The 72,089-nt window shown below is 30.9% G+C and overlaps 4 protein-coding genes and 2 long non-coding RNA genes across 8 annotated transcripts in view; 2 read left to right on the top strand and 4 right to left on the bottom strand.

The window, feature by feature from the left end:
• Positions 1–7,350: 7,350 nt before the first annotated feature.
• Positions 7,351–11,210, bottom strand: LOC140180087 (uncharacterized). Its single transcript, XR_011874236.1, has 2 exons — positions 10,960–11,210; positions 7,351–9,274 (listed from the first exon to the last, which is right to left on the bottom strand). It is a non-coding gene; the product is annotated as an uncharacterized lncRNA (long non-coding RNA).
• An 8-nt stretch (positions 11,211–11,218) lies between these two features.
• Positions 11,219–11,965, top strand: LOC112751433 (protein SLE2). Its single transcript, XM_025800583.3, has 2 exons — positions 11,219–11,401; positions 11,511–11,965. Exons 1-2 carry the CDS (start codon positions 11,284–11,286, stop codon positions 11,681–11,683), a joined length of 291 nt encoding a protein of 96 aa, XP_025656368.1. The 5' UTR covers positions 11,219–11,283; the 3' UTR covers positions 11,684–11,965.
• A 17,516-nt stretch (positions 11,966–29,481) lies between these two features.
• On the bottom strand, positions 29,482–31,155 carry LOC112751444 (uncharacterized). The gene is made up of 2 exons (XR_003176386.3): positions 30,601–31,155; positions 29,482–29,786 (listed from the first exon to the last, which is right to left on the bottom strand). It is a non-coding gene; the product is annotated as an uncharacterized lncRNA (long non-coding RNA).
• A 13,381-nt stretch (positions 31,156–44,536) lies between these two features.
• On the top strand, positions 44,537–47,007 carry LOC112751410 (uncharacterized). 3 transcript variants are annotated; one of them, XM_025800563.3, is made up of 3 exons: positions 44,537–44,737; positions 45,383–46,370; positions 46,506–47,007. In XM_025800563.3, the coding sequence occupies exons 2-3, from the start codon at positions 45,407–45,409 to the stop codon at positions 46,865–46,867; spliced, it is 1,326 nt and encodes a 441-aa protein (XP_025656348.1). In that variant the 5' UTR covers positions 44,537–44,737; positions 45,383–45,406; the 3' UTR covers positions 46,868–47,007. The 3 variants fall into 3 exon arrangements, with proteins under 3 accessions (XP_025656348.1, XP_025656357.1, XP_025656331.1); XM_025800572.3 differs by having other exon boundaries at positions 44,538–44,737; positions 45,578–47,007; XM_025800546.3 differs by having other exon boundaries at positions 44,538–44,737; positions 45,383–47,007.
• A 1,181-nt stretch (positions 47,008–48,188) lies between these two features.
• Positions 48,189–48,659, bottom strand: LOC112751401 (senescence associated gene 20). The gene has a single exon (XM_025800535.2). The coding sequence runs from the start codon at positions 48,657–48,659 to the stop codon at positions 48,189–48,191; it is 471 nt and encodes a 156-aa protein (XP_025656320.1).
• A 19,717-nt stretch (positions 48,660–68,376) lies between these two features.
• Positions 68,377–72,089, bottom strand: part of LOC112728245 (protein FAR1-RELATED SEQUENCE 5-like) — a 4,588-nt gene continuing 875 nt past the window's right edge. The window contains exons 2-6 of the mRNA XM_029290386.2: positions 71,754–71,813; positions 71,606–71,665; positions 70,750–71,507; positions 68,737–69,137; positions 68,377–68,639 (exon numbers count right to left, since the gene is read on the bottom strand). Of these exons, the coding sequence (XP_029146219.2) occupies positions 68,377–68,639; positions 68,737–69,137; positions 70,750–71,507; positions 71,606–71,665; positions 71,754–71,813 (1,542 nt within the window). The remainder of the gene's footprint in view (positions 68,640–68,736; positions 69,138–70,749; positions 71,508–71,605; positions 71,666–71,753; positions 71,814–72,089) is intronic.

Genomic DNA, 72,089 nt, shown 5'->3' with positions numbered 1-72,089 from the left:
TTTCACACTCAAGTTCTAACCTAGCTTGACATTGGCTATTCTAACACCTAACTATTCACTCTTAGTATTGACAAACCCCATTTGTAGGTTTTATCTTGTATTGATTTTAGGGGATTTTATCACCTTTCACCCACATTTATTCAATAAAATAGCATGGTTTTGTATATTCTCCTTTAATTGTGCTTAAGAGTGAAAACATGCTTTTTAGGACTCAAAATAGATAAATTTAATTCACCTTGATTCTATTAGATGCCTTGATATGTTTGTTAAGTGATTTCAGATTTAGGAGGCAAAGATTGGATCAAGGGAATGAAGAAAAAGCATGTAAAGTTGGAGAACTCATGAAGAAATGATGGAACCAAAAAGCTGTCAAGCCTGACCTCTTCGCACTTAATTGACCATAACTTGAGCTACAGAGGTCCAAATGATGCGGTTCCAGTTGGGTTGGAAAGCTAACATCCGGGGCTTCGAAATGATATAAATTTTGCCATATGTTGCTTCGCGTTCAGGGGCGCGCACGCGCACTTTGTGCGCGCGCGCCGATTCTGTCCGTGGCCCACTTTAATGAAATCGTCCCCAGCGGTTTTAGGAGCCTTGTGGGCCCAATCCAATTCATTTATGATGCTATTTAAGTCAAGTATTGAAGGGGAATCAGGAGACTTTTCATGCTTTAGATGTTAGTTACCATTAGTTTAGTTTTAGTAGTTAGAGTTAGTTTCTAGAAAGAGAAGCTCTCACTTCTCTCTAGAATTAGGATTATGATTAGGTTTAGTTCTTAGATTTAGATTTTAATTCATCTTCTTCTACTTCTATCTTCTCAATTCCTTGTAGTTACATTCATCTTCTTCCATTCTTTTATTGTAATTTCCTTTATGTTGTTCTTATACTTTTGTTGTAGATCTACTATTGTTCCTTCCATTTTCTTTCATCTTCTTCTACTTCTATCTTCTCAATTCCTTGTAGTTACATTCATCTTCCTCTATTCTTTTGTTGTAATTTCCTTTATGTTGCTCTTATACTTTGTTGTAGATCTACTTTTGTTCCTCCTATTCCCTTTTAATTCAATTAGAGGTAATTCATAATAATTGTGTTCATTTGATTTGTTGTTGTTTAATTCCTTGCAATTGAGTAGTGTAGATTTACTTTTCTTGCAATCTTACTATGCTTTCCTTTTATGCCTTCCAAGTGTTTGATGAAATGCTTGGTTGAATTTTAGAGTAGAATTTTAGACTCTTGGCTTGGAAAGGTAACTTAGGAACTCTTGAGTTACTAATGTCCAAGTAATTGATGATTGGGATCCATTGACTCTAGTTCTCACTAATTGAATTAGTGGAGAGTTAGGACTTATGGACTAGGATTGATATAGCTCATTTGACTTTCCTTTACTACTAGTTAGAGGATGACTTAGTGAGATTAATCCTTGCCAATTCTCATATTGTGGTTAGTAATTAGGATAGAGATTCTTGACCACCAACCCTTGCCAAGACCTTTTTAGCCATTAGTTTACTTTTTAGCATTTAACTTCCATGTTTCTTATCAAAACCCCAAAAATAACTCACAACCAATAACAAGACACTTTATTGTAAATCCTAGGGAGAACGACCCGAGGTCCAATACTTTGGTTTATAAATTTTAGGGGTTTGTACTAGTGACAAACAACTTTTTGTATGAAAGAATTATTGTTTGGTTTAGAAACTATACTTTACAACGAGATTTCATTTGTGAAATTCTAAACCATCAAAAATCCAATCATCAAAATGGCGCCGTTGCCGGGGATTTGCAATGGTGTTATGTTATTGGTTATTGTACATATGTGAATATTGTAAATAGCTTGTCTTTTGCTTGTTTACTAGATTTTGTTAGTTTTATTTTGTCTTTCCATAATGAATTCTCCCTATGGCTATGAGTTTGGTTCTAGTTTTGTTGTAGGAAATGTGCACCTCAATGATGACACTCATTATCGATGGAACCAACAAAGATGGGAGGAGCCTCAAGGAATTGATCACTCCTATTGGCAACAACCTCCGGATACTTATAGGTATAATTTCCATCCTAATGCATGCCAATTTAACGGCTATGATGACTCCTTTTGTGACACTCAACAACCACCATCATATGCCTATGAATCTCATCCTCAACATGAACCTCAACCATTCTCACAAGCCTTTCATTACCAAACACCGCCCTATGATCCATATCCATCATATGACCAAACCCCCATACCATACTCTTATGGCCATTATGAGCAAGAACCCCTAGAACCACCACGACCCTATCAAGATTACTCCCAAGAACCACCTCAATACACACAATCTCCACAACCTTACCAAGAAGAACCACCTTCCTATTATGAACCCTCTCTCCAAAATGATGAGCCTTCCTACCCACCCCAAGCCCCAATAGACGATTCTCTCACTTTGTTACTTCAAGGACAAGAAGCCATAAAGCGGGATACACTTGAGTTTGTGACCAATTTGACCAAGGTGGTGCACACTTTAGCCCACCAATGTTTGAATACTCAAGGTGCTTCCGTAGCCACATGTGGAACCGCAAAAGAAGAGCAAAGCATGAAGGAGAGATTGGAAACTCCGGTGGGGGATGAGAAATGCCATTTTGTATGGGAGCAACTAGAGGATGCTATAATCATTGAAGAAAAGGAAGAAGTGGTTGAAGATTTAGGAGATGTTGAAAGTCCAAGGGAATGTAGCACCATGGAGCACTCTTCCAAGAAGCTTGAAATTGATGTTGAGGAGGGTGCGCAACCTCCAAGGCATATCATCGTTGGAGACTTGGAAGAGGCTTATCAAGAGATGGATTCAATCATGGATGAATTTCTCTCTACAATGGAATCCTCTCCCATTGGACATAAAGTTGAAGTTACAAAAGAGTGTGCACAACCTCCCATACCCTTGGTGAGCAATGAAAAAGAGATCTACCAAGAGGAAAACGTTGGCATGGTGTATATCGAAATTGAAGAATATGAAGAGGTTGATCAAGAGATGGATTCATTCATCAATGAATTCCTATCCAAAATTGACTCACCTCCTATTGGGCAAGATGAAGTTCTTGAAGACAACACCAAGCCAAGTGAAAAAGGGGAAAAGGTTGAAATTGAAGAAGCTTGTGAAGAGGTGGAAACAACTAAAGAAGAGCCTAAAGAAGTAGACCTTGCATTTTCTAAGTGTGGGGAGGTCTCCCTCCCCAAATCACCATCCAACACAACATTCAAGTGGGTAAAATTCTTATCCCTAAGCTTTACTTTCTCGCTTGAATATGGCTTGATTCAAAATGATGGTCAACTTAGAGCTCTTTGTGGAGTTAAGAGTAGGAAAGAATTGTGTAGTGGTTGGAAACATCATTCTCAGCTCATGACGGTTGTAAGCTCAAAATTCAAGAGCAATGGTTGGTGTGGAACCAAATTGCATGGGTATAAGAAGTTGTTTGGAAGCTTCTTTGAGAATTCCAAGATTATGCCACCCAAGTGGAATAATGATAATCAACTCAAAGATGAGTGTAGAAACGAGATATGGGATCCCGGAATACATGAGGATTGCCTTTGGGAGCTCATAGCTTGTGAGGAACTCCATCCATGCTTGAAGTTATTAATCTTGAATGATGGAGCTTATTGGAGATTCAAGCATTGGTGGAAGTTCCAAGATGAGTACAAGCACAAGCCACCTTGATAAGAAGCTCCCCATAAGTCCAACTTAAGGACAATAAATAAAAGTGCTAGGTGGGAGACACCCCACCATGGTAAACTCTTTCCATACTCTTTTAGTTTTGTTAATAAGTGAATTGAGTTGCCATTGTAGGTAGATTCTCATTTTCATTTTTATCTTTTGTAAATATTGGTAGAATTAGTTTAATTTCTTGTTTTTATTGTTTTAGTATAGTATGATAAATAAGGTTTTAGGGTGTTTTGGTAGCTGTTTGGAGGATTGAAAGGCTTGGATTGATGCAAGAACTTAGAAAAATTTTGAAAACAGAACACCATCCACGCGTACGCGCACCTGAGCATTTTTCGACCATCCACGCGGACGCGCACTGTACGCGTACGCGTGGATGCAAAATTTCACCTCCAGCCAAAAACCCGAGAGTTAGGCCTGCACTGTGCAAACATTAGGCCTAAGACACAAGTCTATGCACGCGTGCGCGCACCTGGCGCGTACGCGCACATGATCTTAATTTCACAATGCACGCGCACGCACACTGTGCGCGCACGCGTCGATTGCACGATCCACACTCCTGGTACTTTTACCCGAGAGTTGTGCCAGACTTGGGCCAACATTATGCCTCCGGCCTAACTCGATGCACGCGTGCGCGCACCTGGCGCGTACGCATCCTTCAACCAATATGCACATCGACGCGTAAGCGCGCATGACGCGTACGCGTCGGTAAAAAAAAAAGAGTTTTTTTTTCCCTTCCATTTTCTTTTGCTTATCACATTCGCATACTTCTACTCTTCCCATTTTCATTTAGTTTTCGTAGCATGTTTTCGTTTTTTTTTTAGTCATTTTAATAATGGTGTTGCATCTTCCTATTCAATTGTTGAGGATTCCTTGCATTATTTTGGTGCCTCTTGATATGCCATTTTCTCTTATTGTTTCCTCCTCTACATGTTGTAGCTACCATGTAGTAGGGAATCATACTCTTTTTTGGCATTAGCCCCCGCCTAAATATCTTATTGTTCTATTTGCCTTAATATCTTTGTTATAGGCTTAATTTTCTTTCCTTTTCTTTCCTTCTAGGTTGGCCACCAAGTAGGGAGAGAGGAAAAGCTTTTAAATGGGGCAACAAACAAGTCATCCGCACAACCTTTTGAAGGAGCTCATCAATTATAGCAACCCATCCACATTGCTCTTCTTTGCATGCACCGAGGACGGTGCAATCTTCAAGTGTGGGGAGGTCGTTCGACCGATCCCCATGGGTAAAAATTTCCTTTTCAACACCAAATTTTTTATTTTCTTTGTTAGATTAGCTATTGTATTGCATGATAGGTTGCATGTTAGTTAGAATTTGTACATATTTTACTACCTTCTTCTTATTAGGACTACTTGGTTAGGGTGATGATTTCTTTTACAAAAAAAAACTATGTTTTTAGGGCACCCTACCAATTTGAAAATTTTTGTTGAACTTGCTTGAAAGAATTTATTTTGGAACATGGTTTTTGAGCTAAGAACACAAGCATGTGAGTTTTGAGCCTAATTGTGTGGTTACATCTTATAACCACTTATTTTCCTTCTTGTGTGTAATTGTTCTCTTTCTATGATTGTAATCTTTGATTTGTTTGAATCTATATGTCCAATTATTCCTTGTATTCATGCATTTATATGATTGAGGCCATCATTTCATTAGCTCACTTATCCAGATAGCCTTACCTTTTACTCTCCTTTGTTAGCCGATTTTGAGCCTACGCTTAACCCACTTATTCTTATTTTAGCACATTACAAGCCTTAAAGCGGAAAACAATGAATGTCCTTTATTGGGATCTTTGATTGGCTTAGGCTAGTGAGTGTGAGTGTCATCCAAGAGTGGAAAAACTTTGGGACATTGGTTGGGATAAAAGGGTGTTTGTGTTTTGTATTTTTATATTGGGGAATTGGGTACATACTCATGTATTGATTAAATGTATAGACCTTATGCATTGATGTTCTTGTATATAGTTTGAAAGAAAAAGAAAAAAATGAAAAGAAAAAAAAGAAATAAAAGTGAAAAAGAAAAAGAAAAGAAAAGAAGAGAAAAAAATGTATATAGAAAAAAAGAAAAAAAAAAGCAATAAAGGGGACAAAATGCCCCAAAGTGAAGCTCAATAAGAATCAATGCATAAGTGTTGTGAAATGAAAAGAAAATGCATGAGTATGTGAAAAAGTGAGGAATGGGTAGTTAGATTAGTACTTAATTGTATAGGTCATTATATAGGTTAGGTGGGAAAGTTTAAGTTAATCAAAGATTCAAATCCTAAGTCCACTAGCCATATATGATCCTACCTTGACCCTAGCCCCATTACAACCTAAAGAAAAGACCTCATGATACATGTATGCATGCATTGAATAATTATTGATTGTTAGAAGATAAACAAATCTTGGAAAGCATGATTAGGGGAGAATTGAGAGAATCAACCCCAAACACCGAGCGACTAGAGTGCAAACACTTCTAGTGAGGGTTCGATGCTCAATTCCTTGATTCCCGGCTTTCATGAGCGTTCTTCTTGCAAGTCTACTTGAACTCCATTTTGATATTCGAATTGGTAGGACTCATGAATCGTTATATGATCTTGGCCCTACTTGTGCATATATGTCTTGGAGATTGATTTATTTTTAACCAAGTAGGTAAAACCATTTCGCATTTAGTTGCATATAGTTTAGGTTGCATATAGTTTATTTACATTGAATAAATGTTGATGCCCTTTGCTTTCTCTTGGCTTAAGCATGAGGACATGCTTGGTTTAAGTGTGGGGAGGTTGACAAACCCCATTTGTAGGGTTTATCTTGTATTGATTTTAGGGAATTTTATCACCTTTCACCCACATTTATTCAATAAAATAGCATGGTTTTGTATATTCTCCTTTAATTGTGCTTAAGAGTGAAAACATGCTTTTTAGGACTCAAAATAGATAAAATTATTCACCTTGATTCTATTAGATGCCTTGATATGTTTGTTAAGTGATTTCAGATTTAGGAGGCAAAGATTGGATCAAGGGAATGAAGAAAAAGCATGTAAAGTTGGAGAACTCATGAAGAAATGATGGAACCAAAAAGCTGTCAAGCCTGACCTCTTCGCACTTAATTGACCATAACTTGAGCTACAGAGGTCCAAATGATGCGGTTCTAGCTGGGTTGGAAAGCTAACATCCGGGGCTTCGAAATGATATAAATTTTGCCATATGTTGCTTCGCGTTCAGGGGCACGCACGCGCACTTTGTGCGCGCGCGTGCCGATTCTGTCCGTGGCCCACTTTAATGAAATCGTCCCCAGCGGTTTTAGGAGCCTTGTGGGCCCAATCCAACTCATTTCTAATGCTATTTAAGTCAAGTATTGAAGGGGAATCAGGAGACTTTTCATGCTTTAGATGTTAGTTACCATTAGTTTAGTTTTAGTAGTTAGAGTTAGTTTCTAGAAAGAGAAGCTCTCACTTCTCTCTAGAATTAGGATTAGGATTAGGTTTAGTTCTTAGATTTAGATTTTAATTCATCTTCTTCTACTTCTATCTTCTCAATTCCTTGTAGTTACATTCATCTTCTTCCATTCTTTTATTGTAATTTCCTTTATGTTGTTCTTATACTTTGTTGTAGATCTACTATTGTTCCTTCCATTTTCTTTCATCTTCTTCTACTTCTATCTTCTCAATTCCTTGTAGTTACATTCATCTTCCTCTATTCTTTTGTTGTAATTTCCTTTATGTTGCTCTTATACTTTGTTGTAGATCTACTTTTGTTCCTCCTATTCCCTTTCAATTCAATTAGAGGTAATTCATAATAATTGTGTTCATTTGATTTGTTGTTGTTTAATTCCTTGCAATTGAGTAGTGTAGATTTACTTTTCTTGCAATCTTACTATGCTTTCCTTTTATGCCTTCCAAGTGTTTGATGAAATGCTTGGTTGGATTTTAGAGTAGAATTTTAGACTCTTGGCTTGGAAAGGTAACTTAGGAACTATTGAGTTACTAATGTCCAAGTAATTGATGATTGGGATCCATTGACTCTAGTTCTCACTAATTGAATTAGTGGAGAGTTAGGACTTATGGACTAGGATTGATATAGCTCATTTGACTTTCCTTTACTACTAGTTAGAGGATGACTTAGTGAGATTAATCCTTGCCAATTCTCATATTGTGGTTAGTAATTAGGATAGAGATTCTTGACCACCAACCCTTGCCAAGACCTTTTTAGCCATTAGTTTACTTTTTAGCATTTAACTTCCATGTTTCTTATCAAAACCCCAAAAATAACTCACAACCAATAACAAGACACTTTATTGTAAATCCTAGGGAGAACGACCCGAGGTCCAATACTTCGGTTTATAAATTTTAGGGGTTTGTACTAGTGACAAACAACTTTTTGTATGAAAGGATTATTGTTTGGTTTAGAAACTATACTTTACAACGAGATTTCATTTGTGAAATTCTAAACCATCAAGAATCCAATCATCAAGTACTAACCTAACTAAGAAAGGGATACCAAACAGGTATAAAATACAAGACACTTAACCAATCTAAAGAAATCAGAAAATAACTCTAGGCTTTTCTCTCAAGTGTATCACTCAACCTTTTTTCACTCATGGCTTTTACTTGAGCTTTCTCACAATGCCTTTTCTCACAAGAAATTACAGAAAGATAAACATAGAAAAGTACATTACAATCAGTAAAACATGAAGGAGATTGACTTCATCAACAGCCTTTGTGCTATGCGAAAACCAGATTAGCAAGCCTCTGATTCAGTTCTTCATACTGGCGGAATGCACCTTTGATTAGGATACACTGTCCAGTTAGTTGAACTTTCTCAAAGAACACTTCTCAGAACAAAACCTCAATACTCTGGTTAACTCTCCTTGTCTTCTGAGTGAGCACCCAACTTCTTTTATCTCCTTGCATGTTTCTTGGTTCTTCTTCCAAGGTCAACACCTTGAGCCTTGAGCTTTACCAACCCACAGATTCACTTTTTCTCCTTAAACCTTAGAGTAGAAACTTTTTCTTCGGACTCCTTCATCTTGGCCGAAAGCCGTAACGCAGCAACCACAAAACTCTTCTAGTGGTCAACTTAATCTGGACCCTTGAAAACCAACTTGGTCTTCAAGTCATGTTTAAGACCGTGGATACACAGCAGATTGGGACTAAAGGCAACTTTTCCTTGTATGCCATTTTTGGACTTGCAGAGAGTTGGGAAGAAGAAAAGAAGATCTGATGCATGGAAGAGGAAATAGTTTTACCTTTAATCTTGACCTAAGCTTGATTTGGTTTATTCTAGATGATTAGACTTCGGCCTCTCAAGCTTGATCTTTCTCTTTCTTTCTTCTTCTGTGAATGGCGTGTGGAAGAAGCTCTTTCTCTTTCTCTTTCTTACTTTTCTGAAATTTTGATTTGACTAAGACAACAGAGAGAGGAGCGTTGCTTTGGTGAGAGCAAGATGGAGGAAAATGAAATCAACTCGGGTTTGGATCAGACATCCATTAAGCAACCCGTTTGATTTTGGCTTTGTTTCTTTTGGGCTTTGCTTGTTTGACCAGTCCACCAGTCTTGCTGATTGCTTTTCATTCCATTTGGACCGTTGAATTTTGGCCTGCAACAATAAACAACTAGTAATAAGTAATTATAATTAATCAACACTAATTATTTATTTTGCCCAAAAAATAATATTTATCATCACTAATTAATTTAGTTGATTTCTCAACTCAACACATATCTTGTTTTCAAGTCCTAAATATTAGCATATCCATGAAGTAATATATCCATGAAGTAATGGAATCAAAGTACATAATTGTTTTGGGTACTCTTTGGATATTTTGATACGATTTTAGTTCTAATTTTTAAATTAAAATCAAATTATCAAACTTTTTCTTGAACAAAATTTTTAGAAAGAATGTTTGGGTTTAATTTTGGACAAAATTTGCAAGTATCATCTTCTACGACAGTTATCATGTTTCATAATCAATACTAGGAATTTTGAGAGGAAATCAGCCAATCGAAAAAAAATTTTAGGAATGGTGCCTATTTGTATTTGGTTTACTTTAGTTTTTAATCTAAAACCATTTATGGATATTGGCCATGCCGACAGAGACACACTAATTTTAGATTAGATTTTTATAGAATAGAGAGAGAGAGTTAATTTTTTATAAAACAATATTTTATATATATATAAAATTTGATAAATTTTATCTCATTTTTTTTCTAAAATAATATGTAAAATAATATATAAAATAATATGTTATTTTAATTTAATAATTAATTATATTTATTATTCGAGTTGGTTTAATTTAATAAAAACTAATATCTTAATTATAGTAGAATTATTTTATAATTAAATTATTATTTAAAATAAATAATTATATATTTTTTTAAATATTAATAATTAATTTTTTTAGTTCATTTTTTCTTAAAAAAACACTTTTGAATTTCGGTTACTTGAAGCACATGCATTATTTGTTATCACTTAACAAAAAAAATTATATTAAACATATACATTATTTCTTATCTATGTATAAAATGTGTATTTTGTGAAATTAAAATTAGTCATTTTCCAATATATTTTTTATCAAATTATAAATCGTGTAAATTTTTAAATAAAAAATTTAGTTATTAATATTTTAAAATAATATATAATTATTCATTTTAAATAATAATTTAAATTACAGAATAATTTTATTATAATTAAAATATTAACTCTCATTGGTCACCAAAAAAAATATTAACTCTCATTAAATTTTGAATAACTCAAGGGATAAATATAGTTAATTATTATCATACACGGACAAATCATACAAAATAAATTATATATTATTTTAAAAAAGATATAGTAAAATTTACCATAAAATTTTTATACACTACTGTATACCTTCTTAATTATTCCGTTTAATTCAGACATCCTATTACCTCAGTTTGGGTGGGAAAGAAAACTTGAAAATTAATAGGTTAATTATTTTGTTTAAAAATTAACTTATTTGAAAGATATATATTGGATGAAATTTGTTTATCACTTTATTCGTAAATTTATTTGTTACAGAGTCGTATCAAGTAAGATGGAATTAAAAAATTTAGAGTACGGATTGAATACATACAGTTCATATGTTAAGAAAGCGAATTCGCAAGTGTTATGAAGACTAAGGTTAAAGGCACTTTTATCACACAGATTAACTGTAACACATGACAATCCTATTTGAAAGAATAAACAATACAATGCTAAAGAGAAATTAGTTAAAAGCTAATAAAAACTAAAAAAACTTATTAGAAACACTGTAGAATACAAACCTGCCAACCGAACAAAGAGTACGTTCGCTGTCCTATTTCCAAATAAACAACTGGACATCGTGTCATTTCCGGAGTTGCGTTACATGTCTTACTCATGTTTTGCCACGCATACACGCACGTGTCCATGCATGGCCATGTTCACTGTTCCTTTCTAAGTAGTTGTCACCTTCTTGATTTTTCTTTCTTACTATCGAATAATTTTAGTATTAATTATGCAACCCAAGTTTGTTGCCTATATAAAGCCTTATCAAGGACTATGTTAGCATATTGAGCAAAGAGTCCAGTATAGTCAACTAAATTATTGCATAGATATATGTTATAAGCATGGCATCTAAGCAACAAAACCGACAAGAGCTTGACGAAAGGGCAAAACAGGGAGAGACTGTGGTCCCTGGTGGAACTGGTGGCAAGTCCCTTGAGGCTCAGGAGCATCTTGCTGAAGGTTATTAATTATTATTATTATAATCTCAGTAATAAATTAATAATGTTACGTTAAATCTATATAAATGAATATGCAATTATATGATATAAAGATGTTGTTTCACTATCAGGAAGGAGCAAGGGAGGGCAAACAAGGAGGGAGCAGTTGGGAACAGAAGGATACCAAGAGATGGGTCGCAAGGGTGGATTCAGCACCATGGAGAAATCTGGAGGAGAGCGTGCTGAAGAAGAAGGCGTTGAGATTGATGAGTCCAAGTTTGCCACCAAGAACCAAAACAAGTAGTACCATCATCTTATTATAATCCTAATCATATATGCTAGCTTCTAATGTATGTGTGCTTAATTTATTAGTACTAGGTAGTGATTAGTTTAGGGTTAATATATAACAAGGTATTTAGGTCCAGTGTCTAGAGTTCTCTAATAATAACTAGCTAGCTAGCATATATTGAGAGGTTATGCTTATCATTACTAGTGTTTTAGTTGTTAGGCTTTGATGGTAGGAGCATATGGTTTGTTTGTAATGTTGTGTTTAATGATGTAATGACAAATCTAATATTTTTCTTTAGAGAGTTGAATCGTGGTTTATGTTGTAGCATAATAATGCCATTACTTATGATGGGTGCAAATATCATTTCATCTTTGCTACTAAACTAACAAAGTATTGCAACCTAAACATTAATTTTGTAATATTTAGTCATGTATTTGGCAAAATAAAATTATTGATCTCTACTGGGAGATTTTCCCAACTACGTGTTAAAAATTGATGAGTAGGTACAGGGAGCTCTAATGCTAAAATCAATTTTATGAACTTAGCCACAGGAAGCTCATATTCTGTTATGATTTGATTTGGTTAGTTGAGGCCAAGGTAAGTAGGGTTCATTATTTAATCTTATACGGCCCCATTCATTTTAGGACACACAAATATAGATCTTGTGATATGATCAGTTAACCATATCCATCTATCTATCCATCTATCTATCTATCTTCTAATCCACAGTAGTAGCATATCTTCTGATCCTGATCTATCTAATAATGTCAGAGATAACTTTAGTGTTTTTGTTTAGTGTTTTTGTTTAGTGTTTGTATTGAATTCTGGACTTTCTAAATGCTTCACTTTACTATATTAAACTTCTTATTTCAAAAAAAAAATAATGTTTCCTGTATATCTGAATGAAAAATGATTGCAGAACATGTATAGCATACTACTATATATTTTATTTGTATGGAATGTCTAATGATAAGTTTGCTTGCTTGCTAGCTATACAATAGTTCAATAATTAACTTACAAGCCATAAAAAATATAACTAATTACAACTGCAATGTAACTAACTTATCAAGTGTGTTATAAATAAGCTGACTATATTCTAATATTCTTTGATCTTGCCAAACTTTTTTATATTATTAGATAATATATTCAGATGCTTTTTGCCAATTCATTTATTTTTTTTAATTTCTTCATGATTAACCTAGATAATAATCCCAATTTTTGTCAATTCATTTATTTTTTCAATTTCTTCATGATTAACCTAGATAATAATCCTAATTGGGTCTATGATGTCTAAACCAACAAAGCTAATTTTTGTTATAGGATGTCCTGTCTTATTGGCTGTATTAGCATGTATTGAATCTTAGTATCTAACCAATCTTTTTGCATTGTGGTAAGGTTAAAGTGGTTACCGAGTTGTTTGAAAGAATTCAATTCATTGCTTTAGTGGAGGCTCTCTCTCTTCATGCCAAAGTTGGAATTCACCCATGAAAATTCATGGTGGGTGTTTGATTAATATGAAATAGGCAAATCTTGCACAAATACCGATTCATGTGGATGCTTTTAGATGCATATTATTGCATAGCTATATATTCTTGGAAAAAATTGAAGGTAGAAAAAATTGACTTAAAGTTTAAGGATTGATAATATAACACATTTTATTTATTGTCTACAAATCTAAAAGTTTGTTTCTGCATTAGCTGAATGTTGATATCATCAAAATGTTAATTTATCTTTTTTATCTTCTTTCCCACTTTTTTCTCTCCCCACTTGTTGTTTTATGGTTTCTTTGTATGGTTATATATACTTATATTGTCATGTAAAAACTAAAGTTGCCAATGATATATTTTGTTGTCTTTTATTTTATTCTAAAATATATATTTTTATATTTTCAATGTTATGTTATAGATTTTGAATTACCATTGCAAATAATCAAGATGATGTTTTTCTATTAGTCATAATCCTCAACAAAATAGATTATCTAACACTTAAGAAGTTTTATGATTAAAATTATTGTTAACTTTCTATGTTAAAATTATGTTATTCGAATTTACATATTTGGAAAACATGCTAAAAATTGTTATTTGAATTTATCATTTTGTAGGATTATGACTAGGTAAAACTTGCTACATATATTATATTTTGAAATGCAATATTAGTATTTTTGTGGAATTCTATTTTTAAGAAGAAAATATTTGATATTATAGTATTTGTATTCATATAATAAATTATTATTTATAATAAAAATTATTTATGTAATAACTAAAAAAAACTAATACTAGAGAAGTTGTGGCAATTTTGAACTCCAACACATTTAAAAAGGAAAAGTCTAACTTTATGGAGAGATTGTGATAGTTTAAATTAGTACTAAATATAGTAAAAAATTATCATAGAAACTAATAATTGAGTGACGATTTTAAATAATCGCTAAATATAATTGAAAATATCATCGAATAAGTATTATAAATTAGCAACAATTTTATACACACAAAACTATCACAAACAACTTAGCGATAGTACTACCAATAATTATCTATTATCATTAAATTTATTGGCGTCTGACGACACTCAAATCAGCGACATTTTTTAAACCATCACGAAATATTTATATCGAATAAACGTCATAACAAAGCAACATTTTTGTGACGGTTTTTTTTATATTTTAACGATTTTTTTAACTCTTACAGAAAATTTAGCAACGTTAAAAATCATTGCTAAATAATAAAAAAACAATAAAGAAGTGATGTTTTGTTAGTGTTTACTCGATATAAATATTAACAAAAAGTTAGATTGGGATTTGATAAAATTCTAAGAATCTGTTTGGTTTTTGACCAAATTCATAATGATTACTATTCATATAGTAGGCATACATTTATGGAATTATATATGGTGGACCTTTATAGATTATAGCACCTTTTTTGGGTGTGTTGATACGAAAATGCTATATGTATTACATCTTTCAGCAAATTATTTCTGACCAAAAACAATTATCACTATACCCTTTTAACTTTTGATCTTATTGAAATTAAACTCAAACCGTTAATGTCAAAGTCAAAAATAAGGTCTAACTAATATATATATATATATATATATATATATATATATATATATATATATATATATATATATATATATATATATATATATATATATATATATATCATCATTATTGATAGAATCTGAGTTAAGATCATTATCATCGTTATCTTTCTCCTATTCCAAAGTCTTCTAGAAAAACATTCATAGTTTTAATGTCGATCCCTTACAGCTGGTTGTCTAAGTGAATGAAGAAGGCTACTATAATAATTTGAGATAGAAGTGAATACTAGATAAACAATTAAAATTTATAAAAATCGTTTAAAGGGAGAAAAGAAGTGTATATATATTTTTATGATGATATTATTTTTTTTTAAATTTAAGTTAATAAAAAAATAATATGAATAATTATAATTTTAATATGTATTTTTAAATAATAATTTCTTTTGTGTTTGTTTGATTTTTTTGAAAAAAAAATTTTGTTTGTCTTATGTTATTTTTTTTTAGAATTCACTGAAGATCAAACTCAAATAAATCTTTCGAACATAAAATTTTAATACTATTTTATGATATTATTTTTTAAAATTTAAACCGATAGAAAAATATAATATAAATAATTATATTTCTAATTATTTTAATACATACGTCAAAACTACAATTTTTTTTATTTATGCAGTTTTTAATAATAGTTACTAGATTGAGTTATTGATGATCTAGCATATCTCAAATAGGTTGTCTAGCTAGTTATTTATGGACCTTATCTTTTGACTTGACACCCTATAAAGATATGTATGTTTGGTAGCACTAGATAACTATGGATATATGTTTAGGATATATGTTTGGCTTAATTTCGATTAAAAAATTGCCAACGTCATTGTTAGTATGTTTATGTTTCTATCTAACAATCTGAACTTCAAATCAATCAGAAGATGATAAATTTGTTTATTACTTCACTAAATCAATGTTGGATTTGGTGGTGTATATCATATGTTTTATTCTAATTGGTCCCTCTTTTCTTGATGTTTTAATAGTCTATCTTATTGATAAATTTTTGGGTTTGTGTATGTTGAAAAAAAAAATAATGTCAATAAAAATTAAATTTTAAATTTAGAGTGTTTTAATTACAAAAATTTTAATATTATGCTATGAAATTATTTTTCTCAAACATAAGCTGATAAGAAATCTATACGTAAATTGTTATATTTTTAATAATAATTTTATAGAAAATTCACATAATTTTCGAGCAAGAAAAGTTTATACATTACGATATAATTTAGGTTCAGGGTTTGTCAAATTCTAGTACTAATTATATGCAAAGCAAAATAAACTACTTTGATTTTGTGTACTGTTTATTGATTATATATGCTTTACCTTTGTGATTAAGCAATAATCTTAAGCTACAATCTTATTTTAAGCTAAACCAACCTGAGTAGTAAATTCATCGTATATTGTTAAATTTATGAAGCAATGTAATTACAAAACCCTAAGATTATTAGATGCGATAGTTTTACCCTATTTTGGGTAAATTACATAGATAAATTAATTGAAGAATAAAATTATACATATGTCTTAAATTGAATTTAGTTATATATATCTCTTGTTTAATTTTCTATGTAAATTATCGAATCAATTGGATTCTATTTAGTATGTATATATTTTACCAAAAATAAATTAAATTAGCTTGATTCGATTTATTACTAATACAAATTAATATGTATGTGATGTACAATACTTAATCGAATTAAGTTAATTCGATTTATTACTGGTAGAGCATAGATTTAATTTATATTAAAAGAAGTGTAAATTAATTTATAAAAAGTCAAGCAAGACATGTATGTAATTAAATTTAATTTAAAACATTTATATAATTTTAATAATAATTTATCTATATAATTTATCCTATTATTTGATTAGCATTAACCTTAAACTAAATTTGATGGATGAGTTGATGGGATTTATCATTATAATAAGTATGACTTTGCATCCATATATAGTAGTGAATAAGATCCGTCGCTATGTTAGATACAGTCTCCAAAAAAAATAATAATAAAAAGGAAAAAATGAAAAAAAAATTGCTTCTAAGTTTTCAAGATATCTCAAGGAGCTAAATATGATGGGGGAGGAGTTCAAAATTTGATAGGATTTAAGTAAATGAATTAAACGTGAAACCCTAATAAAGCGCTAGATATTATATATGGTCCATTACTAAATATATTTACACTTGATATACCTACAAAAACATTAGGACTTGATTATTATTCTATTTTAAGCTTATTACTTAGTTGATTAATGTTAGTTAGAGAGCGTCTCAGGCTCGAAGCGACATATGTTCTTTTTTTGTGTGTTATTAAAGAATTATTAGAATCAATTTAGATAATCATTAGAATCATTTTAGATCAATTAGTATGGTCTATATTTATATAGTATATTTGTACATTAATTGTAGGATTCTATATCTTTATTATTTTGATTCATTTAGCACCTATAAATACCCCTTGTATATTGTATCTTTGAACACATTCAATAATACACTTTTCAGAATCCTCTCCTCAGTCTCTTGTTTCCAACATGATATCAAGAGCTTAGGCCTTTTTTTTCAATGAATTTTCGTTCATAGCCCCATTGTTTTTCCTTTCCGGCAGTGTTTTTTGGCCTCTTTTTTGGTTCCCTTTTCGACGCTTTGGTTCGTCACTCCCGTACCCATCTTGTTCGTCTCGTCGCCGTGCTTCCATCGCAACCAGAAACGCCGCCATCCGCCTCCAGATGCGCCGCCACGCGCCGCCGCAAGACGCTGCCACGACCAGGTTGCTCTCCCTTCCAGATTCCACCCGTGCCTCTTTGCCCTCATTTTTCTTTGTGTTCCCGACGTTTTGGTTCGTCACCTCCGGCATCATTGTGATCTTCTCTTCGCCGGCTTTCCAGCGCCGCCAACATCGCCACTAGACTCCACCGGACGCGCCGTCACGCGCCGCCGGAAGTGAGCTGGCCACCTCTGTTGTTTTGCCTTCCAGAGTTTCAGCAGCCGTTGATCTCGGACGCCGATCCAACGTTCCTGGTGCTGCCATTTGTCGCAATGAAGCTTTCCCTGTAGACCCGTGTCGCTCGACCCGAACCGCGTCGCCCAACCCGAACCGCGCCTGACCCGCGCCTCCAGCTCACTGGCAGCGTGTCTTTCCCTCCTCTTAGGTGCTGCCACGTGTCATCATTTGCTGACGTGGCGCTGACGTGTCTGCTGATGTGGCGCTGACGTGTCTGCTGACGTGGCGGACAAGTGGGACCCTCCCTAAGGTTTTTTGGTGAGCTCTTTTCGATTTCGCGCTCCGTTTTCTCGTTTTCTTCCCCGAATTTGCAGTTTTCTTTTTCCTTTTGCTGTTTCTTCTATTACTATGGATAAACCAGATGTCTTTCAGCCTATCCCTGTTATCCTTAATGGCTCCAACTATGCACATTGGGTTGAAGCTATGCGAGGATTTCTTAAAGGGCGCAAATTATAGCGATATGTGACTGGTGATATTGCCTGTCCTGTTAAGCCAACTGTGACTGACAACTCCAAAGATGGTGCCTCCAAATCTAAGGAGGATGCTGAGAAGGAAAAAGACTATGCAGAGAAATTGGAAGATTGAGATAGTAAAAATCATCAGATTATCACTTGGTTCCGCAACACTTCAACTCCTGGCATTCATTTACAGTTTGGGTGTTTTGAAACTGCTAAAGAGGTATGGGATCATTTGGCGAAACGTTACACTATTTCTGATCTCTCTCATCAGTACCAACTGCTTAAGGAACTTCATAGCCTTAAGCAAGAACGTGGTGAAGCAGTTTTTGATTTTCTTGCTCAGATGGAGATTATTTGGGATCAGTTGACCTCTTGTGAGCCTGTTTTTAAAGATCCCGCTGATGCTAAGGCATATGAGGATTATCAGAACCAGACACGTCTCATCCAATTTCTGATGGCACTTACTGATGACTATGAACCGGTCAGGGCTTCTCTTCTTCATCAGAATCCCTTGCCTAGTCTTGAAGATGCTCTTCCTCGTCTTAAGTCTGAAGAAACGCGCTTGGGATTGCTTCGTTCTAAAAGTGAAACTGTCTTTGCTGCCACCGACAGAAAGGGCAAAATCTGTCGCAACTGTAACTGGCCTAGGCATTCCTTCTCTGACTGTCCTTCTATTGAATGTCGTAAGTGCAAACAAAAAAGCCACATTGGTTCCAACTGCCCGAAACTGTTCTGCCATTATTGTAAGCTCTCGGGTCACTTGATTGCTACCTGTCCTACTCGACCACCACGTTCAGCTCAGAACAAGTATCAACCTCGTCCCAACAACTCTCTGCATGTGCCTGCCTCTACTGCTGCTGCTGCTATTGAGTCCACTTCTTCCACATCTCACAATACACCTTCTGTCTCTCCATCAGATATTGAAACCCTTCTTAAGCAACTTCTCTCTTTTTCTGGTAATACCCCCGCTACTCTTTCTACCCCTCCACGTAACTCTAAATGGTATTTTGACTCTGGTTGTTTCAATCACATGTCTCCTCTGCGTCATCTTTTTTTGTCATTGTCTCCCACTACAAATGCACCTTCTGTCAACACTGCTAATGGTTCCCTTTTGCATGCAACACATCACGGGATTATTTCACAGTCCAATATTCATCTTTCTGATGCTTATTTTATTCCAAAATTAAATTTTAATCTTATCTCTATCGGTCAGCTTGTTGAACTCGATTTTGATGTCATTTTTTCTATTTCTGGTTGTCGTGTGCAGGATCGTCGGACGGAAAAGATCATCGGGACTGGCTGTAAGGTCGGATGCTTATTTGAGCTAGAGAACCTTCATGTTCCCTCTACAAATCTCTGTAATGTTTCCTCTCCATCTACTCTTCACCTGTGGCACCGTTGTCTTGCCCATAGCTCCTTAGAAAAATTGCGACCTCTTATCTCTACGGGTGTTTTAGGTCAAGTTCAAAATGAGTCTTTAGATTGCATTTCTTGTCGCACAGCAAAACAACCTGCCTTATCCTTTAGTAATAATACCTCTATTGCATGCTCTCCTTTTGATCTTATTCATTCTGATATTTGGGGCCCCAATCCCACCGCTTCTATGGGAGGGGCTCGATATTTCGTCGTCTTTATTGATGATTATTCACGTTTTACTTGGGTTTATTTAATGACTAATCGTTGTGAGTTGCCTCAGATTTACATTAACTTTGCCACTATGGTTCGAACTCAGTTTTCAAAGGTCATTAAAATTTTCAGACGTGATAATGCTATGGAATATCATGACTCCAAACTTTTAAATTTTCTCGCTGAACATGGTATTTTGTCCGAGTTTTCTTGTCCTGGTACCTCACAACAAAATGGCAGAGCAGAGCGTAAACACCGTCATATTCTTGACTCTGTCCGTGCGATGCTTATTTCCTCTTCCTGTCCTGAGCGTGCTTGGGGTGAAGCTGTTCTCACTGCTGTTCATGCTATCAATAGACTCCCTTCTTCTGTTCTTGGTAACACTACTCCCTTTGAGTGTCTTTATCGTACTTCTCCCGATTACAGTTCCCTCCGTGTTTTTGGTTGTGTCTGCTTTGTCCTTCTCCAGCCTCATGAACACAATAAACTTGAACCTCGGGCTTGCATGTGTTGTTTTCTTGGTTATGCTTCTGAACATAAGGGTTATCGTTGTTGGGATCCTATCTCTCGCCGTATTCATATATCTCGTCATGTTGTCTTCTGGGAGTATCACATGTTCTATAGTTTTTCCTCTTTTGAGTCCATTCCTTCTACTCCGTCACCGTTTTTTACTAACCCAAATGTTGATCTCTTTCCTAGTGATGATACTACAGGGTCTATCTCAAGTCCACCCCTCGAGGCTCCTGCTCCACCGCCTTCTCCATCTCCTGATGATTCCAGACCGGACGGCAATCCCGCTCCTACTGTCATGCCTCCTCCTCCCACTCGTTCTTCTCGGGTAAGAAATCCACCTCCTCATCTTCTTGATTATCATTATTTTTCTACTATTCTTCATCAACATGAACCTAAGTCCTTCAAAGAAGCCTCCACAAATCCAAATTGGCAAAAAGCAATGCAGGAAGAAATACATGCACTTGAAAAATCACATACTTGGGATTTGGTTGATCCTCTTTCTGATCAGGAAGTTGTGGGCAGTAGATGGGTATACAAGATCAAAACTCGCTCTAATGGCTCTATTGACCGTTATAAAGCGCGCTTGGTTGCTCAAGGTTGCACGCAAGAGTATGGTATTGATTATGAAGAGACTTTTGCTCCTGTTGCTCGCCTTACATCTGTTAGAGCTCTCCTTGCCATTGCCGCAGTTAAAAAATGGTCTCTCAGTCAGATGGATGTGAAGAATGCATTCCTTAATGGGGACTTGAAACAGAAAGTCTATATGAAACCACCTCCGGGATATCCTTGTCCTTCTCGTAAGGTTTGTCTCATTCGCAAGGCACTTTATGGACTTAAGCAAGCCCCTCGTGAATGGTTTGACAAGTTCAGCACTACCATATGCAATCTTGGTTTCACTTGTAGTCCTCATGAGAATGCCCTCTTCATTCGTAAAAGCGAACGTGGAGTTGTCCTTCTACTTTTATATGTTGATGACATGATCATTACTGGAGATGATGTTGACGGTATCTCTGATATGAAGACCTCACTTCACCATACCTTTGAGATGAAAGATCTTGGTTCTCTCATCTATTTTCTTGGTCTCGAGGTCATCTCCACAGATGATGGCATCTATCTCTCTCAGGCTAAGTATGCCTCAGATCTTCTTGTTCGCGCTGGGATTACAGATAGTCGCACTGAGTCTACTCCTATTGAGCCTAATGTTCAATTTGCTCCTATGGATGGCACTGCTTTGGATAATCCGACTCTCTATCGACAGTTAGTTGGCGGTCTCGTCTACTTGACTGTCACCCGACCAGACATTGCCTATCTAGTTCATGTTCTCAGCCAGTTCTTGTCAGCTCCTCGTACTACTCACTATGCGGCAGTTCTGCGCATTCTTCGCTACGTCAAAGGCACTCTATTTCATGGCCTTTATTTTTCTGCCCATTCCTCTTTGACTCTTCAGGCATACTCTGATGCTAATTGGGCTGGTGATCCCACTGATCGTCGTTCCACTACTGGTTACTGTTTGTTCCTTGGCGACGCTCTCATTTCTTGGCGTGCTAAGAAGCAAACCTTCACCGCTTGCTCAAGCACAGAAGCTGAATACCGTGCCCTTGTTGACACCACTGCTTAGGTTATCTCAGTTCGTTGGTTTTTCGAAGATCTGGGTGCTCCTCAGTCGTCTCCTACTGATATTTTTTGTGATAACCGCAGTGCTATTCAAATTGCCCATAATGATGTGTTTCATGAACGCACCAAACACATTGAGATTGATTGTCATTTTGTTCGGCAACGTATTCTTGTTGATGCTGTTCGTCTCATTGGTGTTGGAACACTGGATCAGACTGTTGATATCTTCACGAAAGCTCACCACCCGACTCGTTTTCGGGCTTTGTTATCCAAACTCAAGTTGGTTTCTTTAGCTCCCACTTGAGTTTGAGGGGGATATTAAAGAATCATTAGAATCAATTTAGATAATCATTAGAATCATTTTAGATCAATTAGTATCGTCTATATTTATATAGTATATCTGTACATTAATTGTAGGATTCTATGTCTTTATTACTTTGATTCATTTAGCACCTATAAATACTCCTTGTATATTGTACTTTTAAACACACTCAATAATATACTTTTCAGATTCTCTCCTCACTCTCTTGTTTCTAACATGTATTATTATTATTATTATTATTAGTTACACGTGATCCGAACTCAAACAAAGGAGGGAACAAGAGGCTTCTCTTATTCCCATGAAGCATTTTAGTGCTCTTTGGCGTTTTTTGTTCAAAGTTTTTCAACTTTTTCTCTGGCACCACTAACAGCATGCCTAAGTTTAACTATTATTTTTTATTTTTTATTCATGCTTAAATTAATAAGTTAAATACATACTTTATTGGCATGACCTAATGGAGTTGAAGAATTTTTAATACAATTTGATATCTCGGAATATGTTTTTTTAATAATAAAATAAAAAAATTATTATTTTTTCAAACATAAATTTTAAACTTTAATCTTTTAAATATGATTTTTTTTTTTTGCATTTAAACAAGTTTGCTGGATCCAACGAACTCTATAAAAATTGACAAGTTCGCTTAATCCTCCGACGAACTCCACTCAAGTTTTTTAAAACATGCACTTTTAATCCATATTATTGTCTAACAAATAGTATATAGATTTACCAACAGTATATAGGTGAACTTGTCAATTTTTATAGAGTTTATCGGAGTCCGACGAACTTGCTTAAATATAAAAAAAATCGTATTTAGAGAATTAAAATTCAAAAATTATGTTTGGAGAAATAATAATTTTTTTATTTTATTATAAAAAAATCCGCTACTTTTCTGGTAATCTCTTTATTTTATTTTATTTTATTTTCTATTTTTGTATTTCCATTTATGTAACTTTTCCCTTAATTAATCCAAACTTCTGTTTCAAATGCCCAATCATCAAAACGTTTGGATAGTTTTATAGTATATGCTTCTTTTTCTTAGAGATTGCAATCATTCTTATTAATATATCATGTAGTAATTAAACGATATATTCTTTTGAAACTTAATTAAATTTCTTCGTTCTATCTCTTACATGCAAAGCCTCTGATTATATTAGGATAAAATGTTTTAAATTAATATTAATATTTATGTGTCTTTTTTATTGATTTAAATTTTTAAAAAGAATTATTTTATAATATAATTTGTTTTTATAACTTAAAAAGTTAGAAGTTAATCTTTGTTGATCCAAAAAAGATTAATATAAAATTAATAAAAAAAAACCTATGTAAATATTACGTATTTTTTTATCGATTTAAATTTTTAAGAATAGCAATCTCATAACTATCTCTACTGGAACATCAAGTTTTGAACACCACTTGTTTATTCTTTTGTTTTTATCTCAAATTCAAAATAATAGCATATATATGTAATTCAATTTTGAATAAAAAGTTATGCAAGTAAATTCCGTCATTAATTATTTTCAAAATTCGTACTTTCATCCACTTCTCACAATAATTGCTCTACCAAGAAAGTAGCCAATTACTACATTATCAAAGTAAATTCTCATTCCAACAAGCTTTGGACTTTTAGAACCTACCCTCAATAATTGGTAAATTTAATCATATCTCTAAAATATAGAGTTAGCGAGTTTGAAACCCTCAACATACTAATCTATTTAGATCAATTATTACTCTATACCTGTATCAGTCTTTAGTTTCAAAGCATCAACAGTTTCTAATGATGAAATGTCAGAATAACTTAGAAATTTTGACAAGAAATTCTCATATATATGCCGTCACTACAATAGTAGCCACAGGACATCTTAACTCATAATAATAATATTAAGGTAAATTATATGGTAAAAATATAAATTTATAGATTTTTTTTATGTGATAAAAGAGAAATTAAAAATATTAAGATTTATATTTTAAATATTAATAAAATAATAAAAAATAATTATAAAAAGAATTTAATTTTTTTATACAATTTTAATTTATATAGTAGAATGTTTTAATAATAATTATAATAATACTAATAATAATAATAGTAATAATAAAAAATATTAATTATTTTGTTAATATCTATTCATGTAATGGGGTTCGGCTATATTTTTATATTGGTTGCTGAAGATTTAACACAATTCTACTCCTTTATCTGGACTTGGGACCGACTATGTACCGCAAGTGTAACATAGGCAGAGTTATTTTATTAATATCTATAAATTTACTAAATTTTTTTATTTTTTAATCGAGTTTTTAATTATTTTTAATTTTGTAATTAAATTATTTTTATGTTAATAGTATTAAAATTAATAAAATATTTTTTAAAAATATATATAACAAAAGATATAATTAAAATTTTAATTATAAATATTTTTAATTTGTAAAAAAATGTTCAGTTAATTTTAATATTTTTATAATATAAAAAATTAAAAATAATATAAAAATTTAATTATAAAAAAAAATTTAATTATAAATTTAATAAAATTATAAAGAGGAAATAGAATAACTAAATCTAATAATAATAATATATCATACCTATACTATAAGGTTAATTTCTATATCTAGCTAGTGTCCTAGCATTAACCAACTGTAACTTAACTCTATAGTGTATGTAATAATTTTTCTTTGTTATATTTGTGGGTCACATTTTTTTGTTCTCCCCAATGCATGGGGCTACTCAACTTAACCTACCACACCAACAAATTAGTTCCAATACTATGGTCTTTTTATATGGACCACATTCCTTGTCTCCATCAACCTCCATTAATAATGGCTATAAAATTGCTTCTATATTAATTAACTATGACCAACTGTCTAAGCCAAAAAGAGTGATGATATTAAATAACCCTAAGTGATCTTAAATAATTGCTGAAAATTTTCTGAAAGTGATTTCTGTCTTTAAGTGTATGAGATGTATTAATACTATTTTTTTCCCTTTTATTGGCCTATATGTTGGTTCCAAAAGTTGCTTTTTAGTTTATTTCATATATAAAAAAATTGTTGCACAAACCTAAAAAGGTGGTAGGGTTTGGGTCGGCAAATGATAAATAAATAGTATTGTTATTTTTTTTTTTTACAAATTGATTAATGCTACATTATGATTGGAAAAATATATATTAGCTTGCTTCTTTTATTAAATAAAGATGGTTATGGAATGAAATAAAATAAAATAAAATAATATACTCATAATCATCTAAAGATAATGTAATATATTAAATAAGTTTAGACAATTCGGGTTGTTCAGTATTGTGTATATATATTATTACTTCCTCTCCTCCTACAAAAGTGTGTACCATTTAAAATGAACAAAAAGCAACAATAATTATTTTAGAAGGGACGGAGCAAATTAATTTTTTTCTTAGAAATGTTACCATATGCGACCCAACACACACTTAAGGTGCTGTATAATGTATATACATCAGCATTGGAAATATAATTTTCAAAGATCAGAGATCCATGCCTAGCATGAAGGTTGAAGCTAATCATGTGGTATACAGATAGATTTTGATGTTCCTTCATATTTGATATTTTATATATTAACTAATAATTATAAAATAAAAAATATATACAATTATTTAATTTATATATAAAACATTTATATTTAATAATTAATTTATAGGATAAATTTATCATCTAATTATACAAGTACTTCATGTTTTAGTGCATTTTCAGTTTTTCTGGGTCATTAGGAACCTCCTAATAAATAGTAAGCATTAAACATAAAATGGTTAAATACGATTGTCTTAATGTATAAATTGAAAATTTTGTTCATCTCTAACCCTTTTTTTTATATATAAAATCGTCTTTAAAATTTAAAATTAAGTTTTAAAATTATTTTTTTTACTTAAATATTAAAATTTTAGATTAAATTATCCATAATAAAAAAATTATAAAATAAAAAAATAAAAAATAAGAGAAAGAGAGTATTTCTGTTTCTCCGAATAGAAAAGGAAGAAGAATAAAGGGAAAGAAAAGAAAAGAAGCTGTTCACGATCTACTTCTGTCTCCGCTATCACTGTCACTTTTGTAAGATTTTAGTCTCTAAGGTAAGAACAATTTTAAAACCAAATTAAATATTAAAAATAATTTTGTATGCAAAAAAAAGTTAAAAATAAAAATAATTTTCAATTTATATTTTAGAGACCAAAATTATTTTTAACCTAATATAAAATCATGGAAATTAAAAATAATGTGCAAAACTAAAATAAACTAAGATAATATAATGGAACTTGGATCTGATGTCACAGTAGGTTTTGTCGGTGCAAAATTGGGATAAATTAAACAGGTGAATATAACTTCCATTTTTTTTATTTTGGCCCACATATGTTAATTATTGTGAAGATGGGGACTATATACAAGTAAATAGAAAAATTACTGCATTTGGCCAGGCAGATAATAGTAATTAAGGAGATATTTCTTCAGCATTGCGAAAAATTAATTAAAAATAAAAAAAATAAAAAAGAAGGGTAAGGCTTGATTGATATCATGATATTACCCCACATAAGCATGTGAGTCAATCAATCAAAGATTAAGGAGGCATAAGTATCAATAATGTATGTGTGATCCACATAGAAATTAAAGTGACATATATGGACAATATTTTGAACATTAATGGAAATGGAACGGTCCTAAGTGTTGAAAATAGAACTTATCAAAAAATGGCAAATTAATCAAAACAGGTAAATGAAGGTAACTAATTATACATACTAGTACTCGGTCTTATCCCATTATGATTATGCTATGTCCATGACCTCATGTCTTACATATTAGATGCCATATAATTGCAAATTAAATGATAAATTTTTTAAAGTGGTCCGCGAAATTTACGTAATATATCGATTTAGTTTTTGAAATTTTAATTGCATTATTATTATATTTAAAATTAAACTCTATATACTATAGTGGTATTTTAATTTTTTTTTCTTATCATACTGGACAATAATAAAACAACATTGTTTGCTTTAGTGTGGTTAATTAAAGAGGGTTCTTTAAGTAGGTGTACGGAGGAGAAAGGTTAAAAGCAATGCAAGTTGATATGAGTATGTGTTGTCCCTCTCCTTGCATGGGTTGTTTTTATTTCATCTTCCATTATATTTGTGATCATCATAAATATCACTATCAATCCTTGTCACTACACCATGAGTAATATAATGATGAGTTATTGTTAAATTATCCCAAGTTATTCTTTCTTTGTCTCTAAAGATGAGAAATTATTGTATGTTTGTAGAATATTTAAGTAGATTATTATTGTATTTTTCATTCATTTATAAATTAATATTTTAAATAAAAAGTGTGGATTTTATCACAGTAAATATTATTAATATTAAAAATATAATTATTTATGTCTTTTCGTGTGTATCAACTTAATTTTTTTAAAAAAAGTGATATCATAATATAATATTGAAACTTCTATAATTTAAAAGTCTAGAATTTGATTCTTGTTAATCCTAAAATAAAAAATTTTAACAGAAGATAAATAAATAAAAAAATATTAGAAGATCAGTAGAATTTATTATTTTTAACCAGTAGTTAATCATTAATATTTAAAAATATGAACTAAAAATATATTGTTAGATTATTAGACTAAAAATTGAACTGATGACAAAAAATTTTAACCAAAAATAATAAATTATGTTGACTTTTGAATTTTTTTCATAAAAAATATCTATGTTTGCGTAAAAAGACCCGTATTAGAAATATAATTATTGAAATGTCTGTTTTTATTAGTTTAAATTTTTATAAATTATTGCAATTTATATATTATTTTTTGAGCGGATAAATAATATTATTCTACCTACACGATAAGAATTGCTTAATTAGGACCTTAAGAATAGTCACTAATTTGTCACTAATTCGGCACAAAAATGATTATTTGTAAAGAATTAGCAACCAATTATCAATTGATTTTATTTTTCACTTATTAATCTCATGTTAGTTATTCAGGGCAAAGAGAGAAAAAATTGGCCTCTAATCCTTCACAAATATTATTTTTAACGATTAAAATGATAGTCACAAAATGAAAGATATTTTAATAAATGAATGGATTATTAAATATCCACTAATTAGCTACAAATTTTGTTGTACATAGTTCATCATAACTTATTCACTTAAAGATCAAGAAGTAGATGGAGTATGTGAGAAAATTAAATGTTGTACTTCAAGGCAAGGTCCAACTAAATTATTTCACATATTTGTACTACAATAATTAATGATAATAAAAGTGATAATATCAGCAAGTTTCAAAAGTGATATTAAAAGCATGTTTTATGTAATTATAGAAATTTTTTCGTTTGGTTGCTGCTATTGACATTGTAGATCCTTTTTGATTCCTCATGATGATATTTTGTATCATTCTATAGGGACAAATTGGATTATGTTTTTGAGCAAAATTTTATCAAACATATAAAGTGAAATCATGATCCAATGAATTTAGTTTGATGATACCCATTAAGTGATATGTTGTTACCCCAGCTAATAATAATAATATATAGTTTGTAAAAATGATAAATATATGAAATAAGAGTAATTCTAAATAGTAGTAATCATATGCATGCATAAATACTATAAGTTATTTGTTTTTTTTATGAATGTATTAGTGTATTCTTTTGCATACTTTGGACCTATTTAATAATATAGTTGATTTTAATGATTATTAATGAATTGGAGGTAAAACATTATTAATAACTTTATATAAAAAATAATAGAATTACAACATAATTACAACACTAGATAACTGCTCATTAACAGCTTGATATAATTGCATAACAAAATATTATTAAATTACTAAGATATTTTATAATACATACTGAAATATGAATGTTTACTTAGAATTCACACCCTTTTTCATTAATTTGATATTATTAGAAATTACACAAATTGCACATTATATTATTGATTTTCTTTTCACAGCATCAAAATTCGGATATCAGGGACCCCCAAAAAAAATAAATATCTTTTCTCTCTAGGAGTAAAAAAATATAATAAGAAAATAAAGTTATATAAGGTATCCTAAAATGTATTCAAATAACATTCATGGAGGTTTTATATCTGTTGTCAAATATACTTGTAGATAGCTTTTAAAGATCTGTAAATATTGTGGTAAAAAAAAAAAAACTATGAAATGAATGAGAATGAAGTCCAATAGAATACATATATGTGAAATAGTGGAAATCAGCAAAATAAGTATAGTGATATTATAAATATTAGGGTTTGGCTAATAAATGTTCTACAACCATCTCTCTTAAGGAAGCAAAAATATCAAAAAAATAATAAAATAAAAATAAAAACTTCAATACATTATTAAAGAATTTAAAAATTTTCATTTTTATTTTTTCCTTAAATAGTACATGCTATATGATGCTGGATAAAAGACAAAATACCTTCTAGTTCACACTTTGTCTTGTAATTCAAAGTCTTCAATCCTTGATATCTTTCTCCCCCATTAATAAGATTTCACAGCAATAATTTTTAACCCCCTGAAAAAAGCACATAAATGCTATGCTTTTTGAGAATAAACAAGTTACTGACACCGACTCAGTGCTTCTATGAGAATAACACAATTTGTTGGCTACTTTGCTAACTTATTACTTTTCTATATATCCAAAAAAAAAAAAAAACATAAAAACAAAAAAAGATGTCTTGTTTCTATCATCTGTTGGTTGCATACATGATATATATTGCTCAGAAATTGATTGAGTATCTATCTGGCTTTGAGACAAACCCTTCATCATTCCCTTATCATCATAAAATACTGATGATAAATTTAAGAATTTTTGAATTTGGTTAATGAATGTACTAACATTATAATTAACATTTTTCAAGGCAAACATTTTTTATTAAAAAAATAGGAATTTTAATCTACTAGCTAATACGACATAAAAAAATAATTTTACACAAAATATAAAAAACATCATTAATTGAAAACATGTTTATCTTACCAACAAAACTATATATATATATATATATAGGATGACACAATTTAGGACTAGTTTAGGTCAATAATGTTTATCCAACATAACCTTTTTCGTAACTCACACTTTAGATTCCAAACCACTCACATCATATCCTTACAGTTATTTAATTCAATGATGTTTATCCCAATTTGATTAATCACTTTGACTTTTAACCTATGCTGATTATTACAAAAATATATATTTAATTTCCTTCTCAAAACCCCATAATAAGAAGACACATACGTATGCTAATGTTGAAGAAACAAAAGCATATCATCTGAAACATGACGAGAAAAAAAAATACTATATAATATTATCATGAAAATTATGAACTCACCTTCAAAAAAGTGAAGCTAGCATCACAAATACTCAAAAATCAGCCTCCATCTTTTTGCATTTCCAAATGCTACGAGGTGCAGCAGGTCATGATGGGGAAGAGGGGCACATGAAGAACTAACTCATAACAAAACTATTTAATTTATTCCTTTTCATAATATTTAACCTAATAATTAAGGCTTTGAGAAATTTAGTATATTAATAATAATCTAATATATACCTATTATTATGAAATAGAAAAGAATGAATATTACAAAATATTTTTAGGTTGGTGAAATAGAAAAAAAACACTCATATTATTAATGATCTCTTCATGAGTTAGTATTGCACGTGCCCTGCTTCTCCATCTTGCTCAGCATGCACCCTTTTAATTCATTGCCACTAGCTAAGAGAACCTTATTAGCTTTGAGGTTGTAGAATGAAGAACAACAACAAAATTAAAAGAATAATAATAATAATAATAATAATAAATAGAAGAAATAATTAAGAGATAGAGAAAGAAAAGGGTTCACAAAGTGTGGTGTGGTGAAGTTTATGAGAGACACACATGAGGTTCATCTTTGTGTGGATTCAAGGGTTACTCATTTATAGCAAAAATGTGGAATTTTAGGGTGAATTTTTAAAAGGTGAGGAGCAAGAAGTGAAAGGCTTAGTTGGGTGTGGGACCTTTTTATTATTTTTCAACCCCAAACAGCTTGTCATAAGTCACAATTACAATATAGGACATTAGGACCACTTACTTACTCATATCACTTACCATATTATGCCTTAAATTAATTACCTATGTTTCTGAAATATCCCTAAAAAAACACATTAAAATAATAATATTATTATTAATCATTTTTTTATATACTACTCTTTTTATTTTAAAATAATTGTCTAAAAAAATTTAAAATAAATTTTAATTGGATTCATAAATTCATTTTCTTTTATTGAGTAAAAAGGTATAGGTAGAAAAAAAATTTTTGTACAAGTAAATATATGTAATTAATAATTATTTAATTAAGGATATTATAGAACAATAATTAATGTTTAAAATACAAAATAAGCTAATATAGAGAGAATAAATTTTAAAAATAAAATTTATATTTTTACACTGATACCACCTAAACTGGACTGAACAAAGAATATTTATTAATTATAATTGGACTAGGTCGTGCATTTATGCCTTTGGAAACAGAATAAAACTTGTAATAGGAGAAAAAAAATAATTAGTGTTTGTAAGGGCTCAGTGAACTATATGCTAGAATTTTTATTCTCTGAGAATTCACTCAGTAGGCATGGGTTTTATTCATTTTTAAAAGGTCAAACTAAGCTTCCTGACAAGGCTAAATCCAAAGGAGGTTCAAGGGTTGATGGAACTATAGACATTTTTTATCTTTTTGTCATTATTTAATTATAAGTATTCTTATACATATATATTGTGTTGTGAAATTAATTAGTCCTTAATTATTAATTAACCTTAAGATAATGTCAATTAAATCTCCCTCTCAGTTTAGGGTTTTTCTTATTTTTCTCCTGATGAGCACCTTATTCTTCTCTTTATTAGAGTTATATTTTATATTATAATAAAATACATAAAATTTTAAATAAGAAGAGAGAAAAAAAGTTCATCAACATAGAAGGGTATCCATTTAAAAAATTTCTATTTCACAAAAAAAAAAGGAGAAAAAGGAAAACTGTTGCATTACACTTGTATGCTCACTGAATAGGGTTTGTGGTTGATAAGCTACTTAATTACAGTCATGGATTCAAATTGTTAACCACGTCATTTGATGCGGTTATAAAAATATTATATTATAGTACAAGCGATTTTACACCACAACTATAGTGTATTTTTTATTCACATAATGTGATTACAACTTAATCCTATTATTAGGATGTGTATCAAGTCACAATGACCTCAATGCACATTGTGATGATGATGTACTTAATATTTTGATTTTTAACAAATTTTTATTTTGATATATTAAAAATTAATTTATTATTTAAAATTTGTTATTGATCAATGATTATTACATACACAAGGAAGATTCGAACTTTTAACACTTATTTAAGCAGATAAAATAAATTGGCCTGGTCATTTTGTAATGACGATTAAATCGTGTTATAATGATATTTTTACTTAATTTTTTATAATTAAATTTATTAAAAAATTTATTTAATATACATATTAAATATTTATCTAATTTATTAAAAATTAAAGAGTTTGAACTAAAATTTACTAAGAAGTAATTTGAATATTCAATCTAAAAAATTTTATTTAGCCAAAATATTAAAATTATATATACAGACAACGAAGGTAACTAAAGTCTTCACTTAATTAACTCTTAAAATAAATTGATATTATAAGATTAAATAAATCAATCAATTTTAAACCTTTTTATTACCTCAAACAATATTACGATTTAAATTATATTATAATTTTATGTTTTGTATTTAATTTTTTTTCTCTTAATTTTATGTAAAATTTGAATTTTCCCTACTTTAATTTACACGGAGCACTTGAAATTCAAATGGGATTTTCTAGTAAGTTAAGTTTATTAAATGAAAAAGGTAGAAAGTAGAAGGTCCTTCCCCACACCTTACAAATAAGATTTGAGGAATAGGGACTAGTTTATCATGAATTAATTGTAGATATGGCCAAAATGGAAATAGCTGTCATTTTCATATCTCACTGTGATATAGCCTAGTGATGAGTAGGTATTATTCTTAACATTTAAGCTAAATCTTCTTTAACTACCCATAACAACGATATTTATTGGTCTAATTTAATTGGCACCATAAGCAGTTTCAGCATGCCCTTGCTTAGTAGTAGGTAGGGGTGTTCGCAGTGCGGTTTGGATCAGTTTTGAGTCAAAAATTCATTCAATTCAAACACTAATTTTATTTGCGGTGCGGTTTGGATTGGATATTTTTTAAAAAGAAATCCGATTCGATCCGATCCAATTTCAAGCGGTTTGGATTGGATTGGATTTGCGATTTTATAAATTAAAAAAATTAAATACATATAACAAGTCTCAACATCAAATTTTAAATAATCAACAATGACATAACAAGTCTCAACAATATCTTAAAAAGCCAACAATAACATAACAATAGAAATAAAATTATAGATTAGTTAAAATAAATAAATAAATAACATTTTGAATATAAAATATTTATTAAATAATAATATATGAAAAATATAAAAAATATAAAAAATTGAACATGTTATAAGTATAATTGTAAATTAATAATAAAATAATAATATTATAGCACATTGTGCAGTTTGGATTGGATTAAATCAGTTATGAAAATTAGATCCAAAATCTGATCCGATCCAATAATTTACAAAAAATATAATCCAATCAAATCTGAATTAGTGCGAATTTAATCAATTTTTGGTTTGAATTGAATTGGATGAATGATTTAATTTGGATCGATTTGGATTTGAACACCCTAATAATAGGATAACTTTAGCAATAGGGTGTTCTTGATCATCACATGAATCATATGTAATATAAATTTCACAACTAAACTTTTGAATTTTTACGTTATGTCATTATCTATTTTCCTTATAATTGAATTGGGGGATTTTGAAAATCTTATTGGTGAACAATATGCTTGCCCATATTGAGAAAATATGAAAGTTTCTTTTGCATGAGGTTGTTAGGGTATATAACTTTTTAGGTGAAGTAAAATAATACGTGATGACAATCTTTGTCTAAAAATTTAAATTAATAAAAAAATATATAAATAATTATATTTTTAATATGTATTTTTATATAATTTTTTTGTTTTAAAATATGATTGTGAATAAGTCTTTTTTTTCTTTTAATCCATTTTTTGCTAAATATTTTTTATTAATTACTTATTTGGTTATAGAAGTTCTAATATCTTATAATAATATTTATTCTAAAAATTTAAATCGATAAAAAATGTATAAATTTGTATAACTAACATAATATAACAAGAAAATCAAGAAGCTAAGGCATTATTTATATTATTATAATGATGACTAATAAGAAATGTTTTCTAAGAAAAAAATTTAAATTAGCAATAGTTATATATCATATCTGAAAATTTTCTTTTTAGTAATTTTGTCATAAAATTTTTTATTCCAAAAGCTTAATCTATTATTAGTTAGGTAGATGTACATAAATTATTATATATCTATTATGTCATTCATACAAAAACCTTTTGTAAGCTTCAAGTGTAAGTGTAACTTGTTGTATGTGTCATTGTTATTGTTATTGGAAAATCTGTGCATTGGCTTCGATCTTATGAATTCTACTGCTTAATTCAAAAAAGAAAGTTCTTCTGTATAAAATAAAAAAAATTAGAAGGATAGAGAATCAACTTGATGGATATTTCTATTTGATCTGTTAACCAAAGAATTATTCTTTCATCACGACAAAATAAAAAATAGTAGTCACTAACTCACAAATCCAACTTATCCACCTCTAATTAAATCATATATATAGAGTATTATGTAAATTTCAGTAACACGCATAGTTTTATACTATACAGTTAAACCTTATATATATATAAGTGAAAAACAATGAAGAACAAAGTAAAAGTAGTGAAATTCATTAAAGCAAATAGAATACAAGGGTTAAGGGTAATTTAATTATATATACTACAATAATGAAAAGTTGAGTAGTAGTTGAGCACTAGCTTAGAAGGCCACTACTATGCTTGAAAATTTCCAACTCAATTCACTAAAAATAAGTTCAATTTTTGTCATTATTATTGTTCCACCAACTATATATGAAAATGAAATTTGATACTGTGCATGCTATAGGGAACTAAAGATAACACTTTTGTATGGTATCTACAGTGATTTTACCATGTTTCCTAAATAGGATTTGTCAATCAATTGTATATAGTGAAAATTGGATTTGTTATCAATCAATTTATGAAAGCATTTTTGTCTTTCCCAAGGTGAATTTTCTTTTTGTCAATCAAAAGCAAACAAAAAATCGCTTCCATTCTTTGAATTCAACAATTCAAATGATCCATACCACAATAGTGAGTCTATAGAACAATTAGCAAACAACTACGTGTTTGTAGCTTTCTTTTACTTTTCTTTATTGCATATATGATTCTTTTTCCATTTCTTATTCTTCTTGAGAAGGGATTGATGTGGATGTGGTAATTAAGGTCTTAAGTCTTTCTTTTTGAATTTACTCTCTCTCTCTCTCTCTCATTATTTATTTATTTAATTTCTTACAAGCTAAGACCCACTTCTGCCAAATTGTTGAATACCATGTCTCTTTCCATGTCCACTCTTCTTATGAAGACCATATAATTTTTTTTTTCCTTTCAATTTTCATGCTTTATTTACTACTAGTAACAAACTAACAATACATAAAAAGAATAGTGTAGAAAGGATCGGAAAAGGGAAATCTTTGTTTTTCTCATTTGTTGATCTCGTTTCCTAAGACAAAACTTTCTTAAGAGTTAAGATGATTATGTTTATGATCTCATACATGATTTTAAATTGTGATATATATATATATATATATATATATATATATATATATATATATATATAACTATAACGATAATTGTTGACCAAACCAATACATTGATATCATAGTAGTTATACATAAAATAAAGGTTAAATTATTTTGTTAATCTATATAGTTTTATCAAATTTGAAATTAAATTCTTATATTTTAAAATTTTTAATTGATGAGTCTCTATACCATTTTTGAATTTATAATTACGTCTTTATCATTTCAAAAACATTTAACTTAACAAAATATGTATAAGTATATTCGTTAGTAGTGTGAGATTATTATAAAATTACTTCCCTCAAACAAAATACAATGCAAAAAATAAAATATAAAAAAATAAAAACACTCTTCTCAAAACTTAAGTTGATAGAAAAGAGTACATGAATGGTTATATATTTAATAGAGATGAATAAAAACGTTTTTGTAATATTAATTGTTTAAAAAGATCTAATTATAAATGTAAAATTGATGTAGGGATTCAATTATTTTTTTTAAATAATATAAAAATTTAATTACAAATATTAAAAACTACATGGATTAATAGAGTAATTTAACCTAAAATAAATTATACAATGTGTATATATAAAACAAAATAAATTTAAAAATATATATTTCGGTTATTTTATTATTAACTGTATAAGATATAATCATTCGTATTATTTTAAATAATTTAAATTTAAATAATAAATAATTTATAATATAGTATCAGAATTTTTATAACTTATAAATTTAGAATTTAATTTTTGTATATCTAAAAAAATTACAAAGCAAGTAAAAAGAAAAAATTAATGTAAAATTTTCGCAAATCTAAGATACTTATACATTCTAAGACATTATAAAAAAGAAAAAGTCTCTAGCTCCTCCATTTCATTAACATTTAAGGCCAATCATTGTTGTTCAAAATTTAAACCCACATACCCTAAGTAGTAAGTAGAAACCTAAGTCCCCATATCAAAGGTGATGAAGATGAACAGGGTCCTTAAAACAAAAATATAGCCATATATGGCCTCCAATCACACCTAGATATAGGTCACATATGCTATTAGGAACACTATATAGTAGGTATTCATATGCTACATTAGAAGGGTCAAAGGAGTTCTACTACTATACACATGAAATTAAAAAGCAGCCACAATGCACATAATTAGAGCATCAATAATGTAATCATAATGTTTTCTTTGTTTTTTTGGATTTATATGCTTGTCTTCAATAATTAAATTCTATAGGAAAAAACTTTTTATTTGATTTGCAAAAAGTTAACAAGTACAATACATATACAACACATGTAGACGTTATTATAAGAATGAATAAGATAGATGGTGGTGGCATTCTCTTTTGCCTGAGGAAAGGGTAATCAATCATTCAAATGATGCTAAGGGTTAAAGGCTTTTTGGTGGGGCGTGTTTTAATTTTAGCCCATCAAGATCTTAGAGGATATGCTATGATTTGTGATCATATGAATTAGTGGGAGCGTGAAAATTAATTCATTTGGGTCCTTCACACAAGTCTTAGTTCAGACATGTTTGAAACATTTGGCATATTAGAAAATGAAAGCCAACCAAAGAGAATGGACACTCATCTTTACTGAAAATTACTTTAATTCTTCTATGAACTCGGTGCACCTAAGCTATAAAAGGGGACAAATTAAAGTTGAATAAAGTTTGAAAACTTTGTTATATAAATATATCTTTCTATTATAAAGAAGATATTCAAAAAGTTTGGCACAAACTTTTTTTTTGTTATTTCAAAAGTTTGAACTCAAAACATTTTAGTCAGAATATATATTAGATATTTATCAATTTAACAATAATCTCATATTTGTTATTATTTATGTATTTAATTTACAAAAAGATGAATTAGTAGTCCTATTAATACACCAGTATTAAAATAAAAAAAGAATGTGTCAGTAACAATTATTGTATTTATCATGTTTAGGGTTTTCTACCAATGCTTGAAGTATAATGATTGAAACTTAAGGTTGAAGGTGTATAAAATATTTTATGTAATCATATTTTTTTTTAAAATTTAAGTTGATAAGAGAAGGCACATTTTATATTTTTAATACATCTCTTATATAAAAGTTTCTATAGTTTTTTTTTTTAATTTGTGTTATACTAATTTTTTTTCTTTTTCTTTTTTTTTTTGGGGATTCAATAAGGATATAATCATGATATAACTTCTTTTAAAAGTTTAAACTGATAAAAAGAGATGCATAAATGGTTTTTATCTTTAATACATCTCTCTGCACAAGAGGATCTTTTCGAATTTGCATAAATTTTTGTATAGACATTCTTTCTCTTTTTATTAACCTTATGATCAAATTTTTTCTTTTGGAGTCAACAATGATCAAATTCTAAACCTTTAGACTATAGAATATCGTCTAATAACATGTCATGATATCACTTCTCCTAAAAATTTAAGTTAATGGGTGAGGCACATGAATGATTGTATCTCTAACATACCTTTTCACACAGAGCCTCTTTTGAGTTTGCATGAAATTGCATACGTTTTCTGTTTTTATTTTTTTTAAATTTGTTTTATGCTAATTTTTTTTTGAGTTTAATAAAGATTGAACTCTAAATTTTTCGGTCATAAAAACTCTAATATTAAATCACGAGATCACTTTTTTAAAAAGTTTAAACTAATAAAAAAATTGATGATTATATCTCTAACATTTTAAATATATAAAATAGATTGATAATTTAGTATTTTATTTTCTGCAATTAAAGGTTTCTACTTAGCAGCATTTAGTGTAATGTTCTCTTTTAGAGTACCGGAAAATGGTTTATTTTATTCCAACAATTGTTGGAAATCGCTACTAAATGAGTCAAATTATTTGTAGCAGTTTACAACCGTCGCTATTTGCTATTTAAAAATTAATTTGAAAAATTACTGAAAAATTAATTTGATGCAATTTAGTTAAAGTATTATTATCACTATAACATAGTATTATTGGAAGTAAGTTAATATAATTAACCTTATAGTTAATACTTAATAGTTCCATGGTCCAATAAATTAAGATGAGGTACATGCATACTTCTCTTATCCTTGCTGCCATGTGCTTAATGATATAATGTAATGTTGGATGCAGCATTGATCTGGCATTCCACTCTACCAAGGCCACTGAATACTGATAGTGATGTGAGTAGTACAAGACAATATTACCCAAATTTTTTATAAACGTAGAAGAATGGGAATATGTGAAAATAAAGATACATTTTGGACAACCTCTTTAGCTTTAATTTATAATTATAATAACATAATATTATTACCTCAGACATGTCAATTTTGTAGGCTGCACTTGACATCACACTCTTAATAAATAGAAGGTTTATTTTTAATTAATTGTATGCACTTAAATTGTAAAAGTCAACAGCTTTATATATTTTAATATTATCATCTAATTAATTAAGCATTTGTCTTGTACAAATTTTAAATAATAATAAATAATTGAATTAACAATACATACTTATATATTTGTATAAATAAATTTAACACTAATAATATCCACAAATTAAACCTAAAAGTAATACATAATTTAATAAACTAACAAATGAAAGTAGTGGTTTATGAGGTGCTGAAACAAAGTGACAAACCAATGAAGTAGGTAAGGTGTCATTGGACACATTGCTTAATGGGAATAACACTCACAAGCACAATGTTTAATAGTGGAATAAAATTAACAATAATAAAATCTAAGTTAGTTAATAACAATAAAAAATCTAAGTTAATATATGTAGTGGGGGATTATTTAATTAAATTAATTAATTAATTAATTAAGCATTTTATGAGTGCTACACCTTCAGAAAAACAACATCATGTGCTTTCAGCATGCCTTTCAAGTAAGACAACACTGTTTAAGATTTAATTATTACTGGGTTTTGCCAGTGTTTTAATAATTAATATTATATTTATGATTACTATTAAATCTTAATAAGTGTCTTGTGAATTGCAACTTTGCAAGAGTGTGGCTTGCACATTTTATTGAAGTCCCATGAACTTTCATAATTTGATTAATTAATATAATTTTTTTTTTGAATGAAAGAAATTGGTTTGGTACTTGAATTTGATTAGAAGTTGACACCATGATATCGTCATGGAAGCGCAAGCAAATCATGAAATCTTGCAAATATCGCTCAAATCTGTGACTAGACACTGAGAATATGAAATTTTTATTATGCACATAGCTTTTAGGGTAGGGACAAGAGGCATTATATTTTCCGAGTGATGAAATGCATGAATGCTAATTTTGTCCAATCAAAAGGGAAGAGAAAGATAATAAACATGATTTTAAGAATTTCCTTTTCTTCTTCTTATCGTGTCCCTAATGGGGATAATGGATACACAGTACACTCAAATTTTAATTGTGTAGTTCATCATCTCATCATAATATAGGAAAGTTTTTAAGTATACTGATGTAACTGTTAATTTTAATTATATATATTTTTTATAATTAAAATTAACGGTTAAAAATAAATAAAATACTGATATATCGATACACTTAAAAGTTTTTTCATAATATATAGGTAATTGAGTATCAACCTATAGTAATTCAAGAAGTATAATTATTAATTAAATTATACAAAATAATTTTTAATTAGTCAATATTAATTTATTTTTTATTGTCAAGTTTTTAATATGTATTTTTTAAAGGATTTATGATTTAAAATTTAAAGTAAAAAAACAATTTTATAAAACTAATATTAGTTGAATTTTCTAATTGAACTCTTATTAATTTGACTATTCTTGATGAGATTAACTACTAATTTGAGTTGTAATCGTCATGCACAGAAAATTGACACGTACGATATAAGGCAACATTAATGTGATTTAATTGAACATTTTTCATGAGTAAGACCAAATTTAGGGTACGGCAAGGAAACATATAATATGGCTATAGTTGACACGTTATATGATGAATAGTTTGAAAATTTGAAAATAAGTATCGCTTTCAAAAACATAGTGGACCGAAGTAAGCTCCTATGTCAATTCATGTTTTTTTTTTTGTAGGGCATCCATGCAAATTTATGTTGACTATTATAACAAAACATATAAAACCCATCATGGTAATACTACCCCTCTTTTTCGTCTAATAATAACTTTAATTTCGGATAAAACTACATTTCTTGAGAGGAATATAGAACAAACAAGAGAACCTTATTAGGTATATTCTTGGTTTGGGCGTATATGGGTGCTAGAGCTTTAAGGAGAGTAGTATTTATAATTTGAAAGACGTTTAAGTTAGTAGTGAAAAATACAAACGATTTTGTTCAATTGTAACTACGTACTTGAGGTTATCTTTGAGAGGACAGAGAAATTCAATCAGTTAAGTATATGGTTGTTCAAGAGGAATAAGGATTAAGAAAAAGGAAAAGTATAGGTAGATAATAAAAGTATTAAATAATGTAAAAAATTGATATATTGGATGTTTAATTCATTAGGTGTGTGGATAGTTATTCTAATATTAAGATTTAGGTAAATAATTTGGAGATGTAGTATGTTTTATTTGAATTAGATCAATTTTAAGACCTATTGTTCATATTATTTAAAGAAGTTATTGATTACTTAATATAACCCTAAAAAAATAACATATTTACAACAATGAATATTTAATTTCACCTAGTGTATTTATTATGAATTTGAAAGGAGTTCGTACTATATTTTTGTCAACTTTAGTGTGATACAATCTAATTTTGAGTATCTTATGGTTTAATTATGCTTCTAAAAAAGTGTGTTTGGGTTGATAAGGTGTATTAGATTCAGTTGGGGATATTGAATTATAACAGATCTATATTAGGGTTTAATGTTATCTATTTAAAATTAATTTGAATTAGTCAGGTAATTAATTAGTTTATTTGTTCATTTAAGTCAGAGAAAATTTTACTTTTTTTCTGCGAGATGCTAAAATGACACTTTCCTCCATCCTCTCTATTTTATAAATGTACATTCCTCTTCCTTTTAACCTTTAAGAAACGTCATCTTTAATCCATTTTAAATTTTTTGTGTTAACAAATATTAACTTTATCTATTTTTTAAGAAAAACTAAATTATTTTTTGAAAAAATACCCATTAACAAAAATTTTATTTTTTATCATTAAATTTTACTTACCAAAATATCCTTTAACAAATTATTTTTTATTGACTAAATTGTATTTTTACCAAAATACTTTTAAAAAAATTCATAATTAAATTATTTTTTCTAAGATATCTACCCTTCAATAATCTTTTAATTATTAAATTGTGATTTTACCAAAATTTTTGTTAAGAATTATTTTTATATTTTACTATTAATTTTTCGATATCAATATATATTATTTTAACATTAAATAAAAAAAATCTTACTACTATTAATATGTATAACAATTAATATATATTGATATTGAAAAATAATCATACTAAAATTTTATATTTAATATTAAAATAATATATATAGATATCAAAAATTAATAGTAAAATATAAAAAATTGTTAACGAAAATTTTGGTAAAATTATAATTTAATAATTAAAAAATTATTGAAGGATATTTTAGAAAAAAATAATATAATTATTAATTTTTTTAAAAAATATAATTTAATCAATAAAAAATAATTTATTAAAGAGTATTTTGGTAAGCAAAATTTAATGATGATAAAAAATAAATTTTTTTCTAATGGGTATTTTTTTTAAAAAAAAATATTTTTTCTTAAAAATTGGATAAAGTTAACATTAGTTAACACAAAAAGTTTAAAATGGATTAAAGAGGAGATTTTTTAAAAGTTAGAAGGGAGGAGAAAGTACATTTATAAAATAAAGAGAAAGAGAGTGTCATTTTAACATCTTGTAAGGGAGAAGAGTGAAATTTTCTCTTTAAATAAATGTTAAAAATTTAAATTCCTTTATATATGTAACAATTTATTAGCCAATAATAAATTTTTAAATGAAAATAGATCCACAAGATTAATACTTAATATGTGGGAAAAAATAAAAAAAGAATAGTTATTTATTTTGTGATGAGATGACACCTTTTTTTTTGTACCGTTTTGTAATATATCTCGAGAATTGAGTTTTTTTGGGCTTTTTGGGCCACTGCAAAAGCTATATATTCTATCCACTTGGCCGAATTAAGAAAAAGTCTTCGTTGATTTATGCTTGCAAATATTTTTTTTAGTTTTCATAAATTTTGAAAATAAAATTTCTATCATGCATTCCGGATTATGATGATTTGAAAGTAAATGTAGTTGGTGGTGAAACAATTTATGAGTATTTTGCACGTAACTGTTTATTGAACTATGCAATTTGTTTACGCTGAATAATCCACTGAAAATTATTTTTTTTACTAAGAAAAAATATTTAGTTGGCAAACTAGGTTACTTCTAACAATAGATAGATCAAGAGACATATATATTGTTACTTATTATGTAATAATGAAGCTCGAAATGTTTATCATCTATTTAGAATATCAATTTACTCTTGTGGAGCAATGGATGTTGTATCCATAAATAGAACAGTTAGATAATTAATTGGCATTTTGTTAATAAACATCATACAAAAAGATTAGGATTCTAAACTAAAATCTACAGTTCTAATCAATAAATTTACAGCTTATATGACAATTTTGCATTATACAAATTATGGTTTGATCTTTGAGTTTTATCATTATAGATTCAAAAATACCACCTCAAAATTGCTATAACTCACGGGTGTAGTAAAATTGCAATGTCTCTACAGTGTCATAATTACACTTACCAAAGCAAAAAGTCTTTGGAAAATTTGATCAAATGTGATCATATATATTATCTTTTTTTCAACGTATGACAGGTCAAAGACTAATTCATTACAGATTTAATAAGTTCTATTTAAGGGTTTGCTACTTGTTAATTAGTTGCTGCATACACAAGGCATAATTTAAATTCTAATACTTACTTAAATAGACTAGTAAACTAACTCAAGTTGGTTATTGTGATTATATTACAATAGGTCAAGAAATTAATAATGTGATATTTTTGTTAGCAAATCATGCTGGTCCATTTTCATTGGGCTAATCTTGGCTGGATTCTTGTTGTAATAAAAAAAACCTTAAGCCCCCATACCAAAAAAAAAAAGTTAAGCCCCAAAAGGACAAAAATATGTGGCCACAGCCTTATTTTATTTAATTGATTTTAAATTATTTTTCAAGACCAAATAACATACAGAGGAATAGGAATATGTGGCCACAGCCTTATATGATACAGCCTTATATATGTTACAAATAATTTCTCTCTGTTTTTTTTTTGTTTAATTCATATTTCAAGTAATATTGAATCTTATCATGAACTTGTTAATTCTGTATATAAACAAAATGAGTACTAAATATTTTCATTTACACCAATCAATAAATTTTGGCATCCATTAACCGTTGATCAAAAGGAGGGTCCACCACTCTACCGAATGTTTTTTACTTTTTTGAATAAAAGTTCAAACATTTTCCCGCTTTTGCTTCAACAAGAACCGTTGCAAATTTTATATACGTCACACTTTATTTTGCTTTTCCATGTTGAAATTCATGTTTCTCTCACTTCATCCACCTTTATTATTATTTCTTCTCTGAATTTTGTTCCAGCATTATTGTGGTATGTACTATGTAGAGCTTAAGGAAACTGGGTTGACACCAAATTGGTAAGAGTCCCTCCACCAACCTCACTTGTATTGGATATTATCGTTTTTTCTCTTGTTTATTTTTCAATATGTATATATATAGCTGCAATTTGTGTTTCTATGAACCATGTTTATTTGAAACTTTGTTGCTTCCAATTTCTTCTTAGCAAATGTAGCTGCCTCTTGAAAACACCCTTTTGGTGTTATATCTAGCCTTTTATGTAATTTGAGTTTCATTGTTGATATGAGAATCATTTTAGGGGAGAAAGTCTTACAATCCAAGGAAAGTAGCAATCAAAGTATAAATACTTTATCGAAAAAATATTCAGTTTGGTCCCTGAAGTGACACTCGAACTTCAATTTAGTCATTGAAGTTTTAATTGCCTCAATTTAGTCCCTAAACTTTTTAAATTTTAATCACGTTAGTTCCTGCGGTGGTTTCCGTCACAGAATCAATTGAAAAGTTTAGGGACTAAATTGAGACAATTAAAACTTTAAGAACTAAATTGAAACTCAAGTGTAACTTCAAGGACTAAATTAAGTATTTTCTCTACTTTATCCTCTCTGAACCTCAAACTTGCACAAGTAATGCTTCTTGGAATAGCATCCACTTTTGGAGGTTTCATTCAGTCAGCTTTGAATCTTTCATGGACTTCTTCAATGCAGATAATCAGGTCATTATTATGTCTCATGCTAGTGATTGGACAAAGCTTGCAAGAAACAACCTTGGATGAAACTCAAAACCCAAATGGTTTTGTTGAGGTTAATGATGAAAGGCTTCATCAAAAACTGAACAACAGAATGTTGAGAATTATTTCCAACATGTTCAAACCTCAGAGACTGATTTCACATTTTTTACAGGAAAATCTTATGAATCCTTTCAAGAATGCTATTTTTTCCAAGAAGATTGATTGGTCATGTATTAGCACAACTTGCAAGCAATGGATCAAGAATCCCTTGAACATGGCACTTCTTCTATGGATAACTTGTGTCATCGTCTCCGGCGCGATTCTCTTCCTAGTTATGACAGGAATGCTAAACAGAATCCTCACCAAGAAATCCCAAAGAGATGAATGGTTTGAAGCAAACAACCAAATCCTCAATGCTCTATTCACTCTCATGTGTCTATATCAACATCCAAAGAGATTCTACCATCTTGTTCTTCTTCTTAGGTGGAAACAAGAAGACATAACAATCCTCAGAAACTTGTATTGCAAGAATGGAAATCCCAAGCCTCATGAATTTTTTCACATGATGGTTGTTATTGTGTTACTCCATGTTAATTGCTTTGCTCAATATGCATTATGCAGCCTTAATTTAGGGTTCGACCGGTCTAAAAGGCCGGCCGTTGCAGTTGGTATATGCATCTCAATCGCAATTGCTGCTCCGATTTTCACAGGACTATACTGCTTTGTTAGCCCTCTAGGCAAGGAATATGAATCTGATGAAGTATATTGTTCAACCGGTTCAAGATTACCGTCCGAAACGAGCTTTTCTTTTGCATCAAGAAATGATCATGGCCTTGTTGTTATTGAGTATGCACCTGAATGGAGAGGAGGACTATTTGATCTTAAGCAAAATCTTTCTGTTGCATACCAAACACTCTTCTGTGGTTTTTGCACTTTTGGAAGGAACATGAAAAGGCTTCACTTTGGTAACATTTATGTTCACATTTCAACTTTTTTTCTATTTTGTATGGCACCCTTTTGCATCTTTAATCTTGCTGCATTGCACATTGATGATGAGAATCTAAGAAGAATCATGGGGTTCATTGGTATATTGCTTTCAGTTTTTGGTTTACTCTATGGTGGATATTGGAGGATTCAAATGAGGAGAAGATTCAATTTGCCACCAAATAATAATAATAAACTTTGTTGTGGGAATCAAAATGTTAGTGATTGCATGCAATGGCTATTCTGTTGTTGGTGTTCTCTTGCACAAGAAGTTAGAACAGTGGAATTCTATGACATAGTTGAAGATGAATTTTCATGCAAAAGTCAGAATCATGAAATGTTCAATTCTTCTTCACTTTGGAGCAGTCCTAGTTTGTCTAATAAGGTTTGGTCTGAAGAGAAACAGAAAAATCATGTTATGGAGGCTCCAATTGCACTGAGAATTAATGTGGAAGATAATGTCATTAGAAGAACATGAGGAGGGAAAATTTCGTGTTATGTATACATGTCTAGTTTCAACAAATATATCAGTGACTGATTTTAGTAGTTAATTTAATGTATAAATAGTATTTTTATTCATTATTAAAGAGAAAAAGGACACTCCGTGAAATCTCATAACCATTGATTTTTTTTTGGCTTTCCTAAATTATATAAAAAAATTAAGAAAAAACAGTCCAATTATATTAAAATTCCTTCCAAAAAGAAGTCAAAAAGTTCTATATGTTCAGTTGGCCTAAAGAACAATAATTGTGTCCTACAGAAAAGTGTAGTTATGTCCTTAATTAATAGGAATTAGGAAGCTTGTTGAATCCAATGATTCCCCTTTTCAATAATTCAATTATTCGCCTTTCCTAAAGAAGCAACAAAAGTTCAGAATTATTGCTTGGTTGGCATTTTAACAAAAATAATACTCTGAATATTACATACAAAAGGTAATTCACAAATTACAAAAAGACATTTTCTTTTTATTTTTATATATCCGCCAAAATTTAGGCACCATTTTCGAGACAAAATTGGCCAAATTAACTAATTTATTAAAAAATGTGGCCCCATTTTGTGACCCCTTTGGCTCTTCATCAAAGTCAAATAAGGCTTCTGCATTTGCAATTTGCTTAGATTTTTTGTTCATTTCTATTGCATTGATGTTACCGCCAAGTACCATTGTCATTCCAGAAGGAGGAAGAGGCAACGCAACAAATTAAATAAATTAAACAAAGCAATGACATGAAAAACACACATTTTGATTTTGGTTTAAATTAACTATTATTTTTATTAGAAAGTAATGTTATTTGTATTATTATGAGAAAAAGACACAAAATTATACTTCTATTGCTTTTATTTTATAAGAAAATTGTTCAATTTTTTTGTCGACTCAAACACTAGGAAACAATAAACATAGAGACATGAAAGTGATGTCTTATTTTTGTCTCAATATCTTTATGTTTATTTTGAATTACTTGCCAAATACAATATTAAAATTTAGTAATTTACTTTAATTTTTATTCTAAAAATTAACATTGTCCATAATCCACAACCTAAATATATGCATGAAAATTCATTCTAGTTGGGCAAAACTACTACATTTATGTTTAACCCATGTAGACTATAGGGGCCACAATCATATGACAAAATCAAGTACACACAAGTTGCACAACCATAACTTGTACCTAAAAAATTATGATACATTTTTCAATTGAGACTTCTTAGAACTATGGCAAGTTCAAAAGTTACATTTTTATAAATTTTTTTCTCAAATTACAGTCTAAAAATTATAGACAAAAAATCTAAATAAATACGTACTAAATGGCTAGAACCAGCCCCGGAAGTGACCTACGATACAAATCGCGAGGCTGGCTCTGCCAGAGAGTCAAGCTATTTTGCTTGATCTCCCACCTTGGAGGACTCAAATCCCTAACAACAAGCCATGTGTTGAAATACTCCCTAAATTGAGTTATCAAGCCATTCTTCAATGTCCAAACATGAACCCAATAGGCTTGTCCTTCCCACCCTTCAGTGATAACACAATCTCCTATGGATGTGAAGCTTCTAGGCTCAAACTTGAAGCCTTTGTTGTGTGCTGTTTCACCAGTGAGGACCTTCATCATGTGTTGGCATTCTGGGGGGCCATGGAACCACCATTCAAGATCACTTGCTAGCACCTTTGAAACCATTTCCATTTGCCCTTCTCCAAGAAGTGCCTTGTATAGAGACTCAACTATGGATTTGTTTTCAACACAAGAGCCTTCATCATACTTGTTTTTTGGTGCCATTTCTTAGTTTCCTATATGGAAATTAAGGGGCTAATAATATGTGCCTCTCTTTTTGGATATAGGAAGTGGCTCTAATTAGTTTCTTGTGTGCATGGAGAACATGGCTTTGGATTCATGTATATTTATAGGCCTAAAGAGGGAGATATATGTCCAATTCTTAGTACCTTAGCTTTTTGTGGAAGGAATTGAATAATAAATTATTGGGGGTATTAACTAATAAGACTGAATTTCAAATTTTAGTTTTGTAACTCAATTTATTTATTTTTATACCTATATTATTTTGCATTTTTTTTTCTTTTATATTTAAGTCTAGATTTGGCTAGTATAAAATTAGTCAAAGTGCCAGAGTATAGTACTCTCTAAAAATTAACTTATTATAAAAGGTAAAAAAAGAAAATATGATAAATTTTAAATTATAAATTATAAATCATAAATCTAAAATGATTGATATAAAATATAATAAATAGAAAGTTAAAATTTGTTTAACTAACAAAAATACAGTACTTTTTATTCACTACTAAGGTATATATAAAGATGAGACATAAAAATAATAGGCGCATTAAATTATGAAAATGAAAAAAAAATATTAAAAAACTTTAAAGTTTGATTCATGATAGATTAATTAAATTTCTAGTAATAGAACCTGAATGCTAATAATTATATTAGAATAAAAAAATTATTCACAGATAAAAAAAACTTAGAAAATAAACTTGGCTATGAAGAAACTAACTGTAGAAGACCAATGAACCAAGTTAATTCTAACAAAAAAAAAAAAAACTATTGTTTCAAAACTAAACTAATTTACATCTCCTGAAATATGAAATTCATATATGGATAAATAGATGGATAGATTTAATATTTTTTTTCTCTTATTGAATTATATATACACACCGGAGATTGATGATTACTTTTATGATGTGACGATTGGACGAGGGTGTGGGATAGATGATTAGGTCCTGGAACTAATTATTATAGCTGTGATTAATGTTGCACGTGTGAAGTGACAAATTAGAATCTGTCATCACACCCAAATTCACGTATAAACGCCAATCATATGCTATTGCAATTAAGCTCTCGAATAATGCATTTGTATGACATGTTGATAATAACGATGTGAAAACCATATGGTGTGGATATTTTCTAGAATGCCAACTCTACCCTTAGTTTGCCTCCTCATTTTTCTAAACAAACAATTCCATTTCAATCGACTCAGATTATTATTTTGAAAATTTAGGGACAGTAACTTTTGTATTTTTTTTTACCATTAAAATAAAAGTGAGTAATCTTTTATTATTAAATATAATTTCACACAATTAAAAACATTATTGATAGCCAATTAATAATTATAAAACACTAAAATTACTGATCCCTAACATTCTTCATTTATTTTTAAAAAGAAATGAGGTTTAATTTTCTTTTTTTATTTTTAATGGAACTTCATATTTAAATTTAAGGAGAGCGATGTTGTAATTCCCAAATTTTTTTACATCACTTTTTTGTGTAATTTTTTTAAATTTTTGTTTTATTTTTATTATTTTAATTTTTAGAATAAACACCAACATAATTACTGTCCATTTTAAAATAGGACAAGATGATTTTTGTGCAATAAATTACATCGATCCGGCTTTTGTTCTTGACAAAAGTGAGACAAGACGGCTCTTCCGTTATAACCACTCACCAAAGTTGACGGAAAAGTCTTATGTGACATTCACCGGCGCTGATGTGGAGGGTTACTCAGAGTTAAGTGCCACGTTGACTTAGGGAGAATAGACATGGGTCAATTTGTCCCCCTCCATTCTTTAAAAACGACGTCGTTTTCTGGTTCTCTATTGAAACAAAACCTAATAAGGTCACATATAACCCCCCAAGCCGTAACCCTTATTTATAGAAATAATACCAAACCCTTGTCCTCTTCTTCACCCAAAACAAGAAATGTTCGACGGAGCACCTGGCGGTTGTGTTGAGTGTGTGCTGACAAGGCCGTTGACAGGCTCCCAAACGACAACTGTAACTGCACAATTGACGGTGTCATTGACGGCGTTGAGTAGAGGCAGCTGATGTTACCATCCAAGTTGGTGTAAGGTTTTATAATTTCAAAGTTTAGCAGTATTCACTCTTTTTTCCAATTGCATATTGATGTTGGAATGTTCATTGAATGTGTTTTTTTTTGTGCATGAATGGTATTCTAAAGCTGGCTAATTAATTTGTTACCTAAATAATAATGTTGCTTGTGATTGGTTTAGATCACTGTTATAGTTGGATAACTAGTGTGTTGAAATGAAATTTGATTAGATGTACATATTTACAGATGGATGAATTTGAAGTAGTTCCTATTTTTCATTATGAAAGGAATTTCAAGAGAAATTCACAAGGTGAAATGGATTATTTAATGAAAATTTGAAGAAATGGTCACCTCTTGATATTGATTTAGTGAACTTCTTCGATCTAAAAGTTTTATTGAGAGAGTTTGGTTACACAAATTACAAGACCATGTATTGGTTTGATAACATGATCCTTAACTTTGAGTTTGGTTTGCATGTAATGAAGGGTGATGTTGAGATAAATGAAATGAGGGATAACAAGAATAGAAATAAGGAAACTAATAAAATTCACATCTACTTTGATCATCCAGTTAGTGTACCTGAAATTGTGGATAATGAAGAGTAAGTTGAGAATGTTATTCTGAGTGACTCATCATCTTCAAGTGATGGATATGAAACAACTGAAGATGAGTCTTACAAACCTCCTCTTCCTGGATATGAAGATGCAGATAGTAGTGAAGACAGTGAAAAACAAAGAAAGAATGAGAGGTTAAAGAAGAAGAGAAGGATAGGTGCTATAAGAAAAATAGCTAATCAGGGTCCAAATGCTGAGATAAAAGATGATAAGGCTGGCCCAAAAATTGTAGATAAGATTGACCTAAATAAGAAAAATGATCATGCTGGCCCAAGTAAGAGTGGCCCAACTCTTTTTCCTAGGACAATCAAAAAAAGGGCTTTAAAAAAGTATTTTGAGAGGAGGAGGACACATGTTCTTAGAACTAGAAAGAATAAAGGAGATAGTGTAAATTTGGATGGAGTGATGAGCCTGACACAGGAGTGGTAATGGGCATGAAAATGCTTTAGAGAAAAATTTGGTGGGAGAAACAAATGATGAAAATAGATTTGAGTTAGATTCTGATTATGAGAAGTCATATGAGTATGAAAGTGAGGCATTTACCAGTCCAGTGTCAGGTGAGTATGAAGGAAAGACTGCATTTGATGCATTTAATGAGGAGACAGAGTATAGAGAAGTTGAATTTAAGGTTGGACAGATATTTATTACAATGGAGAGTTTCAAGAATGCCCTGAAGGACTATTTTATGTTTGAGGGGAAGGATGTGGTATATCTCAAGAACGAAAAAAAGAGGGTTAGGATAGCATGTGCGGGTGAGCAGTGCCTTTGGTTGATCCTGACTTTTTAGAACAGTACAGAAGGTAGTTATCAAGTGAAGACTTTAGTGAATAGGCACAATTGGGCTAGAAATTATGGTTCCAACCTAGTTGATAGGTATTGGGTAACATCAAAATTGGTGAAAAGGCTACTTACTCTGCCTGATTTGAAACCTAAATAGGCTATAAAATACATGATTAAAGATTACAATGTGCATTTGAGTGATAAAATGGTAAGTAGGGCACTGAAGGCTGCCAAAGAGATAGTTATAGGTAATGAACAAGTTCAGTATGGGAAGATTTATGACTATTTATAAGAACTGCATTGGATTAATCTTGGAAGCACAGCTTTAATGGAAGTCATACCTCAACCGGAGTTGCTACCACTTTTTTATAAATTATACATAAGTTTGGATGCATGTAAAAAAGGATTTATAGATAGGTGCAGACCGCTAATTGGGTTAGATGGGTGTTTTCTAAAAGGTTACTATGGTGGTCAGCTATTATCTGCAGTAGATCAAGACGCCAACAACCACTTTTTTGTTATTGCGTATGCTGTAGTTCCCAATTAATGTAAAGATATATGGAAGTGGTTCCTCATACTACTCCAACAAAATCTAGGAGAATGCACTAAACTTGACTTGAATTTTATATCGGATCAACAAAAGGTCACATCTAACTTATATTTTTTGTTAAAATATACGTAGACTCTGCTTTAATTTAATTCATTTGATGTCATATACTTTGATTTGTTGAGTTTTTGTTATTGTCATATAATCTAAGTTGTTGAATTCAATTGATTTAACTAAATAGTGATTTGTTGATTACTAATTATTGTCATGTAAGTGGAGTTGTTGAGTTCAATTGACATAAATGGATTCTGATTGATTATTTTTTGTTATTGTTATATAATATGGGTTGTTGAGTTCAATTGATATAATCTGATTTTTTGTTATTGCTATGAATCTTATATTGTTTGATGTCATTGTCATGCAATCTAATGTTAAATTCTTTAACATTATGTAAGTTGATTTAAATTATTTAAGATCATATACACTGAAGCAAATAGTTTGGTTGCTAATTTTATGTTATTGTCATGTTTGCTGAATTTTTGTTCTGTTTTAATATTGACTTTGATATTTTTATGTGGCCCTTTCGTTGTTTTACTTAAATTTCCTGCTATATATATAAAGAGAGTAAAAATGCTATTCCTAATTAATATACGATCCTTTTATATTACAAATTCGAAAGCTTTATATAACAATATCTTTGTGGAACTGTGCTTGTTATAAGTGATAATAATAATATTATTATTAAATTAATAAATAAAATATGTATGTATATATAGAACTTCAAAATGTACGAATTTTATAAGATAAGAATATAGATGTTTTGTATTGTATTGTATGATGTGTCTACAATTTTTATTATTATTTATTCTGATTTTGTCTTATGTGACTAAGAAAAAGAGAAGATTGGAAGAAAGCCCTTCCATACATATAGAGTAGAAATGTTGTTTGTCTAAAATCAGCCCACCTCTTATGAGTTTATCTGATGCACCACTAAATAAAAAGCGTTAGATTAGATTGATAAATGATCTAATGGTTTATATTTAAATTATTATTAATTTATTAAAAATTACACTAAAAGATAACAACTCCTTGGATATTTTAATATTGTCCAATATAAAAGTTCAGAATTAAACCCTTGTTTTTGCAGCAGCTATGCGCCCCTGCCTCTTCCCTCCACCCACTTCCTCTGTCTTCTTCGTCTGAACCTCCGTTTCTTCTTCTACTCCCCTCTTCTCTCTGCTTTTTTCTCTACCCACTATCCTCTGCCTTCTTCCACAACGAAAATTGGTTCGATTTTTGTCAAATTCTGTTATTGTTCGGCTTTCGCTTATCTTCCCAAATTTTTGAAACCTTTTTAGGGTTTTGCTCAAAAGAGGTTGACTTTTAATGGAGCCTCGAGTTGGAAATAAGTTCTGTATCGGTCGGAAAATTAGTAGCGGATCCTTTGGAGAGATCTATTTCGGTGAGCTTTCTCTCTTCTCTCTTTTTAATTTTTTGTGTGCATAATTGAACTTCTAATTTCCGAATTTTTTCGATTAAGTTTTTCCGATTAGGGAAGTATTCCATAGAATTGTGAAAAGCAGAACAGAAGGGCGTGATTCTCTTGAAAAGAAAAACCTTGCTAATTAACCTTTTTTATGCATACCCTTCAGTTTTCATTGTTAGATTTTGCTTCCTTAGAAGCTGAGAATGGAGATCAGAATTGAAAATTAAGCCAACAATAAAAAAACTTAGGGGGAGGATTCTTGTATCTAAGAACCGTGTAAAATGTATAGAGCTTAGATTAATTAAATTTTTGCTAAGCAACTAACCGAATTCTTAAAGTATTATTAATAAGGCAAATTCAATAATTCCATTTACACTACACTATTATTATTAACAACACTAAGAAGATCTAATCACCAAGTAAAAATAAAAATTTTTCTTCCAATATGGATAGAATGGTGATGATGACGATAGGAAGACAAAGAAGGGGCAATATGAAGGTCCTAATCCGGACTTAGCTGAGATGCTCGAAAGGGACGTGTTGGAGACGTCTCCCGGAGTGAGATGGGATGATGTTGTAGGCCTCACTGAAGCTAAGAAGCTTCTTGAAGAAGCTGTTGTCCTTCCATTATGGATGCCTGAGTATTTCAAGGTATTGATGGTTTATCTATACATACTATTCTAGAATTCTGATGTGTATATGAATGTTATACTTTATGATTGTTGTGATGTCTGGTGCTTTTTATTCCCTTGGTAGTTGTTTTGCTATATGTTGAAATTTGAATTAATCTTGCATGCTACTGTTTCTTATTTTTCCTTGGAATTCTCTCATGCTTGTGTAGTCATGCACACAAATTCTCTTATTATGCTGAGCTCCGATGGCCTTAAGCAGGCTGTTGTTATATTTCTATCCGATTGTTATTGTCATGGAAAGACCTTTTCTGTGGAATTCATTATATGTGATTCTTATAGGGGATTAGGAGACCGTGAAAAGGTGTTCTCATGTTTGGGCCTCCCGGAACTGGGAAGACACTTCTTGCTAAAGCAGTTGCTACTGAATGCAGTACCACTTTCTTTAATGTTTCTTCCGCAACTTTAGCTTCCAAATGGCGTGGTGAGAGTGAATGGATGGTGCGGTGTTTGTTTGATCTTGCAAGAGCATATGCACCAAGTACAATTTTCATTGATGAAATTGATTCTCTGTGTAATGCTAGGGGGTAAGTCTTTGATGTTCTTTTCCTTATATAAAAATGTTGAGTTTTGCATCATGTATGCCATACTTTTATTTGCGTTAGGAGATAATGGTTGTCAACTACCCCTTGGGTTCACCCTGAGTTAGTATCAGTTGAGATTATTTGATTTCTGATCGAGTTGCATTTCAATTCATCAGGACTTTTGGGGAACATGAATCATCCAGAAGGGTGAAGTCTGAACTTTTAGTTCAGGTTGATGGTGTAAACAATAGTTCCACAAATAAAGATGGTACCTGTAAAATAATAATGGTTTTGGCAGCCACAAACTTCCCTTAGGACATAGATGAGGCACTGAGGTTTGTATTTGCTTTTCTGCATCCTTTTCTTATACTTCTTAATGTGCATTGCATTGATAGAAGTATGCGATGAATTAGTTATATCTGTCGGAAACCTCTTTTAATGTGCATGTACTGATACAATTAGATGTTGATGCAAATCAAATCAGGCAAAGGCTGGAAAAGCGTATATATATTCCTCTTCCGAATTTTGAGAGTCGTAAAGAGTTGATCCGTATCAATTTGAAGACTGTGGAGGCAAGTTAGGACATTGTGATTTACCTATGACATTGTCTTAAAGATATTATTATTATGTATTGCCTTTAATTTATTTCTTCAATGAATTCAAATGAAAGACATCGAGCATCTAACAAATACAAGATTATCATGTTTTGCCTTTGAACCAGGTGGCCCCTGATGTCAATATAGATGATGTGGCTCGCCGTACAGAAGGTTATAGTGGAGATGATTTGACAAATGTATGTCGTGATGCTTCACTGAATGGTATGAGGCGTAAGATAGTGGGAAAACACGCGATGAGATCAAGAACATGCCCAAGGATGAGATTTCAAAGGATCCTGTTGCTATGTGTGAATTTGAGGAAGCTTTGAAGAAAGTCCAGCGAAGTGTTTCTCAGGCTGACATCGAACGTCATGTTTTATTACCATGTTTTATTTTCTTTCCTTGTAACCAATGACCATTTAAAAAGTTCAGGATCTTAAAAGTTCTTAATTCATATATATAACCATATTGCTGTGGTAAACCAATTTTAATTTTAAGGAATAATTTTAAGGATTATGTAAACCAATTTTTATTTTATTTTATTTTTATCAATTCCAGGTTACAAATTTATAATTTTCAATAAAATGAATAAAATTTGAACTTTGTTGTAATTTTATTGCATTTGAGAATTTGCCTTGATATCTGTTAAATGAGTCAGAATGAATGATCAAGAAAGAGGACAAAATTTGCATATTAATGATTATGCACTAAGAATGATTCAATATCATAGGTTTTGATTACTTATTACAAATAATGAGATCATTTAATTAAAGCACATAATATAAAGTTAAAATCAAATCCAACAATACACATCTGATATTATTAAAGCGCATGATACAATAAAATTAAATTAATTAGTTGGTTATCTAACTACTTAAAAATTTGTAATCTTTTAATCTATGAGCATCATCATCAGATACAAAGTCAATGGTATTTGGAGGTACATTTAGAAGTAACACACAGTTCTTCCCCATTGAATTGTAATAAATGTCAAGAAGTTTACTTAGCTTTTTTGGTGATTCTGATTTGTGCCAAAACCACCCTGGCCTAATTTGGAAGCATTGGCATCTATTTATTGTTGATTGAGATAGAAACACTAGTAAGGCTCACAAGTAATGCAGCTTCATTATTGTTTTTGCCTTTTTTGAGAGAAAGTGCACACTATTATGGAAAAGCTAGCACTCATGCTACACCTTTCATACCTTATCATATCATACAAGTTACTGACTACTTAGCTTAGCTTTAAAGGAAAACTTAGGCCATAGGTAGAAGCCATCATGGTGCTTTGTAGTTAGTGTTATCAATGAGATTTCTGCCTCTGTGAATGTGTTGACTCCAAGGTGCTTTGCAGTTGCTGCACCTTTCATGGCCTGTTTTTCATTTTCTATATGTGAATGTGTTGACTCCAAAGTGGAAGAACATTATGATCTCCCTTTGTTGCCATTTTAACTGTGAATATGATGGGCAGTGGCAGAATTGGCAATGGTGGTGATGTTAGTAGTTTATGAGAAAAAGATGTAATAATGCTGAGTTTAATTAATAATGTAACTAAGAAAGAATAGAACCATGGTGTTCTGTTTCTAGGCATGGTGATATTGATGGTTATGTTGTGTTTGTTTTTTTGTAGATTTTTTATATAATTGTTATGGTTGTGAGGATGGAATTGAAGAATCATGAGGATGAGGATGGAGGTAAGTAAATATTTTATGAGTATACAATATTTATTAATATTATTTTCTGAATAAATACATGTAAATATTTTATTTATGTTACACTCTAGTAAACATGTATAAATAATGAATATCAATATTTTATTTATGTTACACTTTAGTAATTTTTTTATGACTATACAATATTTATTAATATTATTTTCTGAATAAATACATGTAATATACACTAATATAATAATATTAAATTAATTAGTTACTCATTAAAATAAAAAATAGGTGCTTAGTGTAAATAAAAAAATTAAAAATTTGTACTATAAAAGAATACTGGAAGTTTATCTAACTACTTAACAACAACAGGTTTATAACTTGTTGATTGTAATTTGTTGAGACTTGATTGTTCTTAAGATATTAGTGAATGTATGTTATTTTATAATTTTATATTTTTGTTTTTTTATCAATGTATATTTTTTATTTACGTGGGAACGGTTCTACGAGTTCAGCTAGTAAGTCATCGGTGAAACCAGTGAACCAGTAAAACTATATAGCAAAAAAAGTTTAGAAAATTCATATTTTAAAAAAATACTGAAAGTTCATCTAACTATTTAAACAACTAGTAAGTCGTTAACAACTCGATCCGCTAAGCTCATGAGCTCGAGGCAACTTTTGAGCTTTCAGTAAGTCGAACTTGACCTTGGTTTGATTTGGCTTAACTAAAATTACGTAGCTTAATATAATTTTTATTATCAGTCTTTCATGTCCAAACAATCGACTTACCTTGTGAGCTTTTAGTGAGTTAATGTTGAGTTTGGTCAATTCTAGCTTAGCTTGAATTACTTCTAACTTTAATTATCAAATTTTCAGAGCTGTTAGTTCGAACGTATCAATGTAAACCAAACGCCTCAACAGTGCACCATGAAAATGTACACGAGTTATCTACTAGGTTAGTAGTATAAATATTTTATTTTTCTGTTTTATTAAGAAGTTTTAAGTATAAGTATTGTTAAAATAAATACAAAAGTACTTGTATTTAGGAAAGAAAATTAAAAAAGGGAAAGTTATTAATAATTTTTTTAAAACGTTTAATCTTTAAAATATTGATATAATTTTATTTATTATGAATCTATAATAATAATTACAAATATGGAAAATCAAAGGATTAAATGATGCAAATTTATTGATAATAAATAAAATTACGTTATAGTTTATAAGTTAGTAATAACGCTTGTATTCACTTCTTGAAGTTTGAATATAAGAAAACAGTTTTATTTACTTGTTTCATTTTATTTAGGGGTCAGGGATCCCACAAAAAAGAGAACCTAATTGCTAAATAGAGCTTCTCACTCCCACGGAAGAAACTTTGCTAAGGGGATGACGATGCCCAAGATAGATGATGTGAGAACAGAAGGGGAAATGGGAAGCAGTGCAACAATGGAGAAGGCTGGTGTGGGAGATAGCGATGATGATGCAGCAACTCATCATCGATGTGGTGCATGCCTTGTCAGGTAATTACAACTTCTCATCTCCTTTAATCACGCATTCACAATCTTCTTTTATTGATTGATTACCTTAATTAGAGAAGATTTTGAAAAATAAATAAGAAAGAGAATCTGCATTAAAGAAATCAAATCAATTTCTATTAATGGACTAATTATGTCACATCTCTACTGATATTGAAAAAAAATCGCAGAGATGATATCGATGGATTAAAGGAGTGTATGCGACGGGATCTTGCAAGAAAAGAGTTTGTTCAGAAGAAAAAACCTAGAGGGAGAATTGCTCTGATCAATGGCCACCAATAATAGCGATGGGTAAAGGCTACACTCAATTCATTATGTTCATTGTTATTTTTGCTACTACTATTGGTTGAATTATATCTTATTATTATCATTATTGGTTCAGTTTACCCGACTCATGTGCACCACCAAGTGTTCTGATGAACTCCTTTGAGAGAAGAGTTATGGCTGATTTAGAGGTATGTAAGACCAACAAATATTTGTGTCATATTTTTAAGTTTCAATGCTGTTGTGTTTTAAATTACCTATGTTGTATCTGTTATCTGCAAGACATCAAAAGAGCTAACAATAGTATTCGAGAGGAACAAATTCTATTGAAGTCCATGATTGAACGCATCAATTCCATTTATGTCAAGCCTGAGTTGAAGGAGAATGAAAGACTTCTGAAAAATAGCAAGACCAATCCTATCATCACCCCTCATAAGACATGCAAAATTACGGAAAATATCAAAAAGAGTGACAGCAAGTCAATATTTAATATGGATGTGGACCCAAATATATGTCTTGATGTGTCAGATGATGAGGATGATGTCATGGAACTAGATCGAACAACCATAACCCGCCAATATCCACGCAAAGTTGCTGTCCAACAGAGCATTCCCTTTATCAAACGCTAGAAACTGTCACTCCAGCCAAATGGAAAAAGGAAGGCGAAACCACTATCAAAGCCATGGTTTCTTGGACCTGGTGAAAGGAGAACCAGATTCCAAAATAGGGTTGAGGTAAAATCTTTGCACATCCATATGCATTTATATGTTATTATAAAAGGGATAGGTTTATAATGCTCAAATTCCGTATGTAGGCGTTCAGAGGTGTACAACAACCGCGTCGTATATCAACTTCTGAAATGGATGCACAAGTATCCCATGGAGAAGCAGTACGAGCATCAAGCACGCCAGTTGCTGCACGTGTACGCGCATAATCGAAACCGCTATCTATTTTTAGACAACAAAATTTGGTAGTGCAGAAGAAACCAAAGGTCAAATGTTCTTTTTTCTTCTACTTTCTGTTTTGGCCTAACTATTGTGGTTAATAAATTAGAATTTTCAACTTTGAATGATGCAGAAATAATGCTTTAACAAAAATTGTTTGAACTCAAACAGGGAATAACAACTTATTTTAAAATGGGTGGCGAGATTAACTTGAGTAAGGGACAAGTAGAGATGTTTGCATATGTTTTTGATTCGGATTTATTACCAAGGTATACATTTTTTCATGTTCATAAATAAGCTCAATATTCATTCATGGCTCGCATTGAGTCTATGTTCACTTGTTATCAGTGAGCACATTGTAAAGATAGGAGGTTCGTCTGCAACACGTCAAGAACTTTTTTGCTTGAGCAAGGATCATATAATTACTGCCAAGGTAAAAGTGATTATCTATCAATCTAATGTAGTCATCTATATGCTCAAAAACTGGATAAATGCCTAACCATATCTATGCTTGAATTAGATCATGGAGCTTTGGGCTAGGAAATGTACTTGGGAGCAAAGAAGCATTACTCTGAAGACAACTTGGTGCCTTCCTCCCTCTTTTTCAGTATGTTTTGTTATGGTTATCAAATAAGAAAGCTTGGGTTGTTATTTTTTATTCTATACTTTTTATCAAAATAATTTATGACATATAAAACAGGTTGATGTATTTCAACATCTCCAAATAGAAGAATTAATTGATAAATATGCAGATTATATGGGAAAATACCCTTCACTTGAATATGTAAGCTCTTGACCTTATCTCTTCAATTAGCATACAATTATGTATATTTTTTGACACCTCTATTGAACAATGCATTGTGTTCAGATTTATATTCCTATTAAAGATAATGATCACTGGTATCTAATGGTCATGAGTTTAGAACCAAAAATTGTCTTCCATTTGGACTCCAACCTGCCCCATGAGCGCAAGGAACCAAGAACTCAATCTACTAACACTCTGGTATTGTTCTAAACTGTTTCAATTGATGTGGCTATGTCCATATGATATCTCCTTCCAAATTATAACACTACTTGCTGCTTTTAGGCTGTTGTTTTGTCCCAGATTATTTCTTCAGCACACTTTGAAGCTTGTCCTTTTGAACATGGTGACTTTTCTGGTGGCTGGTCTTCCCAAACAATTGAAGTGGTTCACGATGTGCAACCTCCTCCAACATGTCAGGAAGATTCTGCCTTATGGGTACTAAGCTGGTTGCATATGAAATATTCATTTAATCCTAAGATACCACCAAAGATGACAACCTCAATCATTTTATTTCCTATATGTTTTTGCTGCATTCCCTCTAGTGACCTCTTGATTTTGGATTTGCTTGTTCTCTTTTTTTTTTTGTGCTTTTAGATTTCTGAAAATCAAGTGCTAATCACAACTACCATAGACTTGGTTTTGGGATCCTCCAATGAATTGAGAAAGACCATTATGGACAATGCTAGTGAGCATTGGTTTCAACTCAATGAACTAAATCAAGCATATATGATTTGTTATTTGTATACACTAGTTTGTGGTATTTAGCTTTGCAATTTATGTTATTTGATACTATTTAAGACAATTTAATTGCTTGTTGCAATTTATGTATTTGAAACAAGTTTTTAAAATATTTAGTTGCAGTTCAGGTCATATGGAATATTAGCTTTTATGCCTATTTCATGAAGCTATTTAATAATAAATATTGAATGAGGATCTCCAGACCTAAGACCTCTTTGTTTTTTTGAATGGTGTTATATCCTCTTTCTTTGAAGCTATTTAATAATAAATATTTGGTCACATTTTTCTGTTTTATTTATTTGACGAAGCTGCTTCATATAAGAAAGAGAGCCATAAGTATAAGTAGATGCTATCACATTCATTTTGAGGTACACTGGCTTAAATCAAGGTATCATGTATTAGAATGGTGACAATACAAATATTATAATGTAAGGTGCACGACTACATTAGATGCACCTTCTTGCATGTTTCACATATGTGACTTTTAGTTTAATTTCAACTTGTGGATTGGTTGACAAAAACTTTAGAATTCTAACGTAAAAAACTGAATTGGATTAATGTTTATGGATACTTGAAAGTTTTAACAAATTATGAAGTAGTAGCCATTTAGCCTCTTAATCCATGACAGTACAACTTCATATATCATGCCTCAAAGCTCGGTAGTAATAACTGTGCATTTGTAAATCTGACAAATGCCTCATTCCCACTAATTTTGGGTTTAGTAATGCAAATCTGACTTTTGCTATCACGTAATTCTAAGTTAATTTGGATTTATTAAGAATACAAAAATAAAAACTTAAAATTAGTTTTTAAAAACTTATTAGTCAAATATTTTATTCAATAAATCTCATATTTTCTCAATAAGTGATTGACTGATAAAGATTTCAGTTGCTTTCATAAAGATTTTTCCAAGTGCCCAAGTGATTAACAAAAGAAATTGATTCCCAAGTTGGCAAATTGTTTCTTCAGACAGTGCCCTGCTTGATTCCCATAGTTACAAGCATCATGAGCTAACTATCGTGCTACAATATCAGCAGTAAAATATGATGCTACTATAATACTAGGAAGCTGTGTGACCATGGATAGCAAAGCACTAAAGTTCTAAACAAGAATAAAAAATTGAAAAAATAAACAAAATAGATTCGCTCATTACTATAATGCAGTAATGACCAAAACTTAGTTGATAGTATTAAAAGACTAAAATTTCAGATTCACTTCTTTAAGAATGGCAAACTAGGCAGTATTTGTTTTTTTCCACTTCATTCTCCCTATTTTCTCAGCAAAATACACATTAAAAATAGAAAAGAAAAATAAACTATGGTTGCTAGTAATTGCTTTGATTTGCTTCCCCCTTACAAAGATAGAACTTCATGAACTACTGTCATGTATATTTATTTTAGCTATGGATACCAACAATTTCTCAGCAAAACTGTTTTGGTCAAATAATATAATGAAACTCAAAGAAGAAAAGAACTGGCTTCAAATTAGATTTTTAAACTAAAGAGATATACTTCCACATTCTTTTTCTATTGATGATCTACATCAGCTGTAATTTCAATCCCCAATCATACCTCCACATTCTTTTTCCTGCCACAATAAACCCCTTTCTATAGGAATTTAATTTCTATAGAAAGAAGACATAAAAAATATATATTGGAAACAATATATCATGGATACCAAGAATTTCTTAGCAAAACTGTTTTGATCAAATAACATAATGAAACTCAAGAAAGAAAAGAACTGGCCTCAAATTAGATTTTTAAACTGAACAGATATACCTCATCCACCAATAAGGTTTCATCAAGCCCCAAAGAACATGCAATGCCTAAAGCTCTAGTCAGATCTTGAAGTTTTCCATTTTTTGGGACGGAAATAGTGTACAGTGATAATTGAGTAATTACATTAATGTCATTATTCACAACAGTCAAAGTCATTGTTCTCATTGTTCTCAAAATTTTTTAACCCTAACTCAGAAATTTTAAACAACCAAGTAAATCGAACAAAATCACTAATTGAATGAAATAAGAAGAACAAAACTCAATTAAATGACTTCAACAAAACATATTTATGCAGCAGAACATAAAGGGATAACAAAAAATAAGCTAAATGAACCAAGTTCATACCTGAGACTCAGATTCCATTGAAACTCTTGAAGTGTAGCAATGAAAGGAGAGACGGCGTTGAGGACGACGGGAAGACGTGGTGCATGATGAAGGCAGAAAGAACGACAACACTCTGAAGCTGAAAAGGAAATTTTCAAATAAATTGGCAGTAGACGTGGGTTATGTGAAAAGGGAAGAGAAAGAGAGGCTGACGGTAGTGGGTAGGGATTATTGTTGATGGCAGTGGGTTCTGTGAAAAGGGAAGAGAAAGAGAAGCGGAGATAGGGATTATTTTTGTGGGTGATAGCTGATGGTAGGGAAGAGAATGAGAGCAGAGAGTGTGTTTGAGGGTAAAGGTAGTAAATTTAGGGTTAGCAAAATGGATTTTAAAAATATTTGTGGTAGAAGTAAAAATTTAATAATTATTATTTAACCCCCATTTGGGTTATGTTTATAAATTATTGGTTGTGCTTATCACAACAGCTCAAAACACTTGAGCTCACTAAAGACAGACCCTTTCATTTTTAATCTTTTATTTTTAATTAATTGTTGTTTTGATGTAAGGTATATTTTAGCTATGGGTTTAAGATGGGCAATATAACTAATAACATGTGTGAAATGTAAAATGTTAAAATAGTAAAATATAGAAAAAAGTCAATTCTGACTATGTATGAACAATTACGGTGTTATATAATGAAAAAAATAGTAATTCATAAAAAGAAATTAGTCTCACATTGGACCCCGTGCTCCAATACAACATAAAAGATTAAATGACTTTATCAAGCCTAAAAGTCATAGATGAAGAGTTATTTGGGCTGGTAATTCACAAAGGATTTTGTTTGAGGTTCATTGCCAAAATCATAAGGTGGTTGTTAATTTACAAGAGAGGACATGCACATACAATATTTGGCAGCTGACTAGTAAGAGTTTTTAAGCATATTTATCTGATTTTTCAATAATGTTTTCAATCTATTTGATAATAAAATTTGTCAAATATTTTCTGTACGTCCATTATGAGATTCTGAATTTTTTTTATTTCATATTGTGTACAGGCATGCCTTGTAGACATGCAGTTGCTCAGAATGAAGAAATTCCATTATCACAATCTGCACCACAGGTTCAGGAGGTAGTATATTCATTATTTTGGTTATTAAAGAATTAATACTCTATGCAGATTAATTAGGTTGACACACTGTCTTATCAATTTTCACCACTTGTAACAGGTTACAACACATGTTATGTACCCCCACTTATACCAATTCTAGGACTAACTTTATGGTTCAAATCTCAGCCCTAAAAAACTCAACAACCTCGGCCTCACAACTCACAGAATCAATGTACTGGGCCAGTAGTTGGTACAACAACTCCAAGAACCACAAGGAGCACAATATCTGCCGAGACGATGACTGTTGCAAGTTCAACAACTGCATCAAGACTTCTAAAATTTGCGCTAACACCAAGCTTTAGGCCTCCAGGCTTCAGGCCTCCAAAGAAGCTATGATAATGATATAGGAATTAAAAAAGTGTGTTTTGTTCTTTTGGTATTTTAGCTACTTATTTTAGTTTTTTGGCAGCTTATTTAGCTTCTTCAAGACTATGTTTAAGTCTTTTGATTTAAGAACAAATGTTTAAGTCTTTTGGTTTAGGGACAAATATTTTAGTCTTTTGATTTAGAGTCATGTTGTTGCCCATGCAATGTTGTCTAAACTATGAACCTATGGATTGCTTGTGCAATATTAACATAAGTATAATGTATGAATTTTTGTACTTTATTTAATATTAGTGAACTTATGAAGTGCTGCACAACCAGCAAATTGCATTTACAAATATTTCATGCACAATTTTTTTTGCACATTTAATTCATGGAATGAACTATTAAAAATATCACAAAAAGTCATTTTCATTTATCTTCAACAGTGTTTAAATACATAATTTATCCCAAGTTACAAACAACCCCAACCAACTAAAGTTAGGACATTAATTTTTCTACAAAGTTAACCTAAATAAGCAGGTAATCACAACCCCACCAAGAAATGCAAAAAAAAAAAAACTACATCCAAAGCCCAGACATATATTCCCAACCATTTTTAATCTACACTTCTCCAATTGGTTCTCTAATCCAGTCAACCTATCCTCTAGCTCTTTCACTTTGTCACCCACTGCATTACTCTATCTTTCAAATGAATTTTGCTTTTGCAATAATACCCTATTTGACATTGTCTTCCCAGCATACTCATTAAATGAAGAAACATAATCATCTAGCCATGCAAAGAAGAACACCGCTAGGGAGACAATGAAATGTGTATACAATGTATACAATGGGCTGTTTATTAGGCCCAATTAATATTAATGGAAAGAATTAATCAATTAATAACTCTAATCCTATTATGGCTGTTTAGTTTAACATACCACCCAATTTCTCATATTTACACTTTTTCCCCAAATCACTCAACCCTTTTGTTTCATCGTTTTTCCCCACTCCCTACACCCAAACCCTCCCAATCTTTGCACACACCCAAAGCCTTTTGCAACCGAGGAAGGGCACCCATCAACCCATTAATCCTCATCTTTGGCATCAAGGACGGCGCCCTCTTGGTCCTGAACATCCCGTCGTCTCTGCAACAGAGCTGCTGGGGGCGACGCCGTCGATCAGGAATGCTATCAAGGAGCCCTCACCCACGAACCAAGCAGCATCAGAGTTCTCCTCGCGTGGGCGCTTTTCTCTCCTGTCAACGGAGCAGCCGACACGGGAAAGAACACCCACCTGCCCGTCAACACACCGTTTACCGGAAACACAAAAAACACCATCTCTAGAAGAATCATAACCATCCAATGTAAGTGGGTTTTGTTTTTCCTTTTTGCATTGGTAATCGCTGTTGCATGTTTGAATGTAAGTATATTTTATGATTAAATCACGGATGACCCATGGTGAAAAAGCAGGGGTTGCTATATATTGTTGCAGAGATTGTGGAGTATGTAGTTAGTCTATGATCTTGATATGCTTGTTGATTTAATTTTGGCGCGGGAAAGGTCAGAAATGTTTGGGATCTTGTTTATATAGTAGTCAAATTTAAATCTTTTTGTCCCTTTCTGTGTGGACCATCTGCATGCAACGTGACGTATACTGGTTGACCATGGTTGAAAATGGGTTGATATTTCTTAGATGGTTACTTTAATAGTATATTGGATGGTTATTCTTCAAATTTTTTACTGTAACGAACATCTAGTGCTTAGGGTGAATACCGATACTCCGAAGTAAAAGGAAAACCATGGTATATACTCATTATGCATTCAATTCATTAGAAATAAATAACGCAAAAGGGTTCACTTGGGTGACATTAACATGCTTCATGTATTCAATCCAATCTTATTATCTGATTAATTGCATAGAAACTTAAACCCTATATGTTTACCCCATGAAACCAGCCTCTTCCACTAATCTTGAAAAAAAAATGAATGCATTGTATAACAAATCTTAACTTTTGCTAAAGGAGCTTAACAAAGACATGAAGCCACCAACTTATTCGGGATCAGCCTGGCCTACAACACCACCGAATCTTACATCTTGAGTTGACTCTGGACAAACCACCTGGTTAATAAAATAAAAAGTCAACAGTAAACTTCTTCCATAACACAATACCAAATAAAGATGTTGGGTCGAGGTTGATAGACATATTTACCGGGGGGTCATGCTTGTTTTTCCTCCGAGCAGATTTTTTAAATGACTTCTCCAGGGCAGCGCCGAGCCTCTTACTATTTGGCCGGCCCTTTGTGTTGACCTTCGATGGGGCTTGGATGTCCATCACAGTGGCAACGTTCAAACTTGTTGAGCCATTATTGTTATGGGAGTCCACCACAGTCTCGGACCCCTTCTTGACACGGTGAGCAGTCAGCTTAGCTCTTGTTTCTTCCAGCGCAGCATGAAGCAAGGCTGTTTCTTCATCGTCGTTTACAAAATCCTGAGTAATGTTGTAGAAGTGTGCACATAGTCCCCTGAATGCAACATGACTCTCATCCGACCGACTGATGTCATGACTACTCTTGACATAAGTATGCTTGCGCTTTATGTTCTTGCTCAAACGAGGGAGAACATATCGATTAGGTACTTTATACACCTTGTAAGAATGGAAGACTTCAAGATAATGACAGCATAACACTCCTGAACTCTCAAATAGATTGCACTCACAACGAACCTCCTGTGTGGATCGATCGAAGTGGACGTCATACGAAACACAAAGAATAGTATCATTCACTAGTTTTTCCTCTTCAACCTTCATGCATACCACTGGCCCCTCTTCAGCAACAACAGAGATCTTACAATTAGCCTTCTTGACAAACTCAATTTGAACATCTCTAAACATGCAGGTAGTGTACTCCTGCTAAAATTGTCTCTCCATAGGTGAGGTAGTTGTACAAGGGATAACCCCCCTCAAGTCTGCTGCATCATCCTCCAGTTCCCTTTGCTCCTTAATTCCAAGCACATTGTCATGTTCGTGAACAAATTGGACCAAGCTAGTCCGACTGTGTAAGAAATTTCCGTAGAATGAGTGCATGCTCTCACTCCTTTGTGTGCTCCTCATGGCAGTCCAAAATTCACCCTTGAAAAATATTGGGACCCACATGTGTTGATCATCAAAGAGATCTACATAAAGAAAAAGAAACTTCTTATTAAATCATATGAAACCACCTACCAAAAAGATTTCAATTAATCAGCAAAAAATAATTGTACACTAACAGACATGACAGCCATGTATTGTTATGTAAGTTGTGCTCGTCTATGAATTCATACCAGTTATTCTCAAATGACTTCTCGGTCTGAGAGTTCCACACAATATCATTGAACTCATCATACAACTCTCTGTACCGGCGATAACCTCCAAGCTTGTGCGGTAACTTCTTCGTAATGTGCCAGATGCACCACCGGTGGCGTGTATCAGGTAACACATTTTTTATTGCACGAAAAATGGATTTGCATTGATCGGTAATGATCCGCTGTGGAGCAGTTCCCATGCACTTGACCCATTGGCGGAAAACCCACTCATAACTTGGGATCTCCTCATTTCTAAGAAGAGCACAACCAAGGATGGTCGACTTACCATGGTGGTTGACACCGACGAACGACGCAAACGGTAATCCATGCCTACATGCAAAAACATCGACAAAAAAACAAGTATCAGTCACGACCAAACTAGAAAAAAAATAAAAAAGAAAACTAACCGGCAGAAACTCACCTGCAGTCGACTGCAGGTGAAGTTGCTTCTGGATGGCTGACACGTGTTACTATATGGTTTAAAAAAAATCGATTTATTTTATATAAATGGTTTATTTAAAAAAACCGGTTTGAATTGGACCAAGCAGTTACTTTTATTCCCTTCTTCTTCGTTTCGCACGTAAAATTCGTTCTCTTTCAATCCCTTTTTCAGAATTAATATGAAACTTTCAATTAGGTATGTTCCTTTTATTTATATTTCTTAATCAAATTTATTATTTCAAATGTATTTCTTAATTTATGTTTTTATTCATTCCTCTGTGAATGATGAAAATTATTTAATAAAGACGTACATATTTATGTCATCACACGATTTTGATGTTTAGGATCATAAATGCCAAGATAATTCATGGCAATTTCATGTGATGGAAGACAAAATTGTAATTATGGTATAACGTAGACTAGTTGATAGCATGAGCATTGTTGAAATTTTGGCATGATCTCTTTCATATTTGTTATATGTCTCTTTAGTTGGTGATGTTATAGTTTATTGTGATGATATGATGGTAGTTTAATTGTATGAGTTAGGTCCTTTTTATTTGGTTGAATTTTTTCTATGGCTATGCTATTCTTGATGGCAATGTCAAAATAAATATTTTCATTAGTTGTTCTTTTTTTTCTCTATTTTTGAATCAATTTTATTTTGAAAAAATTTATTAAAATTTTTTGTTGTAGACAAAATTAATAATATTATGTTCAATTATTTAAGGAGACCAAATTAATATTTTGATTAGATACTTTTGTTTTATTGAAAATAAATTCTAATTTCATTAAAAAATAAATTCTAGTTGATAAGTAAAAACACAAAAACGTGCATGACAGTGAAATCATAATTTCTAGACAAGTAAATTATAGTCTTATTATCTTAAAAAAATAATTTATTTATAGAATAATATTGAAAAATCAACAATAATTTGCATGAAAATAGTTTATTAGTAAAATAAAAGTTAATTGATTGATTACCATAAAATTTAATTTAACGATAAATTTGCAATTGAACATATTTTTACAGCTTAATTTAAAAGCAACTGAAAATGTAAGTTATGGGAAACAAAACAAAACTCATCAAGAAAATAGAAACAGAGACACAAAAAAAAGGACAGATGATATCATATATGTCATTCCTATAAAAAAACCGTGAATTTTGTTTCTTTTTCAGAATACTAAATTTTACTTTTTCTGTATACATATATTTGACAAAAATTAAATAAAAAAAAGTTTCAGATAAATTTAAAGAAAAATTGGTCAATATGAATGAAGAAAAAGAACATATCAAATTCATCTATTAGGAATTTAGAAATAACACGCAGAAAGAATTTAAATTATTTTAAAAGTAGTTATTTGATCTATTCAAACCGGTTTTTTTAAATAAACCATTTGTATAAAATAAATCGGTTTTTTTTAACCATACAGTAACACGTGTCAACGATCCAGAAGCAACTTCACCTGCAGTCGACTGCAGGTGAGTTTCCACCAAACTAACCCCATAGTAATTACCCCATACTTGTTTGTGCTGTATGTTCTATCAAGTGACACAACATCTCCATAATATTCGTAGGACGCCCTACACCTTGCATCCACCCATACTGCACTCCAAAATTTACACTCATCATCCAAATTCACTGCGTAGAAGAAGTTTGGATTTATGTCCTTCATTCTCATAAAATAGTTCATCATCTCTCTGACATCCACGTTGACGTTGCTGGTTCGGAGCCTAGCTGTAATATAGTTTCGCAAATTCTTTTCTGAGTATCCTAGGTTAGATGGGTCCCCAAACTGATTTGCTAAAGCTAGAAAAGTCTTGTTTGGTCGAATCTCAGCCTCATGATTATCCTCAATCACGCACCTCGCATGCATGGTGAGCTTCCTATACTCATGGTAGTGCACCGCCTTTCTCGCTGAACATGGATACGAGTGACTCAACTCCACCTTGAAGAAAAACCAGTCTTGTGTCTCCTTGTCATACTTCACATATATCCTTGCCTTGCACCTAGCAGCTGAGATCCTGTTCTTCCGCGTTGACGCTTTGACACGAGACACACAGAACCCATCTCTATTATAGTGAATAGCTTGGTTAATGGGTTGATTTGTGATATTATCACAGGTTGTCGTCCGTATCTTAGTCGCAAACCCGACTTTCTTTGCGTATGTCACATAGAATTCATGAGCCATTTGTAATTGCTCAAACCACATTCCAACACATGGTATTTCATCTTCCCGAAGGCCATCATGATCCGGTACCTAAGTATCAAATTTATTAAAAAAAAAAAAACAAAACCGTTAATGTTCAAATCAACCATGCGGTTCAGGACTACTAAAAATAAAACTTGAGACCAAACCTGGTGACCAGGATCCATCTCTTCACTTCCAACCTGCAAAGGATCCAAAAGCGGCATGTCCTATAATCGCAAAATAAACGAACAAATGTAAAATTACGATCGTTACTGTCCCAAGCATTATAATACAGGATGAAACTAGAATCCAAACCTCGTAACAAATATCCATCTCTACACTTCCAACTTCAGTAACATCCAATCTTGGCATGGCCTATAATCACGAAACCAAACACCAAAAATCAGATTCATGAAAACTATTTAGATAATCCACTAGTAAATTAGATGCACAAAAATCCTTTCAAAACCCCATAGATAAGGTTACAAAAATATAACTGGACCCATCATCATACCCATATTAATTTGGAAAAAAATGCAACGGTATCACCTATTGATAGAAACTAAATTTCTTATTTTATTTAACCTATTATATAAGCATTTTAACTACTACTATTCTCTGTGCTGCATCACACTATATACCACCAATATT

Source organism: Arachis hypogaea, chromosome 2 (assembly GCF_003086295.3).
Source record: "Arachis hypogaea cultivar Tifrunner chromosome 2, arahy.Tifrunner.gnm2.J5K5, whole genome shotgun sequence".
In the NCBI taxonomy this organism is placed as follows: Eukaryota; Viridiplantae; Streptophyta; class Magnoliopsida; order Fabales; family Fabaceae; genus Arachis; species Arachis hypogaea.
This window is presented reverse-complemented; position numbering and strand designations above follow the sequence as displayed.

Bases quoted from the DNA above. Each gene is read 5' to 3' on its own strand.
- LOC112751401 (XM_025800535.2), bottom strand. From the start codon at position 48,659: ATGGCACCAAAAAACAAGTATGATGAAGGCTCTTGTGTTGAAAACAAA.
- LOC112751410 (XM_025800546.3), top strand. From the start codon at position 45,407: ATGCTAGTGATTGGACAAAGCTTGCAAGAAACAACCTTGGATGAAACT.
- LOC112751433 (XM_025800583.3), top strand. From the start codon at position 11,284: ATGGCATCTAAGCAACAAAACCGACAAGAGCTTGACGAAAGGGCAAAA. The intron at 11,402-11,510 runs GTTATTAATTAT...TTTCACTATCAG, and splicing joins TCAGGAGCATCTTGCTGAAG to GAAGGAGCAAGGGAGGGCAA.